We start from the raw sequence: 72089 nt of genomic DNA on the forward strand, positions 1-72089 counted from the left end.
TCGGAATGACCTCATGCCTAAATGTTTTGTGCTCAATATAAGTACAATGTGTGATATGTATGTGCACGTGTATGTGTGTGTGCGCGCACGCATGCGTGTGTTGCAATCAGCATCACTTTTCTAAACTCAGACTTTAGGACTGGTCTTGTCTGTGTGACAATGCAGGCATTTTAAGATCTCTGGATCTTGGTTTCCTCCTTTGTTAAACGGAAAGGGGGTTGGACTAGATAATTTCTGAGTGAATAATTTAGCTTTAAAATTCTGATTCTCAAGCAAACACAAAGAAAATCCAAACCAATGTATTCTAAGAGCAAGGAACTGGTCCTATAACATGAAGGTCCAAGACCTAGTCTATGCAATTTCGCTTACTCTTGCCTCATTATAAATATCGTTCTATGTTTATCAAGGAAATAAAGGCAGAAAAACAGAAGAAAGGGAAAAGGAGAAAAGGAAGAGAAGGAAGGATGGGGAAAGAGAGGAAAGAAAATCCCTAACAAATAAGTAATTGATATTCACTAGGTAGAGAATAGGAGCCCTGGTCATGCAGTGGTTAAGCGCTGGGCTGTTAACCAGAAGATCGGCGGTTCAAACCCACCAGCTGCTCCACAGGAGGAAGATGTGGCAGTCTGCTTCCGTAAAGATTTACAGCCTTGGAAACCCTATAGGGCAGTTCTATCCTGTCCTATAAGGTCACTATGAGTCAGAAATGACTCAATGGCAACTCAACAGGTTAGACAGAGAAAGCCTTCTTTTCCAAATACCAATGGAGATATGAATTTCCTGCTATTCTTGTATCTTGGATTGAATTGTGTCCCCTCAAAATATCCATCAAGTTGGCTGGGCCATGATTCCCAGTATTGTGTGATTGTCTACCACTTTGTCATCTGATATGATTTTCGTATGTGCAGTAAATCCTAGGTCTATGATGTTTATGAGATGGGATTAGCAGCAGTTATGTTAATGGGGCCGGGCTCAATCTACAGGATTGTCTTGTGTCTTAAACTATACTCTTTTGAGATATAAAAGAGAGAATCAAGCACAGAGACATGGGGACGTCATATCACCAAGAAAGCAGCACCAGGAGCAGAGCATATCATTTGGACCTGGGGTCCCTATGCCTCAGAACCCTGTAGGCCAGGGAAAGGAAGATTGATGACAAGGATCTTCCTTGACAGAGAAAGCCTTCCCCCGGACATGACACCCTGAATTTGAACTTCTAGCCTACTAGACTGTGAGAGAATAAATTTCTGTTTGTTAAAGTCATCCACTTGTGGTATTTCAGTTATAGCAGCACTAGGTAACCAAGACACCTGGTGTAACCTATGCATGTGAGGCTGGAATGTTTGGTGGCCCTGGACCATTTGTCAAACTTCCACTTTCTTTTTCCTTTTCATTTTCCTCTGATGCGAGTGGAGACAGTGCGTGTGATCACCTTCTGCAATGGGCTTTCACATGACATAACACTTTTTCATTGCCAACTCATGGCAGTAAGAGGCAGCTAGCCACCAAGTGGAACACTCTAACAATGTGTCTTGCCCTTAACTAGTACTCCCTGGAGAACAGATTTTGTGATCAGAAGGATCCTTAGGGAGACAACATTATCAGGATAAAATGCTATTGAATCAGTTCTCCGATAAAGAAAAAGGAAAGGAAACCTGGGTTTCTATGCAAAAGATGAGACTGATCAATGGACTTATTCAGGTCTAAAGAGCAACTTTGTGAAGCCCACACATTATCTGATTCCATGTCTCTGACCATAAGGAGGCTCTGCAACCTGAGAAGCAACATCTGTCTGCCTTTCTCTTCTTCCTGCAACCAGTTCGTGGCACTGGCAGAGAGCAGATGTTGAATAAGGCCTGGTGCCTGGTGCCTGCCCAGGAGAGGCCCAGCAAAGCAGTAAACACCACGCCTTTAGTATACAGAACTTCGTGTCCAAAAGGTCTGGCTTCTCTCTTTCCTTCCCCTCTCACACAATGGAAAGGGCATTTATCAGGCAGATTTTCTCCACAGCAGAAATAGTGTGGGATCTCAGCAACTGATGTGCACTTGACATTTGGTTTACAGCATGTTAAGCTCATGCTTTGGAGTGGCTGGAACCACTTGTCTTGTGTTCATGTACAGTATGAGGGGCCTCAGCTAGTTGGAATTAGGGTGATAATTTTGATGACCTTTTTCATCCACTCAGTGCAGAAGAAGGTGGAGGTAGAGAGGGGTGAGGCCTTGGGATCAGCTGGAGAAATGGAGCCGTGGGAGGTGGCTGCTGGCCATCAGGACACAGAGCTGATATTCTTTCTTGTCTCATTTTCTTGGGTTCTTCCTCCTTCTGGAAACGTTTACTCTCATATTCAAACCATAAATTCTCAACCTTCTTCATGGGAATTTAAATTTCTCTTCCTTTACTTTCTTTACCTTTGACTGTGTTTGAAAAGATATCCATGCAACACAAAGAATGAGCCCTAATGTAAACTGTGGACTTTAATATTAATATATCAATATTGGTTCATCAATTGATATAAAGGTACCACACTAATCCCGGGTGGTAATATTAGGAGAAACTGTATGCAAGGAGCTGGGGGTAAAGGAGGATATGAGAACTCTGTACTTTCTGAGTAATTCTTCTATAAAATTAACAGTGCTCTAAAAATAAAGTCCATTAAAAAATAAATAAATGAAAAAAGATGCTGTGTTTCTAAGCACAGGCAGGATAGTGATAGGGCCTTGACCCCTGGTGGTGAAGGCAGGTGAGAGGTAGATTGTCTGGTCTCTAGAGGTTGACCCCTGGGACCCCATCCATCAGGACAACCACCGTGACTGATTTAGGAAAGTTGTTAATGTTATTAGTTACTGTTGAGGAAACTGGTTCGAAGTGACCTTATGTATACTAGAACAAGATGTTTCCTGGTCCTGTGTCATCCTCACAATTGTTGGTTTGTTGGAGTCCCTTGTTGCAGCTATTGTGTAAACCCAGCTCATTGAGGGTTTCCCTAATTTTCACTGACCCTCTGCTTTACCAAACATGATGTCCTTTCTAGTATTTAGTCTTTCCTGATGATGTGTCCAAAGTAAGCAAGTTGAAGTCTGACCATCCTCCTTTCTAAAGAACATTCTTTGGGAAGGTAGAGGCCCCACATGCAATTTGATGCCCTTTGGGAATTCATGAGTAAATGAACTTCTGGGCAGGATCTCAGAGAGTCTATGATCTTAGAATGAATGTGCTTTTGGAGTACAATACAAAAGTAGAGAAACAACTATACTGGGTGTTGCCACTTATGCTGGGTGTACTCATTAATGCCAGTCACACACGGGTGTAAGGGATGAGAAAGGTTGAAAACTGCTGACCCAGGGGACAAAAGACAATCAACCAGACTGATACACTGTGTGTCTGACTCAACCTAGATACTCCCAGCATATATGAATGATGGAATGAACAAGAAACTCATTGATCATTACTTAACATGATACTCTTCCAAGGATAAGTGTCTTTTAATAGCATTTCTGGAACTAAAACCAGGGAGGCAGTGCAGCACAGCAATTACGAATGTGGACTCCAGAATCAAACATTGCTGAGTCTGAATCCTGGCTCTGCCGCCTACTAGTTCTGTTATTTTTGGCAATCCATGAATCCTCTCTAGTCTCAGTTTCCTTGCCTGTAAATGAGGGTTAGACTAGTGGCCACTTAACGGAGTTGTTGTAAGAATTAAAAGTGGTCACGTATATATGAAGAACTGTGCACAATTCCTGGCACAGTATGTGCTGGGTCAAAGTTATCTCTCATTCACGTTAATTCCTTAAACAACAAAACTTTCACGGTAGAATTCCACGTGTGTAGACAATCTAAGGTCCCTGGGAAGCATAAATGATTTGTGATCCCCCCCTAACCTAAGGAGCTCTGGTGGGGCAGTGGCTAAGAGCTCAGCTGCTAACGAAAAAGTCAGCAGTTCGAATCTACCAGCCACTCCTTAGAAACCCTTTGAGGCAATTCTATCTGTCCAATAGGGCCACTACGAGTCAGAATTGACTGAATGGCAAAGGGTTTTTTGTTTTTGTTTTTATACTAATCTAAAGGCTGGCAATTCAAACTCATGTATTGCATTGAGCAAATCCACCGCAAAGACCTCTTTAAAGTGTTTAAAAGCGAGGGTGTCACTTTGAGGACTAAGGTGCTCCTGACACAAGCCATGATATTTTCAATTGCCTCATATGCATGGGAAAGCTGGACAATGAATAAGAAAGACCAAAGAAGAATTGATGCCTTTGAATTATGGTCTTGGTGAAAAAGACTGAATATCACGGACTGCCAGGAGAACGAACAAATCTGTCTTGGAATAAGTACAGCCGGAGTGTTCCTTAGCAGTGAGGATGGTGAGACTTCATCTCACATACTTTAGGCGTGTTATCAGGAGCGACCAGTCCCTAGGGCAGGACATCATCCTTGGTAAAATAGAGGGACAGCAAAAAAGAGGAAGCTCCTCAAGGATATGGATTGACACAGTGGCTGCAACCATGGGCTCCAATGTAGCAATGATTGTGAGGATGATCGTTCTATTGTACATAGGGTTGCTATGAGTCAGAAACAAGTGAATGGCACCTAAGAACAACAGCAACAACATAGTCAATCTAAGGTCCGTGGGCAGCATAAATGATTTGCACTCCAAAAAAAAAAATTTTTTTTTTTTTTACTAACCTAACTCATCTCCTAAAGGTTGGCAGTTTGAATTTACCCAGTGTTACCACAGAAGAAAAGCCTGGCAATCTGCTCCCATCAAGATTACAGCCAAGAAAACCCTATGGAGCAGTTCTACTCTGTGTAACACATGGGATCATCTGTGGGGATGTCCTGCATGATTATTAACACTGTGTGTCAACTTGGCTGGGCCATGATTTTCAGTGTTTTGGCTGTTGTATGACGCTGTGGTCTCCTCGCTGTTGAAATATGATATGTGATCACCCCCATGATAGAATCTGCTGAGTGGTACCAGTGGGGGCAGGGCCTGTAGCAGCTCACCACCCCCTCAGCCTTCATCTCTCCACCCTCCATGGTCTACTTCCTTCCTGCTTGCCTTGCCAAGGCTTCTGGCTTGTTCTGGATTGAGCAGCTGCCTCTTGTCATCTGACCTCTGGTTCTTGGGACTTGAACTAGCAGTTATCAACCTTGGGATTCATCAGTCTTCACAGCCTCTGAGCAAGAGTTCTGCTCCCTGACCTGCTGATCTTGGTTCACCAGCCTCTGTAGCTACATGAATCAGGAGAAAGCTTTCAGTCTTCTCTGTCCATCTTGTGATTCATTGGCCTTTGCAGCCTGTGAACAGGGGCTCTGCTCTCCAACCTGTTGATCTTGGGTTCAGCTTCTGTGGCTGCATGAATTGGCACAGGCCTCTATCCTGATCCACGGGCTTGGGATGTTCCCGCCTCTACAATCTCATGAGCTGTTTCCTTGATATAAATCTCTCTGTGTATATATTTATACACTTTACTGGTTTTGCTTCTCTAGAGATCCTGGCCTAAGACATTTGGTACCGAAAGAGTGGGGTGCTGCTTTAACAGATACCTAAAATGTGAAAGTGGTTTTGAAATTGTGAATGGATAGAGGAGCAGCAGCAGCAAAGAACCTGCCGTGGCAGAGAACCACCAGCAGCAGAACCAGGAGACCAGCACCAGACAGCACTGGAACCAACCCACAGAGCAAGAGACCTGAGTGTCTGTGTGCAGGAGGCTTCCTGGCAGAGTAGGGTTCTTCTAAGCACTTATCAGTGGAGCTACAGAGCTTTGAAATACTTTCCCCAGTAGGGCAGATGCAGGCATGAGGCACAAGGGCTGAGAGGCCACAGGAAGCAGAAGCTGAAGGGACAACTAACACAAGAAGCCGAGCTGCCTCAGTCTCAAAAGGTATGGCCATGACCTCTGGTGTTTCAAAGTGTGGAACCCATGGCCTCTGGTGTTTCTAAGGGTGGAGTTGCCACTCAGATGGACTAGGAGAATGGTGCACCTAAGGCCAAGGGAGCAGAATTGCTGTCCCAGTGGGCCTGAAAAGCAGAGCTGAAGCCCAGGATCAAGGGGCCTCTACTCAGAGTCTGGAGAGTGTAGCCAATACCTAGAGTCTGAAGGGCAGGGCCATTGTGTAAATTGTCTCAAGAACAGAGGATTATTTTCAAAGCTCTGAGGGCTAATATAATATGCTTTGCTGACTTGCTTGGTGCCTGTTATGCCTTCTTTCCTCCAGTTTCTCCCATTTGTAATGGAAATGTCTAGCTTGTGCCTGTTCTGCCACTGTACCATTGGAAGCAGATAACTTGTACTCTAAATTTCACAGATGAAGAGGAATGTTTGGATTTTAGACTTGGAGTTAAGACTTTTGCTATGTTATGATGGGGTGAACATGTTTTGCATGTTGCAAGGGTGTGATTTTGGGGGGCCAAAGGGTGGAATGTCATGGATTTAATCATATCTCCCCAAAATATGTGTCAGTTTGGTTCGGCCATGACTCCCAGTATTGTGTGGTTGTCCTCCATTTTGTGATTGTAATTTGATGTTAAAGAGGATTAGGATGGGATTGTAACACCCTCACTAGGGTCACACCCCGATCCAGTGTAAAGAGAATTTACCATGGTGTGGCATACACCACCTTTTATCTCTCAAGACATAAAAAGGAAAGGGATGTTAGCAGAGAGGGGGACATTGTACCACCAAGAAAGCAGTGCCGGAACAGAGCGTGTCCTTTGGACGGAAGGTCCCTGTGCAGAGAAGCTCCTACTCCAGAGGAAGGATGATGAGAAGGCTGACAGAGAGATAAAACATTCCCCTGGAGCTAACACCCTGAATTTGGACTTTTAGCCTACTTTACTGTGAGGAGATAAATTTCTCTTTGTTAAATCTATCCACTTGTGGTATTTCTTCTACAGCAGCACTGGATAACCAAGACATCGTGTCTAGCTCTCATGGAGTAAGAATCAACTCAGTGGCAACGTGTTTAGTTTTTTGGTGTTATAGGGGATCTACTTCTCAAAATCAGCCTATGAAAACCCTACGGATCACAATACTATGATCAGCAACTGATTGTGTGGATGGCACAGGAACACGAAGTGTTTCATTCTGTTGTGCATGAGGTCGCCGTGAGTCGGAGAGCGACTCCAGAGGGGCTGACAACAAAAACAATATACTAAAGTTATTAGGGGGCTGGAGATTAGGAAGAATAGGGTCCCAGCTCATCAGCCCTGGCATGCAATTTCAGTAGCTGCCAGCACTAGAAGTGGAGCAGGGCTGAAGCCTGCTGCTTTGGAGTGTGAAGACTGGGCCCATAGCCTCCAGCTCACCTAGTCCTCCCACCCTGTGGCCTTGCAGCTCCTCTGCCCTCAGCAGGGAGATGATTTGCAGCTCAGGTTCCCTTGGCAGCTGCACTGGTGGGATGCTGGCTTTTCCCTCCCCATGGCTGCAGCCCAGGCTGCAGATGTTTTCTCTTGGCCTTTCTTCTTTTAGACACCTTTCCCTCTCTGACCCAAACTCCCAGCGAGGCTTTTGGTAAGCTATGCTTTTCCTCCAGTGTCTCTTTGACTCTGTTATCATCATTAAATCATCTGAAGCATTAGCTCAGTATGGAGCCACTAACACAGGGCAGAGACCCCAAGCTCACCCTTCTCTCCCACTTCCTCCCTGGGATCACGATTACAGTCAGGGAGTTGCAGAGAGGGGGACCCTACAGTGTTAAAACCAACTACAGTGACTTACTATCCCCTGTCCCCAGCCCAAAGAAGTCTGCATTTTCTTCCTTCCTGCCCACCTGCTCTCCTTGTTTTTCTGAGAGGAACCCAGCCCTGTAACTCACCCTCAACCTTGGTTGCACTTCATTCTGAATCTCTGCTCCTCTTTCCGGCTCTCTGAGTGCAACTCCAAACACTGGCCTGTCTATGTCTATAGGAGTAGAAATTCCCTTGTCAGGCTCCCTCAGTCACCTCATTGCCATGATCTGGGAGACATAGTATCTGAGTGTCTGAGTCTTGATAACTCAACTGTAGCCCCTAAAGGTGACTTCAAAAGCCACAGGCCCTTTAGGGGTTTGTCATGGATTGAAATAATGCCTTCCAAAAGTGTGTGTATCAACTTGGTTAGGCCATGATTCCCAGTATTCTTTGGTGGTCCTCCATTTTGTGGTTGTAATATTATGTTAAAAGGATTAGAGTGGGATTGTAACACCCTTACTAGGTCACATCCCTAATCCAATGTAAAGGGAGTTTCCCTGGGGTGTGGCCTGCACCACCTTTTATCTCCCAAGAGACAAAAGGAAAGGGAAATAAGCAGAGAGTTGGGGATCTCATACCACCAAGAAAGCAATACCAAGGCCAAAGTGGATCCTTTGGACCCAGGGTCCCTGCGCCTGAGAAGCTTCTCGATCATGGGAAGATTGAAGACAAGGACCTTTTTCCAGAGCTAACAGAGAAAGAAAGCCTTTCCCTGGAGCCGATGCCCTGAATTTGGACTTGTAACCTACTAGAACGTGAGAAAATAAATTCTTCTTTGTTAAAGCCATCCACTTATGGTATTTCTGTTATGGCAGCACTAGATGACTAAGACAGGGCTACAGTTGAATTATCAAGCCCAATGCCTATGAGCACCTTCAAAGTCCACTCACAGACCACAGGTTTTGATGGGCTCCAGTCAATCACCTAGCCCATCCACCTCCTTTGACAGAGGCAATGGCAAATGTCTAGAGGAGGGAAGAGCCTAAGTTGTCACTGTTAACTTGGAGACAAGTAGAGCGAGAACATGGGTCTTGTAAGTCCTACCCTCGAGCCCTGTACAGACTGTCTAGAACAGGCCATGGAGACGGTATTCACCTTGGCAATGGCCCAGCTACTGTCTATGAGGGTTATTGAGAAGTTGTCCAGTCAGAAACTAGAAGACAAGGCTCTATAGGTTGCTTGTGGAATTTGTATATACAGGGAAAGGAAAAGGAGAGGGAAGACGGGAATAATAGCCCCACATAGTTCCTCCATTACATCTGTTAGTTTTTATTCATTCGTTGATTCTTTCATATAGCTCTTTTTTTATTCCACTATGGGTCTATGGGGATGCCCTGCCTAGGTCCCACCAAACCATGCCACAGTTTCTACCTTGGAGATCTCCTGGCCCCTCTCCAGGCATGGGAGTTCTGGGTTCTGAGAATAGTGACAGCCTTCATTTACACACACACACACACACACACACACACACACACCCCAAATGAGGTTTCGGTTGCTTGGCCAAACTGAAGGTCATACCATGAAGAAGAGGACATTAGATCTGAAGGGTCTACTGAGGTGATAGGGTCTTCCTTCTTCCCACAGATCTTGGATTCAGAGGCTGCTCTCTCTTTCTCTGGCTTTTCAGTGACTGCTAACCCTCGGAGCTCACTGGCTGAAGTGGCTGTGGCTTTCAGGGATCCTGCTGGACTCTGTGGGTGGGCAACAGCCCTACATGCTTCCTCTCTCCTCAGACCCACTCCTCAAGGCCTGACTATGTGACCTCTCCTCCTCTTGGCCATGTCCCCTCACCCCCACAGCTGTGCAAACTCATCCTGCCAAGTCTCCCAGAGTCACACAGATCTCACCACCACAGTGTAGGTGGTGAGGACATGGAGATGCAGGCAGCAATGTGGGAAGGCTGCTCCCAGGAGCCAATACTCTGAGGTCCAAGCCAACCCCACCCTTGAGTGATATTCTCAACAATTCCATGAGGAGCACTGGAAAGGATATTTGGCCAAAGGACCACCGTTCTTCACAGTTCTGCCTCTCAGAAACACCTCAGGGGTTCTCTGAAGAGCCCCAAAGGTCAGTGCACAGGCTGAAGGGAAGCAGAAGCAAGGAGAAGAAGCCAAGGGCCCTGTGGACCCTGAGGATCTGGTGTTACTTGTAGTCAGTCCCTGTAGAGCCCATCTAAACAGAGAAAAAGAAGGGAAAAAGTGTTAGGAGGCTGTGGGTTTTTGCACAAAGAGCTTAGACTTGGGAGTTAGACAGCCTCTCACTGGCCTAGCATGGGGCATTGGTGGCTCAACGATAGAATTCTCACCTTCCGTGTGGGAGACCAGGTTCGATTCCTGGCCAATGCACTTCACGTGCAGCCACCACCCATCAGTCAGAGGAGGTTTGTGTGTTGCTATGATGCTGAACACAGTTCAGCAGAGTTTCCAGACTAAGACGGACTAAGAAGAAAGGCCTGGTGATCTACTTCCAAAAATCAGGACATGAAAACACTATGGATCACAATGGTGCAATCTTCAACCAATCATGGAGATGGCACAGGACTGAGCTGCATTTTGTTCTACTGAGCGTGAGATCACCATGAGTTGGGGACCTACTCAGCTAACAAGAACAACCTGCCTAGCTATGTGACCTTGGGCAAATCACTTCTCTGAGGCGAATCTCTAAAATGGAATAATAGTACTTCTCTTGCAGGGCTGATGTAAGGATTAGTGAAAATATACGTAAGGCAACAGGACTGTCCACTACCAGTCCGACAGTTTGTCGTACTGTGGTGGCTTGTGTGTTGCTGTGATACTGGAAGCTTTGCCACAGGTATGTCAAGTAACAGCAGGGTCAACCTTGGTGGACAGGTTTCATTGGAGCTTCTGAACTGAGACAGAGTGGGAAGAAGGACCTGGCAATATACTTCTGAAAAAACTGGCCAGTGAAAATCTTATGAACAGCAGTGGAATATTGTCTGATATAGTGCCAGATGATGGGCTCTCAAAAGATGACTGGGAAAGAGATACCTCCTCAAAGTAGAGTCAACCTTAATGATGTGGATGGAGTCAAGCTTTCAGGACCATCATTTGCTGATGTGGCATGACTCAAAATGAGAAGAAAGAGCTGCAAATGTCCATTAATAATCAGAACATGGAATGTATAAAATATGAATCTAGGAACATTGGAAGCCATCCAAAATGAAAAGGAACACATAAACATCAATATCCTAGGCATTAGTGAGCAGAAATGGACTGGCATTGGCCATTTTGAATCAGACTATCACATGGTCTACTATGCCAGGAATGACAAATTGAAGGGGAATGGCATCCCATTCATTGTCAAAAAGAACATCTCAAGATCTATCTTGAAGGACAATGTTATCAGTGATAGGATACTATCCATATGCCTACAAAGAATACCAGTTACTACAAATATTATTCAAATTTTCTCACCAACCACTGAGGCCAATGATGAAGAAATTGAAGATTTTAACCTATTTCTGCAGTTTAAAATTGACCAAACATGCAATCAAGATGCACTGACAATTACTGGTGATTGGAATGTGAAAGTTGGAAACAAAGAAGAAGGATCAGTAGTTGAAAAACATGCCCTTGGTTATAGAAATGACAATGGAGATTGCATGATAGAATTTGCAAAACCAACTACTTCTTCATTGCAAATATTTTTTTTCAACAACATACACACTGACTTCACCAGGTAGAATATGCAGGAATCAAATTGACTACATCTGTGGAAAGAGACAATGGAAAAGCTTGATATCATCAGCCAGAACAAGGCCAGGGGCCAACTGCAGAACAGACCATCAATTGCTCCTATGCAAGTTCAAGCTGAAGCTGAAGACAATTCGGGCAAGTCCACGACAGCAAAAATGTGATCTTGAGTATATTCTACCTGAATTTAGAGACCACCGCAGGGATAGATTTGACACATTGAACTCTAATGACCGAAGACAGATGAGTTATGGAATAACATCAAGGACATCATACATGAAGAAAGCAAGAGGTTATTAAAAGGACAGGATAGAAAGAAAAGACAGAGAATCTGGAGCAAAACCTGTCAGTACCTCTGCTCACAAGATGTGCAGAAATGAAAGAAGTCACTGAAGAGTTGTTTCCCAAGAGTTGGTAGCTTGAAATTAGTGACGGTGGGAGTGTTTACACCACAGAAATGGGCAAACACTACAAATCACAGCTTTTTTCCTCCTAGAGAAATTGTTGTTAAATATTTATGAGAACATTATTAGTTGTTCTCATAAATGAGAACAAAATGGTGTCAGAAGAGACTCTGAAACTTGCTCTTGAACATACAGTAGCTAAAGCAAAGGAAGAAATGATGAAGTAAAAGAGCTGAACAGAAGATTTCAAAAGGAGGCTCTAGAAGACAAAGCAAAGTATTATAATGAAATGTGCAAAAACCTGGAGTTAGAAAATCAAAAGGATACAACATGCTCAGCATTTCTCAAGTTGAAAGAACTGAAGAAAAAATTCAAGCCTCAAGTAACAATATTGAACGATTCTACAGGGAAAATACTGAACGATGCAAGAAGTATCAAAAGTAGATGGAAGGAATACACGGAGTCACTGTACCCAAAAGAATTAGTTGAGGTTCAACCATTTCAAGAGGTAGCATATAATCAAGAACCGATGGTAGTTAAGGAAGTAGCCCGAGCTGCACTGAAGGCATTGGCGAAAAACAAGGCTCCAGGAATTGATGGAATACCAAGTGAGATGTTTCAATGAATGGGTGCAGAGCTGGAGATGTTCACTCATCTATGCCAAGAAATTTGGAGGACAGATCCACCTGGCCAACCGAGTGGAAAAGATCGATACTTGTGCCTGCTCCAAAGAAAAGTGATCCAACAGAATGCAGAAATTATTGAACAATATCATTAATATCACATACAAGTAAAATCATGCTGAAGATCATTCAAAAGTGATTGCAGCAGTACATCCACAAGGGAACTACCGGATTCAGAAGAGAACATGGAACGGGGGTATCATTGCTGATGTCAGATGGATTTTGGCTGAAAGCAGAGAATACCAGAAAGAGGTTTACATGTGTTTTATTGACTGAAAAGGTGTTCAACTGTGTGTAGCATAACAAATTATGGACAACATGAGAAGAATAGAAATCTGAAAAGACTTAACTGTGCTCATGTGGAACCTGTACATAGGCCATTACAGGTACTAACACAGTCTGGGTCTCTGGATTTTTGGTTTAGCTTTACACCTTCCTCCAGAGACCTGAAGCCCTGCCTTCTTCCCACACGGGCAAGTGACTCAGAAGAGAGGATGCCAGGACATGAGTCACCACCCCTACTGTCTCCAAGCACCTAAGTCTCCTTGGGTGGACCCTCCAGCACCCAGTGATAAGATCCAGCCCTGCTCTGCTTATGTGATCAGAAGGTGGTATGGCCGGCAGCCATGGGAGAGTTCTTCTTTTTCCAAAGTATGTTTACTGTATAAACATAATCATAAAATTAAAGCCAAGTGTCGGGTTGGTGGGGTGGGAGCAAGAGTGGGGAAAGGCAGCGTTCCTGGCAGTTCCCAATTGCGCCAAGCCCAGCCCCAGCGGTCAGCATGGAGGAGGAGAGGCCCTGCATCCCATCAAGTTGTCAGGCTGCACAGACCCTACTTTCTCCAAACTTCTCTTGGCCGGAGCAGTTTACAGAGGGTCAGGGGAGAAGGCAGCAGCTGGGAGGAGGATGAGGGGGCAGGCAGGGAGTTATGTTTAACACCTCCCTCTCTCAGGCTCCACAGCCTTGCTGGTCTCAAAAATAATACAGCTTCCATGACTTGTCACTGGGTGCTTAAGATAGCCCACTGGGGCTGCACTGGTGTGATCCAGACTCAAAAGTAGAAGCACTGCCCATGGAGATAACTGCTATCAAGCAGCCTTAAGGATAAGTGGGTTCTCAGAGATCCTCTGGGTCTGTCGCCATGGGTAGAATAAAGTGGAAGACTAGTACTATGATTTTAGGCAACTCAAGCCCCTGAACCTCCAAAACACAAAGTAAAATGTAAAAACTACCATAAATCAGGAGACAGTAGGCATGACAACCTGAATTATCAAAACAGCTGTCTCAACTCTCCCTGTCACTTTGGTGAAGACATTCCATCTCTTACACCCTTCGCCCTGCTGGCTAATTCTTTCCTCCCCCATTCCTATTTCTATGACTTGTGGACCTTAAGAGCCCCACAAAATCCTTTCAAATTACCACCACTTCTGGCCACCCCACATTCAACCCCAGCACCTCTCCAGCTTGCCTAGAGAATATTAGCTCTTCAAGGAAGGTGGAAAGTTGGGGGAGGGGGCGAGAGGTCTGGAAAGGGTCTGCGAGGTTCAGCATCAAGTTCAGATGTACTGTACTCTGTCTGCTCCAAAGGAAAACTTATTACTCGCAGCTGCGTTGCAACAAGCACAGGGATGAAGCCATTGAGGGCCCCCGCATATTTTCTTTGGCCTTAACACAAGCTGTTGACATCATCTCAGGCTTTGCCATTCATCCACTGCTGTTTGGAGCTTGTAGCTGTGTGAGGCAGTGTTCCAAAGTCCGGAGAAGGTCTGATTGCAAATTGGGTGGTGGTGGTGGAGGTGGGGGTGGTCCCAATGACTTTTTAAAAACAAACAAACGCACCGAGCCATGCCTTCTCCCCACCAGAATGATGACTGAAGCTAACCCCTGCTCCCTCAGCCCAGCCCTCTCCTCCAGAGCAATCAGACCTACGCCAAGGCTAGCCCATAAAAAAAAAAAAAAAAGCTTTTGTTCTGTCCACTCTATTTTGGGGAATGATGATGAATGTTCACTACAGGTAAGAAAAGCAAGGGTTCCAGTAGCAAATTCTATCACATCATTCCAGACATTACTTGGGCCGCTCTGGGCCCATCTGCATTCTCCTGCAAATCCTGGGTAGCAGGAAAGCCCTGTTAATGGTTCCCTGGGGTCTCAGAAAAGAAAATGGCAAAAGTAGGAAATGTTAAGATTAGGAAACATGGCATGTGCATAGGTACTTGCTGTGCATGATTAAAAATTATATTTAGAAGACAGCTCCTCTATGTGGGGATGTTGTAAAGGAGATCGTCTTTTAGCTGAGCTTACCCAACTCCTCCAAATCTCCCAACTCTGGTAGGATACAGTAGAATTGGGAAAGAGATCAAGAATGGGGGAATGAGGCAGGATTAGAGAGAGCAGGTGGAGAGTGGCTCTGATCTACCAGAGTGTTGCTTCCCATGTTGAGAATGCGAGAGGTATGTTTCCCACCATGGGCAAAGCTCTGAATTTTTTCCCTCAAGCAAAGTGTGGCCCGGCAAAAAGTACATAGCCTCTAGAGGCTGGCAGACTGGATTTGAATCCTAGTAGAGGCTACTCTGTTTTATAGTAACTAGAGCCTTCTCCTCTGGAAGGGTTTAAGAATAAATAGGATCCCTTAATTTCTCGAGTATCTTTTTCCCCAAAGTGTTTGAGGAGAGAGCTAAACCCCAGAAATGCCTATAAACTTAAAGCTGGAGGCAACTGGTGATGTTCTCATAAATATTTAACAACAATTTCCCTAGAAGGAAAAAAGCTATGATTTGTAGTGCTTGCCCATTTCTGTGGTGTAAACACTTCCACCATCACCAATTTCAAGCTACCAACTTCTGGGAGACAACTATTCATTTACTTCTTGCATTTCTGCACATATTGTGAGCAGAGGTACTGACAGGTTTTGTCCTGGATTCTCTGTTCAAGGATATTTGTACAGCTACAAGCCTTGGAAGATAGTGATAAAATCTCTCTCTGGAGCAGAGGGCAGGATTGTTTGTTGTTCAGAGTAATGAAGATGATGTTTCTCTCTAGAACAAAGGTTGAGCAGATTTTTTGCAGCCCATTATAAAAGATTGGGATTTCCTAAGCTCAGGGTTCCTCAGCTTTATGCAATCCACTGCATACACAAGGTTTATCTAGGTTACGCCCCACAGCCCCTGTGGTAATTGAGGGGCTAAGGGAACCAGGGCAGCCGTGGAGCTCATGCTGCTTGCTGGGCTGTAAGTAATGAAGTCTTTTGTCTCTGACCCCATAGACTCATGTCTTCTGCTAGCATCCATAAAACGGTGGCAGGCTAATTTGTTAGTTTGCAAGTTGGATGAAATCTCAGACCCTTCAAAGTTCTTGACATTAATATGATGTCTCCAAATGTGGAAAGAAATGTGCAATAGCACACTGTCATATAGTATTTCTACTGTACTGATATAAAAGATGTAAGTAACCTCAAGAGTATGAATAATAGTAAAATGTAGTCAAATAATTAGGAACTTTTGACTTCTGAATGTTTATTACCTTTGTTTTTAAAATAATTTATTTGATTCTAAGTTTATGTAATGTAATTTTTAATAATGAATATGTTTAATAACCAGCTTGAAAAATTTCTAAAGATTTAGAAATTGACTCTCAATAAGTAAGTATGAGCTAGCTCCAGCATACCACTGCATACCACAGCATACCACTGCAGGAGACTCTCAATTCTCTATATGGGCTCCTTATCCTTCTTCAAGAAATGGAGAAAGAGGCCCAGGGAAGTGATGTGGCTGGCTTTCTAAGGTCACTCAGCTTCTTAGTAGCAGAGCTGGGACTAGTTCAGGGGTCTCCAGTTTTGCATTGTAACATCTTTCTCTTTTTTCCACCCAGTTTTCAAATTCATTAGCCTCTCAATTCTTTTTCTCTCTCATGATAGAAAACATAAGCTGAAGGAAGACCTTATGTCACTGACAAGGCTGCTGGGTCTTTATACTAATCAGGATATAAGTATAATTGAGATTCACTTGCATCTATGTTGTGCTCAACAATGAGCTAAGGACTCCACCTGGATCAGGTCATTTAGCCCTCACTAAATCCCTAACATACAGTACGTTGTTTCAGACTGCTAGTAATTTCTCATATTCAGTTCTCTTCTGCCTCTTAGGTACACAACTAAACTACATTTTCTGACAGCCAACCCCACCACCCCAACCCCATGAATTCTGGCCAATAGAATGTGCACAGAAATAATATGGATTGGATTATGTCGCCCAAAATGTTATGTTGAAGTCCTAACCCCTGTACCTGTAAATATGACCTGTTTGGAAATAGAGATTTTCTTCAGTTATTTTAATGAAGTCATGCCAGAGTAAGTGGGTCTTAAACCTAATCTTTCTCTCTTTCTCTTTCCCTTGCCCCCTCCAAGTGGAGTTAGAGACATAGGGCTCCAGGTCGGTATCCCTACAAGACAGGAGATGTGCACAGTAGAAGGAGCCCTGATCTCTGATTCATGTTCCAAAAAAGAGCCATCTGGGGCAGCTGCCAACCAAAAACCCTCACATTAGATTCTGCATGCATGAGAAATCACCTTTTTTTATGTTAACATATTGAGGGAGCCCTGGTGGCTCAGTAGTTAAGAGTTCAGCTATTAACCAAAAGGTTGGGGGTTCAAACCTATCAGCCACTCTGTGGGAGAAAGATGTGGCTACCTGCTTCTATAAACATTAACGGAACCAAAACCTTTGCTGTTGAATCGATTCTCACTCATAGAGACTCTATAAACCCAGAAACCCAGTGTCGTTGAGTCAATTCCAACTCATAGCGACCCTATAACCAACCCAGTGCTGTTGAGTTGATTCTGACTCATAGCGACCCTGTAAAGCGACCCTGTAGGACAGAGTAATTGCCCTATAAGTTTTCCAAGGCTGTAATCTTTCAGACTGCCACATCTTTCTCTCACAGAGGTGCTGGTGGGTTCCAACCACGAACCTTTTGGTTAGCAGCCGAGCTTTTAACCACTGAACCACCAGGGGCAATTCTACTCTGTCCTATAGGGTTACTATGAGTCAAAATTGACTTGACAACAATGTTTATATTAAGATACTGAGATTTAAGATTGTTGGTTGTGGTATCTAACATTACTTACTCTGACTAACGTAAACGGTTAATTTATTATCTCCATTTACTCATGAGGAAACTGAGGCTTGGAGGTAAATGGATTAGGTCTCATTACCAGTAAATGGCAGAGCCAGGATTCAAACCACAGCCTGTCTGACGCCAAAGCTTTTTACTAGGCTGTGCTGACTTTTCATGATGAAGGCCAGTGTGTGACAAGGGTTATGATGTCCACATATTTGCCCATAGTAGAAACAGGTCTCCGTACCAGAGAAAGCCAGTTATCTCTGGAAATCCAGCCCACCCCCAGAGAAGTCTGGAAGGACGTTTGACCATCTGCAGCTTCCAAGAAGATTGATTCATCATGCCCAAGCCACTGCTGTTCAGGGCAGGGCAGGGATCCTCTGAAGAACTCTTAATCTGATGAGGATTACGCATGCAGGACAGCTGGTGGACTAAATGAGGGCCCCCTACGGCCACTGAGAGACCCCCGCCACCATGGGATTGCAAACACTGCAACAATTCAGTAGGAACTCTGATCACCACAAAATTGCTGACCACCCGTCATCTATAGTCAGATGGGAGCTCCTTAGGGCTCACAGCCAGGGTGACAAGGACCCTCGAAAGCAGCTGTCTGGTTTTATTTCTCAGACTCCCATGTGATTGAAGTTATGCAGCATTCAAAGCATTTATCGAGCACCTGCTGTGTACATACAACTGCAAATATGACTACTTATGAGATCCTGTTTCAGAGACTAAGAAAAATTGGTCGCTCTGAATTCTGGATTGGTTTAAAAGAAACATCTAACAAAGGTCCTGAAATAAGATCACATTTGATTTGACCTTTAATGAATCATCTTTGGTGAAAAGGGAAAAAAAATACATAAATTTAGGGCTGTCTTGGAAAATACAGGACATGGAAGTGCTGGTAGAAGACACAAAGGAAAAAGGAGATGGGAGGCAGGGCCTTATCTATCTTGCCTATTTCTCTGCCCCGTGCCCAGTATAGAGCCAACACTCAGAAATTACCTATTGAACAGTCAGCTTAATAAACGAGAGTCTTCTCATCTGCCTTAGTAGTTTTTACATCTTGTCTAGGCCCTCAAGAAATCACTGAGGTTACCCTGCACACTAAGTCAGGATGCCATGGGGGCATTTCTGCCACGGTCTTTTCCAGTGTATTCGAGAAACACACCTGACTGCTCAGTAGTGGTCTAGGTGACCATTCACTTTCTGAGCCTGTGCCTGTAGCTTTCTGGAGACAGAGTACCCTCAACCTTCCTCACTTGCCCCCATCAACAGGCTTCCACCTGGTCACCACTGCCTGCTGCTACTCCCAGGTTCTGGGTGCTTCTGACGCTGACCGAAGAGCACAGCCTTAGGTGTGAGGGAATGAGCATAAAATGAGTAGCTGCAAGGCTGAGGGACTGTTTGCTGAGCTCTGGAAAATGCAAAATTCATCCACCCTTTCTTGCTCTGGATCGTCACCAGCTCCTCTCAAGCCTTGGCATTGCACAGTCCCAGGGTAGTAACAGTAACTAATAATAGAAAGCATTTCCACTAGCAACACATAACCTAATCATAGAGTCAGAGGGGTTAAAAATATATTCTGTATGAAAGAAACAGCTTGTTTCACGGTTCTACCTTTGGGAAACATGGTTTCTAGATGGCCAGCAGCCTCCCTGGGCTGGTCTTTGCATACGCGGTTGGGGAATTCCAGTCTGTGAGTAACTTATGGGGGCCCCTGCCCCTAACAAAACTTGTCTTCCTGCTCCCTCCCATCCTCCACACTGCTATCGTTTACTTTCCCAAAACATACACATGAGCTTGTTTCTCTCCTGCTCAAAAGCCTCAGATGGCTCCCCATTATTAGGTAATAAAGTCCAAACTCCTTTGGCATTAAATGCCCAAACTCTGTACAGTCTTTATGCTACTGTATTTCACTCCTATTGCCCCTTCTAGGACCCCAAGTTCTAATCAAAATTGTCCATTCATTTTTTCCTCAACACACTCTTTTCTGTTTGGTTTCCACTAAAGTAAAATTTATGTACAGTGAAATGCACAAATTGTGCATGTACAATTTGATGAGTTTTGATAAATGTATACAACCTCATAATCACCTGTTCAACATTTTTATATTTCAGAAAGTTCCCTCATGTCCCTTCCAGTCATTCCTCGGCACCATAGGCAACCACTGTCCTGGATTCTACCACCGTAGATCAGTTTGCCTGCCTTAAACTGGATAGAAAAGAATCATATAGTTTTTACTCTACTTCTTTCTCTCAACATAATGTTTTTGATATTCATTCATGTTACATGTATCGTAATTCATTCTTTTTTTATTGCTGAATAGTATACCATAGTATGACCATACCGCAATGTTTTTTATCCATTCACCTGTTAGTGGACACCTGCTATGAACACTCTAGCACATCTTTTTGTGAATATACCTTTTCATTTATCTTGGGTAAGTACTTAAGAGTAGAATTTTTTAACTTTGTTTAAAAAGCCTATGAAATTTTTCAGAGAGGTTATATGACATCCTGGTGGTGTAGTGGTTAAGTACTACGGCAGTTAACTGAGAGCTCAGCAGTTCAAACCTGCCAGGCGCTCCTTGGAAACTCCATGGGACCGTTCTACTCTGTCCTACAGGGTCACTATGAGTCGGAATTGACTCAAAGGCAGTGGGTTTATACAAACAATGTAAGAGATTGAACATATTTTTTACTTTTTTGCCTCTGAGTCTTTGTTGTTCCCTCTGCTTGGAAAGTCCTCTGGCTACTATCTGGATCTTCTCCCATTAGCCATCTCTATTATGGTGGTGGCACAGTGGTTAAGCGTTCAACTGCCTACCTAAAGGTCGGCGGTTAGAACCTACCAGCTGCTCTGAGGGAGAAAGATGTGGTAGTCAGCTTCCATCAAGATTTACAGCCTTGGAAAGAAACCCTAGGAGGTAGCTCTACTCTGTCCTATAAGGTCGCTATGAGTTGGAATTGACTCAACGAAAGCGAAATTTAGGTTTTTTTTTTTTTTTTTTTAAGATAACCAAAATGTATACCTCAGATCCAATAGACAGTAACTTCTCATTCACATAGTGTTCAAGGTAGTTCCATGTCAGCGAGGTGTTGGGTGTGGGTGGGATTGTTCCACAGAGTCATTTAGAAATCAGCCCACTGGTTGGCATTGCTGTCATCCTCAAAATAAGACTTAGAAGGCAACCGGAGCACTTACGTTTAGCCAATGGGTGGGAAATGAGAGGATGAAGAAATAACTTTTTCTTAACTGACTTGGCCTAGAAGTAACTATCACCCTTTTGGCTAACTTCACCTTTGAGAATTAGTCACGTGTCTCATTAGATGTAAGGAAGGCCGCGAAATGAAGTCTGGCTAGACAGCTTCTGACTAGCCACAGTCCGTTTAATTGGAGGGGAACACAAGGCTTCAGTGTATGGTTAGCCACCTCCACCTCACCAGAGGTTAAAGTCTTACCCTTCTTTCAAATCTAAGTGTGTCCATTGAAACCATCCCACAATCTGTGTGGAATTAATTCGTCCTTTTCTACTACAGCTCTCTCTACTACAGCACTGGATTCCTGGTGGTGCAGTGGTTAAGAGCTTGGCTGCCACCCGAAAAATCGGCAGCTCGAATCCACCAGTTGCTCCTTGGAAACCCTATGGGCAGTTCTACTCTGCCCTATAGGGTCACTATTAGCCGGTCTTGATTTGCCAGCAAGGGGTTTGGTTTGGTTTGGTTTTTTATTACAGTTACTTATGTGTTTTTTCCCCCACTAGATGGCGCCCTCTTGGAGGGCTCTGAGGGTCATCTTGGATTCCAGCATTTGGCACACAGTAAAGTCTCCTCAAGTGTTTGCTAAACTCACTGTGGTAGAGACATGCAGAGCTCATGAGCTCCTTCTCTTGGACACACCACTTGTCTCCATTCTCTCACTCCCTGGTATCTAGGTGAGGCCATGTGACCTGTTCTCACCAATGAAACATGAGCCCCAGCAACGTGGTCACCTCCAGGCTTGTGCAGTAAGGAGTGGGTATGCTTCCCAGCATTCTAGGTCTTTCTTCCCTCACCCACCCCCTGGCTGTAGGGGCTAAGTGAAGGACCCCAAAACCCGAGAAGCTGGCAGACCCCATACCCTGAATACTGCATGGAGCAGTACTTGGAAGGTGGGTAGTATTGGGAGGCTCTGCTGCCCCTCACTGCTGAGATTTGGGCATTGTTTGTGAAATCAGTTAGCCTAGCCTGACTAACTCACTCATCTAGTGTGAACCAAAGCAGCTAACCTCAGAGAGGGACTACCCTTGTCTTTCCATTTCCTTTCATCACTTGCCACAAGCAGCCGATTTTATACTACCAGACCCCATGGGATGCAGTGTCTAGATAAAGAGTTCTCAAGGTATAAATTTAACTGTGACTTTGTAGCTAAGCCTACTAATGATTTCTTTTTTTTTTTAATTGTGCATTAGATGAAAGTTTACAGAGCAAATTAGATTTCTATTCAATAGTTTGTACATAAAGCGTCTCATAGCCTTAGTTTCATTCGCTGCAATGTGTCAGCACTCTCCCTCCTTGATTCCCTTTGTCCTGATTTTCTACCCTTCTCTGCCTTCTCATCTTTGCCTTTGGGCAAGTATTGCCTTTTTGATCTCGTGTAATTGATTCTTCTAAAGAGCACGTATCCTCTTGGGTGTCATTGTTTACTTTATGGGCCTGTCTATGGTTTGGCTGAACTGGGCATAGCATCAGTTCCAGTCCAAAAGGGTGTCTTAGGACCATAGTCTTGAGGGTTCCTCCAATCTCTGTCAGACCAGTAAGTCTGGGTTTTTTTTGTGAGTTTGATTTTTTTGTTCTACATTTTTCTCCTGCTCTGTCTAGCACCCTCTGTAGTGATCCCAGTCAGAGTGTTCAGTAGTGGTAGCCAGGCACCCTCTAGTTCTTCTGGTCTTGGGGTCATGTAGGCTGTGGTTCACGTGGTCCATTAGTCCTTTGAACTAATTGCTCCCTTGAGTCTTTGGTTTTCTTCACTCTCCTTTGCTCCAGATGGGAAGAGACCAATTGTTGTATCTTAGATGTCTGATCACAAGCTTTTAAGACCCCAGGCTCTACCCACCAAAGTAGAATGCAGAACATTGTCTTTATGAACTATGCTGTGTTAATTGACGTAGATGTCCCCCGAGTCTATGGTCCTTTGTATTCGAGTCTAGGAACTTCATCCCTTGAGGTGTTTTGTTATGTCTAAAAGGTTTCCCTGACTGGGCCCATGGTTTGCTTTATTGTCTGTATTAATATATAAGGAGCACCTATAGTCATGTATATAGAAATATCTACCATCAAACCAATCTGTATCTTAAAATGTTATGTATTTCTTCTGTATGCCATTTGACTATAATCTCTTAAAAACCCAGTACTAGTTACTCCTCTGTGCCATAAGCCCATTGCTATTCTTTCATTTAGGAAATATCTGTTGAGTGCCTTCTATGCATCACCATCACCCATCTGTCATCTTGTACTCTGGTGACTCGTGTGCTGCTGTGATGCCGGAAGCTATACCACTGGTATTTCAAATACCAGCAGAGTTGCTCATGGTGTACTAGTTTCAGTGTAGACTAAGACAGACTAGAAGGAAAGGCCTGGCAATCTACTTCTGAAAATTCACCAGTGAAAACCTTATAGGTTACAACAGAACACTGTCCAGCTCACTGGCTTTGGCCACATCATCAAATCAATTGCTGGAGGAGGACATCATGTTGGTAGACGGTCAGAAATGACGAGTAAGACCCTTGGTGAGATGGATTGGCACAATAGTTGCAACGATGGACTCAAATATGCTGGCAGGCATAAGGATGAAGTAGGACCAGGAGAAATTTCATTCTGTTGTATACAAGGTTGCCATGAGTCAGAGCTGACTTGACAGTAGCTATCTATCAACTGTGCATCATTCACTATTCTAAGGCACTGGAGATGGAGCAATGAATTGAACAGACCAAGTTTGTCTCCCCAGGGAACTTACATTGTAGTGGTGGCTACAGATAACAAACAGATAAATGTGAAGTGTTGAAAGGACAGGAACAAGAGAAACCCCCCACTGAGTCACTCATGGAGCATCAGGCCCTTCTTCCCCAGAACCCACTGTGGGAGCATTTGTACCTTTATCTGGATCACCCACGGAACTGTGAGATCCAGGAGCCGGGGGCACCACCATGTCCCCAGCACCTAGCACAGTGCTGGCACATAACAAACCCAGTGCCATCGAGTCGATTCCGACTCATAGCGGCTCTATAGGACAGAGCGGAACTGCCCCATAGAGTTTCCAAGGAAGCACCTGGTGGATTCGAACTGCCGACCCTTTGGTTAGCAGCCGTAGCACTTAACCACTACGCCACCAGGGTTTCTGGCACATAACAAGCACCCCATAAATATACGGTGAATCAGAAGAACGCTTCAGGATTATAATATCTACTATGTGCTGAGAGCCAATTATTTTCCAGGCTTCATCCAAAGTGTTTGCATGCATTATCTCGCTTATCCCTTCCATCACCCCTGCAAAGTAGACATTATCATCCCTGTTTTATCCGCAAGGGAACTGGGGTTCAGAGAGGTTAAGTGACTGGTCCAAGGTCACATGGCAAGCAGTAAGTGGCCAAGCTGACATTAGAATTCACACATGTTTATCAGGCCACATTATGACCCATAAAGAATACTTTTTACCATTCATATATTCTTTCTCAGAGTCCCTGGGTGGTGCAAATGGCTAGTGCACTCAGCTGCCAACTGAAAGATTCGAGGTTTGAGTCCATCCAGAGGCAACTTGGAAGAAAAGCCTGGCAATCTACTTCCAAAAGATCACAGCCATTGAAAACTCTATGGAGTACAATTCTACCCTGACACACACAAGGTTGCCATGAATCAGAATTAACTCGATGGCAACTGGTGACTGGTAATATTCTTTCTCAGCAATGAGGAGTGACCACAACGGGCCACCACGCCTGTAAGCTAGACTGTTCATCCCCCTCCGCCACTTGCCTGACCAGCCTGGGCCGCCCTCCCCAACAGATGCAAGATGTGCTTGTGGTAATTACAGACTGTGTTGTCCTTTTCATTTACGTCTTCACCATCCAGCTTGACATTGAGTCATAAAAGTTTATGTACTGTGTTCTCTCCGCTCCTTACTAATATTCTCTGGCATTCTCCCTGGCCATCCAGAATCAATACCATCGCTCCTCCCAATAAAGAAGGGAGCTGTGAACAAGGCCCAAATGTGCACGATGACTATTTGTAGCAATTAGACGTCACACTGAAAAATGGCTGTGCTGAAGGCGAGTAGGCAGGATCCAAGGACAGCTCATCGCTAATGGCCCTCACCAGGGACCCTGGAAACAGTACTGCTTACAAAATATTCTCTCTCCTCCTACCCCTTCTCTTTCTCACACTGTCTCTTTCTTTGTCGTAGGAGATAAAGAGAGAGAGGTGCATTCAAATTAGGGACGCCGACAATCGATTTTTACTTGCAGTTGGTGGATTGTAATCAATGTTAATTAACCAGATTCTTTTTCAGCAAAGGTTGGGACAGGAGAATAACTGCACAATATTTTGACCAAGACAACAGATATTAATGGGCTTTGGTCAGTCAGAGGGTGGGAGGGAGAAAGGAAGATGGGGACAAGAGGCCCGGTGGAAGAGAAATATACACAGATTATCAGGAAGAGGAGAGAGAAAAAATTTTAAGATGGTCTTATTACTGGACCCAGAGTCTTTGGGTAGCACAAATGGTTAATTGCTGGGCTACTAACCAAAAGGTTGCAGTTTGAACCCATGCAGAGGCACCTCAAAAGAAAGGCCTGGCAATCTGCTTCCAAAAGGTCACGGCCATGAAAACCCTGTATAGCAATTCTACTCTGAAATCATGGAGTTGCCGTAAGTTGGAATCAACTTGACGGCAATTGGTAACTGGTATCTCTGGATCCTGGTAGATTTTTTTGGAGGCTGGAGCAGGAAGGCTCAGCTGTTTGCACATCCTTCACCAAAGAAAAGGCTTTCAGTCCCTAGGAAAGTGGGCTTCCTTAGGGGAGGCTTCTTTCATTGTCATCCAGGACAGTGGCATCTACCAGCAGGGTAAGAGGTGACTCAGGTCAAGCACCCTCCCGCGATACCAATGATCTGGAAGTCACTGTGGCACAATGGAAAGACGAGGTATTTGTCAACAGAAGATTTGGGTTTGAGCTTTAGGTGGTGCTTCATGGCTGTGGAACTGTGGGCAAGTTACATATCTCAGAGCTTCAATTCACTCACCTACCATGGATGCAATTCCAACAACAGACCTCTTGAGAGTTAACATAGAAACAAATACGAGATTATGTGGAGGCACATTGTAACATGCTACAGTGATGGTAGCAGCTACCATTATTATAAATAACAAAGACAAAGCTCTAGAGCCTCTGGTCTCGACCTCCCGGCATATGAGACAGGACCTGAGGTTTCCTTCTGATATTCAGTGATGTAGGAGGTTGTCTGAGCAGTTACCCATGCCAATTTTTATTTGGAGAAAATATTACCAGTTGCTGTTGAGTCTGCTCCAACTTGTGGCAACACCATGTGTATCAGAGTAGAACTGTGCTCTGCAGGGTTTTCAATGGCTGTGGTCTTTCGGAAGTAGATCTGCAGGCGTTTTTTCTGAGGCATCCTGGAATAGACTTAGACTTACAACCTTGCACCACCCAGGGACTCCAGAAAAAATATTACTCATCTCTAAATGTAAGTGTAGTATTGAAGAGAGGACTCTCAAATGTGTCGCTATTACTTTTTAGTATTCCAGGAGAGGGAAAATAGTTATAAGAGTTGGAAACATAAGAGAGCTGCCAGAAAATAAAACCAAAAGTTATACCTGTTGTGAAACAGTGCAGACATCACAAATTTTTGGTCAAGATAGAAAGTAAAAACAGAGACATCTGTGGACACCATCTCCTGGAGAGACCTACAAAGGCCAGGTTCTACAGCTTCCCCCAACACCATTTTGGTCAAGCAGCACCTCTGCCTCCACGTAAGGTTCCGGAAGCCTTCAGCCAAGACAAGGACACAACCATTTATCCTGTTCTTAAAGTGCGCTGGATGTCAGGAAGCATGCTGGGGACCACCTGTAGCAGGTGATATTGCCATGCAAGGAGAAGATTCCCAATTACCCCAGATGGCCCTCTGCCTCCGGAATGTGGGCCACCCAGCTGTGGTGCTATATACCAACTCCCCTTTCCCAGTCACCTTTAGGGGTTTTCCACTCAGGAAGGAGAAAGAAATTAGGGAAGGAAAGAAGAAAGAAGAAGGAAGCATGAAAGTGAGAAGCAGAGGAGAAGCAGGGATGGATTACCCAAAAAGCAAGGTACCCACGGGCTTCCTTGTGCTTATTTACTAATCTGTAGTGCCCAATTTCACCTATCATCACATCTTTAAAATCCACGTGAAACTGTGTGTTACAGGTTAGTAAGTAAACTCAATTAAGCCCGTGTGTTCCTTGTTTACTGTAAACACCCATGAGTACCTTGCTGACTGGTGAATCCGACCCTGGGAGACAGAGACTCAAAATTTCCATAGCTCATACTAAGCGTCTGTGATGAGGCAGGCTCTCCATCAGGAGTGGGGACTGAGAGGCAAGTGCTGTCTCTATGCTCAAGTTGCTCACAGAATACTGGGGGCAAGATGGGAGTAGGGCTGACTAAACCAAACCTGTTGCCATCAAGTCAGTTCCAACTCATGGCAACCCCATGTGTGTCGGAGTAGAACTGCCCTATAGGGTTTTCTTGGCTGTAATCTTTACGGAAACAGATTGCCAGGCCTTTCTACTGAGGTGCCACTGCGTGGGTTCAAACTGCCAACCTTTAGGTTAGTAGTCGAGTACAAACCATTTCACCACCCAGTGGCCTGGAGGGAAACAACAAATAATCACCATGCAGTGCATGGGGAGCAAAGAGGAGGATGCCTTCCCCACCCGGGACAACAGGGGCCTGGGGAAAAGGGGAAGACATTATCGGTGAAGAGAAGGATACAAGAGCAGGGAGGGGAAGGAGCAGAGGAAACTGAGCAGGAGGGAAAATCAGGAGCCAACAGGGAAACAAATGATTACCTCACCCCAGGATTTATATACTAAGCTCATATGCAAATCTGGTTTCATTGATCTCTGACTTCAGTGAATAAAACTGCCTTTTCTGGAGTCATTGATTGTGGAGTTCTGAGAAGGCCAGGACCAGGCTTAGGGAGAGAGCGCACAGTGGGTGGGCCTTCCACTCAATTACTAACCCACTGCCATCCAGTCAATTCTTACTCATAGTGACTCTATAGGGCAGAGTAGAACTGACTCCTGGGAAACCCTAGGAGCAGCTGATGGATTTAAACAGCCGGCATTTTGGTTAGCAGCCAAGCTCTTAACCACCCGTGCCAGCAGGGTGAAGAGCAATTACTGACAGTGACCAAAGGCGCATCCTTCAGGGGCAGAGGGGGAGTTAATCTCAAGCAGAATCCCTTTAGAAAACACTATAGTTTGAGAAATGAGGCCATGTTCACCACTCCAGGTCAAACCCTAAGATTTGTGAGGTCCCGGCCAAGGGGGCAAATGGAGGCCCAGGGATGATGTATCTAAATATTTTAAAGTTCTAAATTAGGCTATCGAACCAATAAAATCCATGCTGCCATCCTTCTTTGCAAAGAAACCTTCATTATAAAAAAAATTAAAGATATTTGTAAAGGTATATTTTTCTTTATGACAGAAAATTAGCAAAATGTAAAAGTTGAATTTAATTATTATTGTACATGTCCAGGTACTCTGTTGATGGGCAGGTGAAGTTTGGATAAATAATAAAATAAAGAGAAAATTGTTTTTTCTTGACTTGATTTCAGCAAAATTGTTAATTATATTGTTATAATCGAGATTTTCCCCCCATGCATCTGCAACCATGAAGTTGTAAAGATTTCATTTTACTTGGATTCACAATCAATGCCCATGGAAGCAGCAGTTAAGAAATCAAATGTCACATAGCATTGGGCAAATCTGCTGCAAAAGATCTCTTGAAAGTGTTAAAAAGCAAAGGTGTCGCTTTAAGGACTAAGGTGCACCTTACCCAAGCCATGGTGTTTTCAATCGCCTTATATGCATTGGAAAGCTGGACAATGAATAAGAAAGACTGAAGAAGAATTGATGCCTTCAAATTATGGTGTTGGCATTTGAATTATGGTGTTGGAGAAGAATGGTGAATATACCATGGATTGCCAAAGGAACGAACAAATCTGTCTTGGAAAAATTATAACCAGATGCTCCTTGGAAGGGAGACTGACAAGACTACGTCTCACATACTTTGGACATGGTATCAGGAGGGACCAGTCCCTGGAGAAGGGTATCATGCTTGATAGAGTAGAGGATCAACGAAAAAGAGGAAGACCCTCAATGTGGTGAATTGACACAGTGGCTGCAACAACAGGCTCAAAGCATAGCAAAGATAGTGAGGATGGCACAGGACCCGACAGTGTTTCATTCTGTTGTACATAGGATCGCCCCTATGAGTCGGAACCGACTCGATGGCACCCAACAACAACAACAATCAAGATTTTCACGTATTTTGCCTTCTATTGGTAGCATAATGGTTAAGTGCTTGGATGCTCATTGAAAGGTTGGCAGTTGGAGCCCACTTTGTGGATCCGTGGGAGAAAGACCTGGCAATCTGCTTTCATAAAGATTACAGCCAAGATAACCTATGGGGCAGTTCTACCCTGAGTGTAAGAGTCGAAATTGACTTGACAGCACCCAACAACAACAGTAACAACAATTGACAGTAGAGAGCTAGAGTAGAGGTCAGTGAGCTCTCCTGTGGCCTATTCTTATGTGGCCTTTGAGCTAAGAATGGTTTTTACTTTTTATTATGGGTTAAAAAAAAAAAAGATGAATATGCAATAGAGAGAATATGATCTGCAAAGACTAAAACATTTACTATCTGGCCTGTCTTAGTCATCTAGTGCTGCTATAACACGAAATTACCACAAACGGATGGCTTTAACATAGAGAAGTTTATTCTCTCACAGTCCAGTAGGCTAGAAGTCTCAATTCAGGGCGCCAGCTCCAAGAGAAGGCTTTCCCTCTCTGTTGGCTCTGGAGGAAGGTCATCATCATCAGTCTTCTCCTAGTCTGGGAGCATTTCAGCTCAGGAACCTCAGGTCCAAAGGACACGCTCTGCTTCCGGCACTGCTTTCTTGGCGGAATGAGGTCCCCATGTCTCTCTGCTTGCTTTTCTCTTTTATATCTCAAAAGAGATTGGCTTAAGACACTATCTACTCTTGTAGAGTTCATCAATATAACTGCCACTAATCCATTTTATTACATCATAGTGATAGGATTTACAACACATAGGGAAATCACTTCAGAAGACAAAATGGTAGACATTCGTGAATACTGTGAATCATGACCTAGCCAAGTTGACAGATATTTTGGGAGGACACAATTCAATCCATGACACAGCTCTTTACAGAAAAAGTTTACTGACCCCGATCTAAAAACAAACAAACAAAATCCATTGTCATAGAGTTGATTCCAACTCATAGTAGCCCTATAGGACAGAGTAAAATTGTCCCATAGGGTTATCTTGGCTGTAATCTTTATGGAAGCAGATTGCCAGGTCTTTCTACCATGGAGCCTGGTGGATTTCAACTGTCAACCTTTTGGTTAGCAGCTGTAGCTCTTAACCACTACACAGCCAGGATTTCCACCCCTGATCTAGAGGACTAAAAACAAAACATAATTGTATTTAAAGTGCACAAAATTTGAATATATTTTTATCAAAGATACGAAGTGAATATTAAAATCATTTCATTTTCAAATTTTTATTTTTCTTCTAAAATATTCAAATTATCCATTAAAATATAATTATTGGTGAATATCAATATTTTAAACCGAAATTATTTAATAAAGCTGAACTTTTACTTCACTTGTTTGAAAATTTTATTCAGTTTTATCTAATATTTTTTAAAAATAAATCTTTTTGGAATTCCAGTGTTCAGTGTCCACCTAGCTCCCAGTAGAAACAATTGGTATCGTGCTCCGTGCCTGTAAGCACGTAGATAGAATTGTTTAATATCACAAAATACTCCTTGGTGCATGTGTGCTGCAGTTGTGGAAACTGTACTAATTTGTGAGTTCTTCTGAACCACAAATTAGAACATAAAGAGAAGAAATAAAATGGACACTTGGCCTACGAGGAAATAACACGTTATTGTGCAAGAATGTATTGCCTTCATGATATCTGAGAAGGATCTGAAAAGTAAATTAATTTGTCTTTTTCCCAACTTAAGCGTCTCTGCCCCTCAACATTCCCCCTGCACTCCAAAGCAGTGTCCATCTCTGATGTCAGTGAAGGCACAGCCCTTCACAGCATTGGGGTGCCGTTGCCTTCTTTTAGAGGACACAGGGCAGGAGAAGTGGAGAAGTTGCCCCTGGAGCCTGAATGGTGTTCACCACAGAGAGGATGTTTAGGGTTGGGCAGTGCTGAGTGTGAGGTCTGAAACACCAGAGGCACCTATGTGTGCTTTAATTATTTTTTGTGTTTGTCATGTAAGGGACCCTCTCTAGCATGAAGCCCCAGAGCAAGGGCTCTTCATGCCTACAGGGAGATGAATCCCCAGAAGCTAGCGGCATTCAGCATAGCAACTATGCTGGGCCTTGAGAATGAGCAAATCGGAACAGTGGGGGAAATGGGGTATACATGTGTCCCTGTGTGGTTCCTGTGAGCAAAGGTGAAGGAAGAGATGACAATGCAGGAGGCCCCTTCAGGGCAGGGCCAAGACAGCAGCAAAGATTCCTGGAGCTTGGTTCAGACTGAAGAAGACTGGGGACGTCAAGCTACGCAGGGAGATATAGCCTTAACACAACAAAGGTTTTTGAGAGGGAAACATGATGATGAAAATTCTGTCATATTCCTGTCAAAAGTTTTTCAATGGGAAGCCTACATCAGTTTTCAGATAATTCTCTCTTGACTCCTAAAAAAGGAAACACCCCAATTACACCTGATATTATTAATCTTGGGTGTAGATAGCCTCTATCTCCCTACCTCCTAAGGCTGATTGATGCAGAAATGTAAAGGTGACAACCACCCAGGTTGGCCCAGGTACTCCCGGTCTTAGAACTGAAAGTTCTGTGGCTTTGGACAAGCCTCAGCCCTGGGCAAACTGGCTCAGTCAGGTGTGACCACCTAGGCCCAACTTTGGGCTCCTCTGAAGGGCTACTCTAGCTCCAGTGAGGCTGTCGTGGGCCCACTTCATGGACTGAGTCTCTCTCTGCCCTACCCTGTTCCTCCCCATCCCTTCCTCAGGAGCTGACTCCAAAGATCCTCCCTAATAAATGCCCTGACCTCTGTCTCAGAGTCTTCATCCTAGAGAACTCAACTTCAATTGCAATTAAGTAATAATTATGAAGGTAAAGGAGGAGCCCTGGTGGCTTAGTGGTTAAAATGCTCAGCTGCTAACCAAAAGGTCAGCTGTTCAACCCCACCAGCTGCTCCGTAGGAGAAAGATGTGGCAGTCTGCTTCCATAAAGATTGCAGCCTTGGAAACCCTATGGGGCAACTCCACTCTGTCCTATAGGGTAGCTATGAGCCAGAATCAACTCGATGGCAGTGGGCTTTTTTTTTTATGAAGGGAAAGAGGAAGAAGAAGGAAAAGGGGAGGAAGAGAAAGGAGAAAGAAGAAAGTCACAGAAACAAAGCAGCAGCAACAACTCCTGCTCCTCGTTTAAGCCTGGGGTTGCGGTTCCTTTCCTGGGAATAGAAAAGTCAAGCAGTCAGCCTGGTTCAAGAGAGGAGAGAGGTTCAATTTGGAAACCGTTCCAGTAAGCAGGTGAAAAACACCTGGGGCAGCAGAGTATCCATCCTGGAGATGGGGACCTGGGAGTCCTCCTGCAGCTGAGTTACAGCTGTGAAGCACACAAGTGCTGTGAGGGAGACAATATGGAAAGAGGGAAGCAGAGAGCTCAGAGCTAAAGCTTAAGGAGTCCTCCCATTCAAGGGTGGGCGAGAAAGAGGAACCAAAAGATGCAGAGAAGGGGCAAGCGGAAAGTAAGAAAAGGAGATCCTGAAGGGAAATAGGAGAGGAGAGAAACTCACACACATCAGAGCAGATAAGCTGAACAAGGACCAGGTAGATTCAGTGCTAATCCTCCCTCACAGGTCATCAAACAAAAACCAAACTCATTGCCATTGAGTTGATTCTGACTCATAGTGGCCCTATAGGACAGAGTAGAACTGCTCCATAGGGTTTCCAAGGCTGTAATCTTTTTGGAAGCAGATCGCCACATCTTTCTCCCACAGAGCACCTCATGGGTTTGAACCACTGACCTTTTGGTTAGCAGGTAAGCACTTAACCACTGCACCACCAGGGCTCCCTCCCACAGGGTCATTCAAACCAAAACCAAACCCGTTGCTATCAAGTGAATTCTGACTCATAGAGACCCTACAGGACAGAGTAGAACTGCCCCAAAGAGTTTCCAAGGTGCACCTGGCAGTTTCGAACTGCTGACCCTTTGGTTAACAGCTGTAGCACTTAGCCACTATGCCACCAGGGTTCCCACAGGGTCATCGGTACTTCTTTATTAGGCATTGCACTAGAACATGTGAGTACAACATAGAGCAGAGATGAACCTGTCCTCATGACGCTTGCAGTCTTGCAGAGGAGACAGATGAATTGTGGCAGATGGGGATCCTCAAACTCTCTGTGGTTGTTGCTTTCTTTGCTATCCATCACATCCTGTCAAGTTTCTACAAAATGTTCTAAATGCTTACATTGCTGCACTAATCTCCTTACACACTGGCACAGAACTGCCTACCACATATTGAGTAGCTTGAGTGGCAGAGACTGTGGATTGCCTATCCAATGGCCACTCTCTCCTACATTACCAAGAGCATCCAATTTTTTTTTTTCCAGAGTGTCAAAGTTGTTTTGAGCACCCTGTATTTTACCAAGCATGATGTCCTTCTTCAGGGACAGGTCCCTCCTGATAACATGCCCAAAGTATAAGAGACAAAGTCTCACCATTCTTGCTTCTAATGAGCATTCTGGCTGTACTTCTTCCAAGACAGATTTGTTGTTTCTTCTAGCAGTCCATGGTATATTTGGTATTCTTCGCCAGCACCATAATTCAAAGGCATCAATTCTTCTTCAGTCATCCTTATTCACTGTCCAGCTTTCACATACATATAGAGCATCTAAAAGACCACAATTACCAGCTAAGGATAGGTGATTAGGTGTCTTTTGGTTGAGGTTATAGGAAGATTTCCTAAAGGGTGTGGACTCATCTGGGAAACACTTCCTTTGTCCCTGCCCCTTCCATGGGTGTGATGACTCGTACTTTACCAACCATCTGCAACCATGAGGCAACACTAAGCATAATGAAGTCCCTGATGGTCATAAAGCTACCACAGCAACTCTGGATAGCCTATCTCCAAACTTCATGTTACATGCAAGAAAATTAAGCCTTTATTTTGCTTAAGCCACTGGAATTTGGGGAATATCAAGTATTTTTCCAACCACTACGTAAGTAAACAGGCTTTTATCACACGGGTTGGTATTATCACAAAGTGAAAGTAGATTGCTATGGGATCCAAAAAATTGCCTTTAACCCAGTTTGGAGAGATGAGTCAGAAAACTATCTGGAGAAGAAATGACTAAAGGAAACCCAAAAAGAATAATAAGTTAGCTAGGGAAAGAGATTTACTAGGGAAAAGAGTTTTTCAAGCCAAAAACAAACAAAAACCCAGTTTATGCAAATACCAGGAGGTAAGAAGGTGTGGCCCATGAGAAGAACTCAGATAGTTTAGTCTGGTTGGAACAAGAGTGTGAAGAAGAAGTTGTAAGAGAGAGATAACAGTGGTCTGCCTAAGAGCGGGGGCTGCCCATGGGTGGAGGGTGATTTCCCGCATGAAGGAAGTCAGGCACTTGACCTTCCGCCTTTCTCCCTCCAAACTTGAGTAGATTTCCAGCTAGAAATCACCTAGAAGACATTGGTTTTGGTCTTATCTCTGAGGAATCATGTTTGGTTTAGCAGTCATTCACTTCTTTGGTTTTCCATATCCAAATCTGCAAATCAGACCTCATGTTGTCCCGTGGACCTCACAAAGAGGTTGTGACCATAGGCTATGAAATTCCATAAATAAGGAATGTAAAAGCATTACATTCAACTATCTCATTTTACTGATAAGGAAACGAAGACCAAAGAAGTTGTCTCAGCTAGATGGAGAAAGGGCTGAGCCTAGAGTTTAGCCCTCCCGACTCTCAGGCTGTAATTCTTTCCCCACGAATAGCTGCATGTTATGCACTTGAAATGGATGGTTATTGTTCGGGGTGGCTGCCAAATGGAACACAGCAGAGCGAGATGATAGAGTTTCTTATTTCAAGAAACCTAGTACTTGAAGGTGCTTTGAATAACACATACTTTTGAAACTAACTAAATATTTGGAGTGTATCTTCCCATCCTTCCTTTCCTCTCTAAAAGCAAAAACAAGTCCATGTCATTTGGGGGGGGTGGTGGAGGGCTAGGGGTGAGGGGTGGGAATTGAATTAGATCAAAGGGAAAATCTAACTCAGTAACCGCAGATGTGAAAGTGCCCCAAAGTATTTAGACCAGATTCACATCTTTGGTGGTAACTCTTAAGTTTCCACTGAATCACTAAGAAAAAACAGCCAACTCCCTTAGGTGACTTCACAGTTGCTGTCTAAAAAGGTCATCGTAATCCATCCTCTTTATCCCATAAACTACCAACTCTGAAAAGTCCTGCTGGGAGAACCATTATTTGAGGGACTAAAGAGAAATTTCATAGCCAAATGAAATGATATTATAGTAGTAACGGTTACTTAATGTAAGTTTGCACATTATTTTACTCAAATTCGTAATGAATCCAGGGTGTGAGAATTGTACCCATTTTATAGGTGAGGAAATTGTGCCTCTACACCCCACTGACTTCTTTCACATCCAGTGAGTCACCACACCCTGTTAAACCATCCTTCATGACGTCTCTATCATGTGTCTTAGCTTTCCCAGTCTTTCCTGGGAAGCCTGGTACCTTCACTCTCTGACAGTTCCCATCCACCCAACAGCTTTCATTCCCAGAAGAATGCTGAATATTTCTTCTTTGGTATCATAACATCACTACAAACTCAAAATGTCTAAACCTGAACATATGTTCCCTTGCCAACTACCCTTTGATCTTAAATCCCTTATTTTTGAGTCAGTTGCCCAAGATGGAGCCACACAACCTACACTGCAGCCAAAGAGGTCCGCTTACAGACCTCTGAATATACCTTGTACTTTTTCATCCTTGCTTATGCCATGCCCCCCTCTAGCATCTATTAAAATTCACTGAAATCTTCCCTGATCTCACCAAGCAAATGTTGGTTCGACAACTGCACAAAAATAAGTGAGCAAGGCTGTTCACTACAACACTGTTTCCAGTGGGGTAAAAAACTTCAGAGAACTAAGTTGTCCATCAGTAGGAGACATGTTTCCTGCACACAATGGAATATTATGCAGCCAGTGAGAAACAAAATGATGATAAGATATGTCTATATGTACTGATACGGGTTAGAGAACAGTATTATAATATGACTCTATTGCATTAAGAATGTATATTTCTATATGTATAAACCACCATTCATCTGTCGGTTTGTCATACTATGGTGGCTTGTGTGTTGCTGATCTTGGAAGCTATGCCACTGGTATTTCAAATACCAGCAGGGTCACCTATGGTGGACAGGTTTCAGCAGAGCCTCCAGACTAAGACAGACTAGGAAAATTAGGCAATGAAAACCCTATAGATCACAACAGAATATTGTGTGATATAACCCTGGAAGATGAAATCCCTTGGTGGGAAGACACTTAAAATACACAGTGGCTGCAACAGTGGCCTTGAGCAAACCGACGATCCTGAAGATGATGCTGAACCAGGCAACATTTCATTCTGTTGTAAATGGGGTCACCATGAGTCAGAGCTGACTCATTGGCAACTAAAAATGACAATATATGCATAAAGATCTGAAAGGCTACAACGAAATTCTTGATAATGTCTATCTCTGAAACTAAAGATGGGGAAGTGGAAATTTTACTCTCTTTACTTAATACATTTCTATTTTATATTAATTTTTATGACAAGGAATTATTTTTATAATAAGAAAATTTTTCATTTTGAAAACAATAAAGTCTTATTTCTTCTTTTGAATTTCTTATACCCCAGAGTATACCTGGAAGGTCTGAATACATCTTACACATCTTTGTACCCTTGAGGCCACGGAGCACCCTGCCTTCCATGTGGAAAGTTATCTGAAATTGGAATATTTTAATTGGTTATGAAGCACTGACATAAGAGATTAAATTTAAAAGTCCTGCTTTCTGGCATTCCTTCATATGAACACACACACAATTCACTACTGCCCATTCACACACACAGGTAAAAACTGAAAAAAGGCAAAGAATGTATAGCCATTTTTCAAAAGAAAAACCTGTTCCTCAGATTTGGAGAAAGAACCCAGGCCACTTCAGATAAATAAAATAAGGAGGAGGAAATGAGGACAGATTTGTTGACTCTTACCCAATCCCTCTTTTCTCTTGGTATTAAGGCTTTAAAGTGTTGCCTCTAAGAGGTACTGTATTATAACCAGGGTCAAAATCCATCACCGAGATAGGAGAAACTTCTGTTTAAAGTGGCAGTGAAAGAATGGAAATGCATAGTCCCCTATATTTACCTCTCCCTGGTCAGTTGTTTGTTGGGAGTTTGCGTAAATAATTTAAACTGCTGAGTTGTATTCTTGAAAATCATTCATGTGTAAGGTGTGAAACATGGCTGCTGGAGCATCTTGTCAGAGGACCTTCTTAAGGACAGAATCTAGGGTGCCAAGTGCCCTTTCAGCAAATAGTAGCTGGGAGCGCATGATTCTTTGGAGACCCAGAAAGACATACCTAAGGTGTTGAGCTTTTGGAAGTTGAGATGTTTGGTAGGTTGTTACCAAAGTGGGCTCCAGAACTGCCCATATATAACATCAAAGTGGTCTCGATGGTTGGACAAGAACATCGGTGCATGGTATCACTTACAATAACAGTGCCCCCCAGCACATACACACACGAAAAAATACAAAAAAAAAAAAACTGGTTTCGCCAATGCCACACCAGTCCTTAAGAGGTTTAAGGTCATCAGAAGAGCCTTGTGCGATTGTGATTTGTAGAGTAACAGTGCCTTATATTCTCACCCAGTAATCACAGAATTTTTATTCATGTTGAGTCTGTTCCTGACAGGCATATAGAATAAAGAAGAAGGTGAGAACACCATCATCAAGGAACTGAGACAAACATGCAAGCATGGCCAGCACAAGAAGAAAGCACATATTTGTGAATTTGGGTATGGATTCAGTGCTGTGCAAGGTTTTGGTAAGGTAGCTCATCAGGCAGTTATTTAGATGCCTCTTACATGAGCCCTACAAATGCAGAGAGCCATGTGGAATATCACAGAAATATAAGAAGATTCAGAAGCTGTTCTCCAGGACCTTAGCATCTTGTTGAGGAATACAAGACTTACAATGAGAAACAACCTGAGAACAAAATACAGTATAAAATACTAAGTTGTGTGGCACGGAGATAAGTGATAAATTGCAGATTAATGGAAAAAGACATCAAAATGGTTGTTTTTGTTGTTGTTGTTAGGTACCGTCCAGTCGGTTCCAACTCATAGCGACCCTATGCACAACAGAACGGTCCTGCGCCATCCTTACAATCGTTGTTATGCTTGAGTTCATTGTTGCAGCCACTGTGTCAATCCACCTCTTTGACGGTCTTCATCTTTTCCACTGATCCTGTACTCTGCCAAGCATGATGTCCTTCTCCAGGGACTCATCCCTCCTGACAACATGTCCAAAGTATGTAAGATGTAGTCTCACCATCCTTGCCTCTCAGGAGCATTCTGGTTGCACTTCTTCCAAGACAGATTTGTTCGCTCTTCTGGCAGTCCATGGTATATTCAATATTCTTCGCCAACACCACAGTTCAAAGGCATCAATTCTTCTTTGGTCTTCCTTATTCATTGTCCAGCTTTCACATGCGTATGATGTGATTGAAAATACCATGGCTTGGGTCAGGTGCACCTTAGTCTTCAGGGTGAAATCTTTGCTCTTCAACACTTTGAAGAGGTCCTTTGCAGCAGATTTGCCCAATGCAATGTGTCTTTTGATTTCTTGACTGCTGCTTCCATGGCTGTTGATTGTGGATCCAAGTAAAATGAAGGCCTTGACAACTTCAGTCTTTTCTCTGTTTATCATGATGTTGCTCATTGGTCCAGTTGTGAGGGTTTTTGTTTTCTTTATGTTGAGGTGTAATCCATACTGAAGGCTGTGGTCTTTGATCTTAATTAGTAAGTGCTTCAAGTCCTCTTCACTTTCAGCAAGCAAGGTTGTATCATCTGCATAAGACAGGTTGTTAATGAGCCTTCCTCCAATCCTGATGCCCCGTTCTTCTTCATATAGTCCAGCTTCTCGTATTATCTGTTCAGCATACAGATTGAATAGGTATGGTGAAAGAATACAACCCTGACGCATGCCTTTCCTGACTTTAAACCAATCAGTATCCCCTTGTTCTGTCCGAACAACCGCCTCTTGATCCATGTAAAGGTTCCTCATGAGCACAATTAAGTGTTCTGGAATTCTCATTCTTCGCAGTGTTATCCATAGTTTGTTATGATCCACACAGTTGAATGCCTTTGCATAGTCAATAAAACACAGGTAAACATCCTTCTGGTATTCTCTGCTTTCAGCCAAGATCCATCTGACATCAGCAATGATATCCCTGGTTCCATGTCCTCTTCTGAAACCGACCTGAATTTCTGTCAATGTACTGCTGCAGTCGTTTTTGAATGATCTTCAGCAAAATTTTGCTTGCGTGTGATATTAATGACGTTGTTCTATAATTTCCACTTTCGGTTGGATCGCCTTTCTTGGGAATAGGCATAAATATGAATCTCTTCCAGTCTGTTGGCCAGGAAGCTGTCTTCCATATTTCCTGGCATAGAAGAGTGAGCACCTCCAGCGCTGCATCTGTTTGTTGAAATATCTCAATTGATATTCCATCAATTCCTGAAGCCTTGTTTTTCGCCAATGCCTTCAGAGCAGCTTGGACTTCTTCCTTCAGTACCATCAGTTCCTGATCATATGCCACCTCTTGAAATGGTTGAATATCGAATAATTCTTTTTGGTATAATGACTCTGTGTATTCCTTCTATCTTCTTTTGATACTTTCTGAGTCGTTTAATATTTTCCCCATGGAATCCTTCACTATTGCAACTCAAGGCTTGAATTTTTTCTCCAGTTCTTTCAGCTTGAGAAATGCTGAGCGTGTTCTTCCCTTTTGGTTTTCCATCTGCAGCTCTTTGCACATGTCATTATAATACTTTACTTTGTCTTCTCGAGAAGCCCTTTGAAATCTTCTGTTCAGTTCTTTTACTTCATCAATTCTTCCATTTGCTTTAGCTGCTCAATGCTCAAGAGCAAGTTTCAGAGTCTCCTCTGACATCCATCTTGGTCTTTTCTTTCTTTCCTGTCTTTTCAATGACCTCTTGCTTTCTTCATGGATGATGTCCTTGATGTCATTTCACGACTCGTCTGGTCTTCGGTCACTAGTGTTCAATGCATCAAATCTGTTATTCAGATGGTCTCTAAATTCAAGTGGGATGTACTCAAGGTCATATTTTGGCTCTCGTGGACTTGCTCTGATTTTCTTCAGTTTCAGCTTGAACTTGCATATGAGCAATTGATGGTCTGTTCCACAGTCGGCCCCTGGCCTTGTTCTGACTGATGATATTGAGCTTTTCCATAGCCTCTTTCCACAGATGTAGTCAATTTGATTTCGGTGTGTTCCATCCGGCGAGGTCCATGTGTATAGTCGTTTATGTTGGTGAAAGAAGGTATTTGCAATGAAGAAGTCGTTGGTGTTGCAAAATTCTATCATTCAATCTCCGGCATTGTTTCCACCACCAAGGCCATATTTTCCAACTACTGATCCTTCTTCTTTATTTCCAACTTTCGCATTCCAATCGCCAGTAATTATCAATGCATCTTGATTGCATGTTCAATCAATTTCAGACTGCAGCAGCTGATTAAAATCTTCTATATCTTCATCTTTGGCCCTAGTGGTTGGTGCGTAAATTTGAATAATAGTTGTATTAACTGGTCTTCCCTGTAGGCGTATGGATATTATCCTATCACTGACGGCATTGTACTTCAGGATAGACCTTGAAACATTCTTTTTGATGATGAATGCAACACAATTCCTCTTCCAGTTGTCATTCCCAGCATAGTAGACTATATGATTGTCTGATTCAAAATGGCCAATACCAGTCCATTTCAGCTCACTAATGCCTAGGATATTGATGTTTATGCGTTCCATTTCATTTTTGATGATTTCCAATTTTCGTAGATTCATACTTTGTACATTCCAGGTTCAGATTATTAATGGATGTTTGCAGCTGTTTCTTCTCATTTTGAGTCGTGCCACATCAGCAAATGAAGGTCCCGAAAGCTCTACTCCATCCACATCATTAAGGTCAACTCTACTTTGAGGAGGCAGCTCTTCCCCAGTCATCTTTTGACTGCCTTCCAACCTGGGGGGCTCATCTTCCAGCACTATATCAGACAGTGTTTCACTACTATTCATAAGGTTTTCACTGGCTAATGCTTTTCAGAAGTAGACTGCCTGGTCCTTCTTCCCGGTCTGTCTTAGTTTGGAAGCTCAGCTGAAACCTGTCCTCCATGGGTGACCCTGCTGGTATCTGAATAGTGGTGGCATAGTTTCCAGCATCACAGCAACACACAAGCCCCCACAGTATGACGAACTGACAGACACGTGGGGGATCAAAGTGGTAGAAGACTTCAATTCCATTCAGTTCAATTCTAGCAACATTTATGGAACTCCTTACTACGTAGCAAGCATTGGGAGCCCTGATGGTACAGTGGTTAAGAGCTCGGCTGCTAACCAAAAGGTTGGTGGTTCAAATCCACCAGCCACTCCTTGGAAACTGTATAGGACAGTTCTACTCTATCCAATAGGGTTGCTATGAGTTGGAATCAACTCGACGGTAACAGATTTGGTTTAGTTTTACTATGTAGCAAGCATTAACATTCAGACAAGTTTGGACACAATAGATTTTCTCCCCTCAAAAAGCCTATAGTTTTTAACAGGACAGATAAGACGTGTAAATAAATACAATTAATACCAGATGCTGTCAATTAGACTCAGGTGCTGGTCCTATGCATTCAGTCCACTGAAAGACAGTAATTGAGCTCTGAATCAGTTAGGAAGATTTGGGCAGCAAAAGAAAAAGGAGGAGGAGGAGGAAAAGAAAAGGAGACGGGGAAAAAAAGGAAAGGAGGGGAAGGGAGGAGAGGGGAGGAGACCTTTACTCAGAGTGTCTTAAATGGTAGGAAATTTGCTGTTCTCATAACTTCAAGTCCAGAGGTAGAGTGATCTCAGATGGAGGTTCCTCCCATCTCTCTGCCCTGCTGCCCTCACAACACCAGCTTCATTCTAAAGCTAGTTCCACTTGGACAGCAAGATGGCTGCAGCAGTTCCAGGGATCACTTCCAGATACAACATCTACAGAAAATAAGGACCAGTCACTTTTAGAGATTTCTCTCCCAAAATCCTCTGGCAGACTTTTCACATCTTATTGGCCAAAGCCAATAGTAGCAGGGAAACCACTACAGTCACCTACCTTGTACTGGGCCCTATACTAGGTGCTGGGGATAAAAATATGAGTTAGACAAAGTCCCTTCCCTCAAAAACTCATGGGTTTAGAAGGCAAATAGATAACACCCAATTATAGCACCATGTACTATTGGAGCACTCCGTTTGGGCAGGATGGGAAGGATGAAGAAGGAGATAACTCTTGGACCTGTAGAACTGGTTGGCGAAAGAGGTAAGCAGGGAGTTATAGGCAGAGAAAGAAGTAAGTTAGGGACAGAGGCAGCTCCCACAGGTCTTGATTTTATCATCTTCTAGGCAGTGCCAGGAGTGATGTATTACCAGCACCTGGTGTACTGGCTGCAATAAATAAATACCAGTTTGATATCTGAACAAATGAATGAATTAATGAGCAATTGGTATAAAGCATGGAATGTAACAAATAGGAGGAAGTTTAGTATGGCTGGTGGAATAGACAGGGGCCTATCTTGCTGTGCTAAGGAGTTTGAATTTTATTGTGAAGTCCATGAGAAGACCCTTTGCCATTAAGTCAATTTTGACTCATAGCAACCCAACAGGACAGAGTAGAACTTCCCCATAGAGTTTTCAAGGAACAGTTGGTAGCTGCCAACATTTTTTTCTTTGGTTAGGATGTTTTAAGTACAGGGGAGCATGATCAGATTTGTGCTTTTTTCAAAAATTCTTGCTGTAGAACAGTGAAAGAAAGACCAGATGCAGTGACACAGACTAGAAGAGTCTTTCACAATAATGAAGGCAAAAGAGGACTAGAGACTAATAATTGTCACCCAGTGGTGAGCCTACCACATAGAAAAACTTTGAGAATCAAACACTTGGATCTTTCTTCTTGATCCATCCATTTTACAGAAAAACCTTAGAATCATCTCTCAGAGACATCTGACAGAGAATTTTAGCCCGAGGCCAATGGAACTACAATTTGGAAGAAGCAATACTTCTTATCTGGCCATTAAATTGCTTAGATGGACTTGCAATGATATTTTTACACTCATTACTTAGGATGACACAGTAGCATCCTATTCCTTGTCTTCTACACAGGAGACCTTGTTCAATTCCTGGCCAATGCACCACCCACCTGTCAGTGGAAGTCCATGTGTTGCTATGATGCTGAACAGGTTTCAGCAGAGCTTCCTGACTAAGGCAGACTGGGAAGAAAGGCCTGGTGATCTGCTTTAAGAAATAAGTCAATGAAAACCTTATGAATCACAATGGCTTGATCTGCAACCAACCACGGGGATTAGTCCTGTTGTGCCCAGGGCCGTCATGAGTGGGGTGATTTGATGGTAGCTTACAAAAAATTTTATTATTTTTTTTACAACAATATGAGTTGGAATCCACTGAGAGCAATGGGTTTTGTTTGTTTGTTTGTTTGTTTAACAACAACAAAGTAACGAACCCCTTACTAGTTAAAATAGACCAAAAAAACTATCAATTGACTAGCTGCTAGGGCAAGATATTAGATATACTAGGACTTTTAAAATTGTTGTGGTCTCTTTTGTGGCTACAGAGATTGGACATGGGGCTAGCCTAGAGTGTGTCTGCCTCAATAAAGGACTCCACCAAAGCCAGCATTCTTCTGCCTGTTTCCTGTTAACCCAGCTCAATCACAGAGACCAATTGCTCTGGGCTTTCATTTCCTCATCTACTGTGAAAAAAAAAAAAAAAAAAGTGGGAGGGGATCAAAATCTGACTCTGCCTGGGGGAGTTGTCGAGGGTGAAGAACATCCTGTCTGCTAGGTGCTTTGAGCTCTTCAAAAGAGCAAAGGAGGAGGTGTATTATTCATGCAAGACATTGCTTCCAGTGTGCTCGCTGGGGAGGCCGTCAGCAGGGAATGGAGAAGATGGAGCACGGTCCCCCCACACCTTCTCCCCATGCTCTCTCCCCAAGTCTGGCTTCCAGGAGGCTCCAGGGGAGAATAAATCACCTGTAGCGCAGCCCTGGGAGAGAGAAGCAGGGCCGCAGGTGTGTGGTAGGCAGTCCTGGGAGACAGCCCGGCCCAGGGCCAGCAGGGATCTGGTACCGGCTCAGAGCTGCCTGCTCCCTCCGCCCTGCAGACCCGGCAGCCGCCGCCCTCTCCATCTTCACGCAAGCCCATCTCCAACCCCCGGTCAAAACTGGAGCCTCATGAATAATGGATCACTAGGACTTGAATTCAATTCAGCCAATGCACATTTGTCGGGGTAATAATCAAGGTTTTCATCCACCCTGCGTGCTGGCCCGTTTTCCCTTTTTGCTACAGTCACCACCTGAACAGGATTAGAGAAAGCAAAATATTGCAATTCACTGGAGATCGCATTTCCCTTTCCTCAACCTCTGCCTCCACTTGCTGCTGAAAAACAGAGAACCAGAAATGTGCTGCAGTGGAGGAGGCGGCTGACCGAGGAGGCCCGTGAGGCAGTGACAGGCCTCCACCAGGCCCAGTTCCACCTGCTCAGGCCTCAGGCATCTCTGGCTGGGCGTCTAGGCACTCCTCTGCTACATAATCCTTCACGCTTAGATCAACTATCGACATGGCCGAACGAGGCTTTTCATAGTCCAAAAGGCCTGTGCAGGGCCAGAGGTGTCCATGTAAGACAGAGAACAGTGGAGTGTAAGACAGAGAACAGAGGGGCCCCCAAATCTGCAAACAAAGTAACAAGAAATGGGCCAGGGTGCAGAAACAAAGCCATTGCCCAGAATAACGGGGCAGGGTATCTAAAAATAGCCCTCAAACTTCTTTAAAGTTGCCTTTCAGAAGCAACTGGAGAAAACCAGCCCCAGGGACGTTGGCAGAACATACACCTGTGACTGCTGTGTGACCTTCCACCAGGGGCAGTGAGGGTCTACAGCCCCAGCCAGGGAATCGAACCTGGGAAGCAAGAGACTGCGCAGGCATGACACCCAGTAATAAGTCCTGCTATGAATCCCAGAGGCCTCCGGGACAGGGGCCACCTTGGAAAGCTTCTGTGCTTGCACCTTAGTTAACATATCCCCACCTGTGTGTATGAATAAACATGAATCTTTTCCCTGCCTAAGAACTTTTAAAAACCCAGGCCCATCTTTTGTTCTGTGAGAGGAGGGTAAGCGTTGCTCTAGGCCCTCCTCGTCTCCGCTTGCAAGCCCCTTCAGTAAAGTTTTTCTCGTGTGGGAAACTCTACGTGCCTTACCTGCTCATCCTAGACCAGTGAGAGGCAAGAACCTTATCCCGGTAACACATGTTTTTACCCTGAGGTAAAGACCTCTGGCTGGAATATGCCCTTAGAGAGAACTTAGGCTGTGTCTTGTGTTTTTACAGGGGTGAGCAAAAGGTTCAAGAGTACTCAACTATTCTGATAAGGGGACAGTGGGTTCCCAGGGCCAGGATGAGCAGCTCCCCCTCTCCCCCACCCTTTCCATCACTCTCTCTCTCCATCTCTCTCTATCGCTGTCTCTCTCACACACACACCCTATTCCCTGCCTTCCTGATTAGAGAGCGGAATTTGATGTTCTGTTTTTGTGGCCGCCCCATAACCACTTGGGGCATTTACCAGTTTGTTTCTTCTCCAGGACAATTGTTGGATCTGCTTGGTTAGGGAGCCTTGATGGGACATTCGATATCACGCATCTGTTGCTGTAAAAATACCAGTGCCCCAGCAAGAGAAGGTCATGTACTTCTTACTGGCATATGTCCCCCTGTGTGGTGTTTTCTTTGTCTTGGAGAATCGTTTAGGTTTAATGGGTGTTGCATACGAAGAATGACAGGAATTCGGTGATCATTAAAAAAAGAGAGAGAGAAGAGAAATCAAACAAAACAGGCATCCTCTGTGCTTGTACAGGACTCTGGGAAACCACTTGGAGAAATGCTCATCCCTCCCTCAGGAATAGCCTTTTGTGGTACCAGAGGATTTCTGGGTGCCCCACGGGAGGCATCTGGTATCACAAACCCCTTCACTAATGCGAAGGTTCTCCTTTTCTTTCCATGGACCACATGAGTGATTTCACCCCATCTCTCCCATAGGCCCCCTTCTGCCCCTAACCAATCCCGTTCCTCAGTCCTTTGAACTCTGGGAAGTGGTTTTTATGTAGTCATTTCCTGGGTAACCCCAAAAGATACAGGAATCTCATTCCGGGGTGTTTTCCCCTAATAAATCCTGGCTGATTCTCACACCTCAAGGTCCCTGGATGACGCAAACAGTTTATACTCGATTACCCACCTAAAGGTTGGTGGTTTGAACCCACCCGGTAGCACTGTGGAAGAAAGACCTGGAGATTTGTTCCTATAAAGATTACAGACAAGAAAATCCTGTGGAACAGTTCTGCTTCTGTAACACATGGGGTTGCCATGTGTTGGAATTGACTAGGCAACAATGGGTTGGTTTTTTGGCTTTTTTTTTTTCTTTTCTTGATGTTCTCACACCTCAGTAAGTCAAATTAAATTTAAAAAACAAATAAAAAACAAAAATCAGACAAATTCTTATCTAAATAGAAGAGTAGGGTGTTCCTAATGGCCACTGATATCTTCTCCCTGAGGTAGCTTGGGTATATTTCATCGATGCCAGCTTCTGGGCATAGCCAACTGTGATGGGAGAATTCCACCCATAACTTTGAGAGAAAACCAATGACTGATCCTTAAATGCCCTGGGTATTGCACCTCTAGCTTTAATTTGCTCAAGCAATCCATACTTCAACCAGAAGTTTTTTTTTTTTTAATCATTTCTGCTGACTTTTTGAGACAATTCTTGAGGCATACCCCTCAGCAAGATCTGAGCTCTCTAAGGGAAAGGGTCTGGTCTTGTTCACCTCTACATTTCTAGTGATTTGGCATACAGTAAACATAATAGTAGTAGCAAACATTTAGAGCCACCACCCATTTGTCAGTTTGTCATAATGTGGTGGCTTGCATGTTGCTCTCGTGTCGAAAGCTATGCCACTGGTATGTCAAGTACCGGCAGGGTCACCCACAGTGGACACGTTTTAGCAGAGCTTCCGGGCTAGCAGGAAAATAGGCCTGACGATCTACTTCTAAAAATTGTTGTTGTTCATCAAGTTGGTTCCAACTCACAGTGGCTGTATGCAAAACAGAAAGAAACGTTTCTCACTCCTGTGCCATCTTCACAATAGTAGGTATGTTTGAGCCCAGTGTTGCAGGCACTGTGTCAATTCATCTTGTCGAGGATCTTCCTCTTTTTCTCTGACCCTCTACTATATCAAGTATGATGTCCTTCTCCAGGGATTGGGCCTGCCAGATAACATATCCAAAGTAAGCAAGATGAACTCGTGCCATTCTCACTTCTAAGGAGCACTATGGCTGGACTCCTTCCAAGATAGATTTGTTCGTTCTTCTGGCAGTCCCTGGTATATTCAATATTCTTCACCAGCACCATAATTCAAGTGCATCAATTCTTCTTTGGTCTTCCTTTTTCAATGCCCAGCTTTAGGATGCATACGAGGCAATTAAAAATACCATGGGTTGGCTCAGGTGCACCTTAGTTATCAAAGTGACATCTTTGCTTTATAAGGTTTTAAAGAGGTCTTGTGCAGCAGCAGGTTTGCCCAATGCAATGCATCATTTGATTTCTTGACTGCTGCTTCCATGGGTGTTGATTGTGGATCCAAGTTAAATGAAATTTTTGACAACTTCAGTATTTTGTCTGATTGCCATGATGTTGGAAACCCTGGTGGCATAGTGGTTAAGAGCTGTGGCTGCTAACCAAAAGCCCAGCAGTGTGAATCCACCAGCTGCTCCTTAGAAACTCTGTGGAGCAGTTCTACTCTATCCTATAGGGTTACTATGAGTTGGAATCCACTCAACAGCAATGGTTTGTTTTTTGTTTTTTAAATCATGATGTTGCTTACTGGTCCAGTTGTAAAGATTTTTTTTCTTTATGTTGAGGTGTAATCCATACTGAAAGCTATAGTCTTTGATCTTCATCAGTAAGTGCTTTAGTCTTCACTTTTGGCAAGCAAGGTTGTGTCATCTGTACATCACAGGTTGTTAATAAGTCTTCCTCCAATTCTGATGCCACATTCTTCTTCATATAGTCCAGCTTCTCAGATTATTTGCTCAGCACACAGATTGAATAATACGGTATGGTGAAAGTATACAACCCTGCTGCACACCTTTTACAGTTTTAAACCACACAGTATCCCCTTGTTCTTTTTGTACAGCTGCCTCTTGGTCTATGTACAGGTTCCTCATGAGCACAATTAAATGTTCTGGAATTCCCTTTTTTTTTTTTAATTTTTATTGTACTTTAAGTGAAAGTTTACGAATCAAGTCAGTCTCTCATACAAAAATTTATATATATACACCTTGCTATTTTTTTTATATAATCCCAGTTGCTCTCCCCCTAATGAGACAGCACGCTCCTTCCCCCCACTCTATTTTCGTGTCCATTCAGCCAGCTTCTGACCCCTTTGCCCTCACATCTTCCCTCCAAACAGGAGCTGCCCACATAGTCTCATGTGTCTACTTGATCCAAGGAGCTCATTCTTCCCCAGTATCATTTTCTACCCCATACTCCAGTCCAATCCCTGTCTTAAGAGTTGGCTTTGGAAATGATTCCGGTCTTGGGCTAACAGAAGGTCTGGGGACCATGACTTCCGGGGTCCTTCTAGTCTCAGTCAGACTATTAAGTCTGATCTTTTTATGAGAATTTGTGGTCTGCATCCCACTGCTCTCCTGCTCCCTCAGGGGTTCTCTGTTTTGTTCCCCGTCAGGGCAGTCATCAGTTGTAGCCAGGCACCATCTAGTTCTTCTGGTCTCAGGCTGATGTAGTCTCTGGTTTATGTGGCCCTTTCTGTCTCTCGGGCTCATAATTACCTTGTGTCTTTGGTGTCCTTCATTCTCCTTTGCTCCAGGTGGGTTGAGACCAGTTGATGCACCTTCGATGGCCGCTTGCTAGCATTTAAGACCCCAGATGCCACTCTCCAAAGTGGGATCTAGAATGTTTTCTTAATAGATTTTATTATGCCAATTGACTTAGTTGTCTCCTGAAACCATGGTCCACAAACCCCTGCCCCTAATACACCAGCCTTCAAAATGTTCAGTTTATTTAGGAAACTTCTTTGCTTTTGGTTTAGTCCAGTTGTGCTGTCCTCTCCTATATTGTGTGTTGTCTTTCCATTCACCTAAAATAGTTCTTATCTACTGTCTAATTAGTGAAAACCCCTCTCCCTCCCTCCCTCCCTCCCTCTCACCCCACTCTTGTAACCATCAAATAATATTTTCTTCTCTGTTTAAACTATTTTTTGATTTGTTTCAATAGTGGTCTCATACAATATTTGTCCTTTTCCAAATGACTAATTTCACTCAGTGTAATGCCTTCCAGATTCCTCCCTGTTATGAAAAGATTCACGGATTCATCATTGTTCTTTATCAATGTGTAGTATTCCATTGTGTGAATATACCATAATTATTTATCCATTCATCCATTGATGGGCACCTTGGTTGCTTCCATCTTTTTGCTATTGTAAACAGTGCTGCAATAAACATGGGTGTGCATATATCTGTTCGTGTAAAGGCTCTTACTTCTCTAGGATATATTCCGAGGAGTGGGATTGCTGGATCGTAAGGTACTTCTATTTCTAGCTTTTTAAGGAAGCACCAAATCGATTTCCAAAGTGGTTGTACCATTTTACATTCCCAGCAGCAGTGTATAAGTGTTCCAATCTCTCCACAGCCACTCCAACATTTATTATTTTGTGTTTTTGGATTAATGCCAGCCTTGTTGGAGTGAGATGGAATCTCATTTTAGTTTTGATTTGCATTTCTCTAATGGCTAATGATCGTGAGCATTTCCTCATGTATCTGTTAGCTACCTGAATGTCTTCTTTTTTTTTTTTTATTAAGCTTCAAGTGAACGTTTACAAATCCAATCAGTCTGTCACATATAAGTTTACATACATCTCACTCCCTACTCCCACTTGCTCTCCCCCTCTTGAGTCAGCCCTTTCAGTCTCTCCTTTCGTGACAATTTTGCCGGTTTCTCTCTCTCTATCCTCCAATCCCCCCTCCAGACAAGAGTTGCCAACACAATCTCAAGTGTCCACCTGATATAATTAGCTCACTCTTCATCAGCGTCTCTCTCCCACCCGCTGACCAGTCCCTTTCATGTCTGATGAGTTGTCTTCGGGGATGGTTCCTGTCCTGTGCCAACAGAAGGTCTGGGGAGCATGGCCGCTGGGATTCCTCTAGTCTCAGTCAGACCATTAAGTTTGGTCTTTTTATGAGAATTTGGGGTCTGTATCCCACTGATCTCCTGCTCCCTCAGGGGTCCTCTGCTGTGGTCCCTGTCAGGGCAGTCATCGATTGTGGCCGGGCACCAACTAGTTCTTCTGGTCTCAGGATGATGTAGGTCTCTGGTTCATGTGGCCCTTTCTGTCTCTTGGGCTCTTAGTTGTCGTGTGGCCTTGGTGTTCTTCATTTTCCTTTGCTCCAGGTGGGTTGAGACCAATTGATGCATCTTAGATGGCCGCTTGTTAGCATTTAAGACCCCAGACGCCACATTTCAAAGTGAGATGCAGAATGATTTCATAATAGAATTATTTGCCAATTGACTTAGAAGTCCCCGCAAACCATGTTCCCCAGACCCCCGCCCTTGCTCCACTGACCTTTGAAGCATTCATTTCATCCCGGAAACTTCTTTGCTTTTGGTCCAGTCCAATTGAGCTGACCTTCCATGCATTGAGTGTTGTCTTTCCCTTCACCTAAAGCATTTCTTATCTACTGAATAATCAATAAAAAACCCTCTCCCACCCTCCCTCCCTCCCCCCCTCGTAACCACAAAAGTATGTGTTCTTCTCAGGTTTACTATTTCTAAAGATCTTATAATAGTGGTCTTATACAATATTTGTCCTTTTGCCTCTGACTCATTTCGCTCAGCATAATGCCTTCCAGGTTCCTCCATGTTATGAAATGTTTCACAGATTCGTCACTGTTCTTTATCGATGCGTAGTATTCCATTGTGTGAATATACCACAATTTATTTACCCATTCATCCGTTGATGGACACCTTGGTTGCTTCCAACTTTTTGCTATTGTAAACAGAGCTGCAATAAACATGGGTGTGCACATATCTGTTTGTATGAAGGCTCTTGTATCTCTAGGGTATATTCCCAGGAGTGGGATTTCTGGGTTGTATGGTAGTTCTATTTCTAACTGTTTAAGATAACGCCAGATAGATTTCCAAAGTGGTTGTACCATTCTACATTCCCACCAGCAGTGTATAAGAGTTCCAATCTCTCCGCAGCCTCTCCAACATTTATCATTTTGTGTTTTTTGGATTAATGCCAGCCTTGCTGGTGTGAGATGGAATCTCATCGTAGTTTTAATTTGCATTTCTCTAATGGCTAATGATCGTGAGCATTTTCTCATGTATCTGTTGGCTGCCTGAATATCTTCTTTAGTGAAATGTGTGTTCATATCCTTTGCCCACTTTTTGATTGGGTTGTTTGTCTTTTTGTGGTTGAGTTTTGACAGAATCATGTAGATTTTAGAGATCAGGCGCTGGTTGGAGGTGTCATAGCTGAAAATTCTTTCCCAGTCTGTAGGTGGTCTTTTTACTCTTTTGGTGAAGTCTTTAGATGAGCATAGGTGTTTGATTTTTAGGAGCTCCCAGTTATCGGGTTTCTCTTCATCATTTTTGGTAATGTTTTGTATTCTGCTTATGCCTTGTATTAGGGCTCCTAGGGTTGTCCCAATTTTTTCTTCCATGATCTTTATCGTTTTAGTCTTTATGTTTAGGTCTTTGATCCACTTGGACTTAGTTTTTGTGCATGGTGTAAGGTATGGGTCCTGTTTCATTTTTTTTCAAATGGATATCCAGTTATGCCAGCACCATTTGTTAAAAAGGCTTTCTTTTCCCCAATTAATTGACACTGGTCCTTTGTCAAATATCAGCTGCTCATACGTGGATGGATCTATGTCTGGGTTCTCAATTCTGTTCCATTGGTCTATGTGCCTGTTGTTGTACCAGTACCAGGCTGTTTTGACTACTGTGGCTGTATAATAGGTTCTGAAATCAGGTAAAGTGAGGCCTCCCACTTTCTTCTTCTTTTTCAGTAGTGCTTTGCTTAACCGGGGCTTCTTTCCCTTCCATATGAAATTGGTGATTTGTTTCTCTATCCCCTTAAAATATGACATTGGAATTTGGATCGGAAGTGCGTTAAATGTATAGATGGCTTTTGGTAGAATAGACATCTTTACTATGTTAAGTCTTCCTATCCATGAGCAAGGTATGTTTTTCCACTTAAGTATGTCCTTTTGAATTTCTTGTAGTAGAGCTTTGTGGTTTTCTTTTTATAGGTCTTTTACATCCTTGGTAAGATTTATTCCTAAGTATCTTATCTTCTTGGGGGCTACTGTGAATGGTATTGATTTGATTATTTCCTCTTCGATGTTCTTTTTGTTGATGTAGAGGAATCCAAGTGATTTTTGTATGTTTATTTTATAACCTGAGACTCTGCCAAACTCTTCTATTAGTTTCAGTAGTTTTCTGGAGGATTCCTTAGGGTTTTCTGTGTATATAATCATGTCATCTGCAAATAGTGATAACTTTACTTCTTCCTTGCCAATCCGGATACCTTTTATTTCTTTGTCTAGCCTAATTGCCCTGGCTAGGACTTCCAGCACGATGTTGAATAAGAGCGGTGATAAAGGGCATCCTTGTCTGGTTCCCGTTCTCAAGGGAAGTGCTTTCAGGTTCTCTCCATTTAGAGTGATATTGGCTGTTGGCTTTGCATAGATGCCCTTTATTATGTTGAGGAATTTTCCTTCAATTCCTATTTTGGTGAGAGTTTTTATCATAAATGGGTGTTGCACTTTGTCAAATCCCTTTTCTGCATCAATTGATAAGATCATGTGGTTTTTGTCTTTTGTTTTATTTATGTGATGGATTACATTAATGGTTTTTCTGATATTAAACCAGCCTTGCATACCTGGTATAAATCCCACTTGATCAGGGTGAATTATTTTTTTGATGTGTTGTTGGATTCTATTGGCTAGAATTTTGTTGAGGATTTTTGCATCTATGTTCATGAGGGATATAGGTCTATAATTTTCTTTTTTTGTAATGTCTTTACCTGGTTTTGGTATCAGGGAGATGGTGGCTTCATAGAATGAGTTGGGTAGTATTCTGTCATTTTCTATGCTTTGGAATACCTTCAGAAGTAGTGGTGTTAACTCTTCTCTGAAAGTTTGGTAGAACTCTGCAGCGAAGCCGTCCGGGCCAGGGCTTTTTTTTGTTGGGAGTTTTTTGATTACCGTTTCAATCTCTTTTTTTGTTATGGGTCTATTTAGTTGTTCTACTTCTGAATGTGTTAGTTTAGGTAGTTAGTGTTTTTCCAGGAATTTATCCATTTCTTCTAGGTTTTCAAATTTGTTAGAGTACAATTTTTCATAATAATCTGAAATGATTCTTTTAATTTCATTTGGTTCTGTTGTGATGTGGTCCTTCTCATTTCTTATTCGGGTTATTTGTTTCCTTTCCTGTATTTCTTTAGTCAGTCTAGCCAATGATTTATCAATTTTGTTAATTTTTTCAAAGAACCAGCTTTTGGCTTTGTTAATTCTTTCAATTGTTTTTCTGTTCTCTAATTCATTTAGTTCAGCCCTAATTTTTATTATTTGTTTTCTTCTGGTGCCTGATGGATTCTTTTGTTGCTCACTTTCTATTTGTTCAAGTTGTAGGGACAGTTCTCTGATTTTGGCTCTTTCTTCTTTTTGTATGTGTGCATTTATCGATATAAATTGGCCTCTGAGCACTGCTTTTGCTGTGTCCCAGAGGTTTTGATAGGAAGTATTTTCATTCTCGTTGCTTTCTAAGAATTTCCTTATTCCCTCCTTGATGTCTTCTGTAACCCAGTCTTTTTTCAGCAGGGTATTGTTCAGTTTCCAAGTATTTGATTTCTTTTCCCTAATTTTTCTGTTATTGATCTCTAGTTTTATTGCCTTGTGGTCTGAGAAGATGCTTTGTAATATTTCGATGTTTTGGACTCTGCAAAGGTTTGTTTTATGACCTAATATGTGGTCTATTCTAGAGAATGTTCCATGTGCGCTAGAAAAAAAAGTATATTTTGCAGCAGTTGGGTGGAGAATTCTGTATAAGTCAATGAGGTCAAGTTGGTTGATTGTTGTAATTAGATCTTCCGTGTCTCTGTTGAGCTTCTTACTGGATGTCCTGTCCTTCTCTGAAAGTGGTGTGTTGAAGTCTCCTACTATAATTGTGGAGGTGTCTATCTCACTTTTCAATTCTGTTAAAATTTGATTTATGTATCTTGCAGCCCTGTCATTGGGTGCATAAATATTTAATATGGTTATGTCTTCCTGATCAATTGTCCCTTTTATTGTTATATAGTGTCCTTCTTTATCCTTTGTGGTGGATTTAAGTCTAAAGTCTATTTTGTCAGAAATTAATATTGCTACTCCTCTTCTTTTTTGCTTATTGTTTGCTTGATATATTTTTTTCCATCCTTTGAGTTTTAGTTTGTTTGTGTCTCTAAGTCTAAGGTGTGTCTCTTGTAGGCAGCATATAGATGGATCGTGTTTCTTTATCCAGTCCGTGACTCTCTGTCTCTTTATTGGTGCATTTAGTCCATTTACATTCAGCGTAATTATAGATAAATAAGTGTTTAGTGCTGTCATTTTGATGCCTTTTTATGTGTGTTGTTGACAATTTCATTTTTCCACATACTTTTTTGTGCTGAGGCGTTTTTCTTAGTAAATTGTGAGATCCTCATTTTCATAGTGTTTGACTTTATGTTAGTTGAGTCGTTACGTTTTTCTTGGCTTTTATCTTGAGTTATAGAGTTGTTATACCTTTTTGTGGTTACCTTATTATTTACCCCTATTTTTCTAAGTAAAAACCTAACTTGTATTGTTCTATATCGCCTTGTATCACTCTCCATATGGCAGTTCAATGCCTCCTGTATTTAGTCCCTCTTTTTGATTATTGTGATCTTTTACCTATTGACTTCCATGATTCCCTGTTATGTGTATTTTTTTTTAATTAATCTTAATTTGTTTGTTTTTGTGATTTCCCTATTTGAGTTGATATCAGGACGTTCTGTTTTGTGACCTTGTGTTGTGCTGGTATCTGATATTATTGGTTTTCTGACCAAACAATATCCTTTAGTATTTCTTGTAGCTTTGGTTTGGTTTTTGCAAATTCTCTAAACTTGTGTTTATCTGTAAATATCTTAATTTCGCCTTCATATTTCAGAGAGAGTTTTGCTGGATATATGATCCTTGGCTGGCCGTTTTTCTCCTTCAGTGTTCTGTATATGTCGTCCCATTCCCTTCTTGCCTGCATGGTTTCTGCTGAGTAGTCTGAACTTATTCTTATTGATTCTCCCTTGAAGGAAACCTTTCTTTTCTCCCTGGCTGCTTTTAAAATTTTCTCTTTATCTTTGGTTTTGGCGAGTTTGATGATAATATGTTTTGGTGTTTTTCTTTTTGGATCAGTCTAAATGGGGTTCGATGAGCATCTTGGATAGATATCCTTTCGTCTTTCATGATGTCAGGGAAGTTTTCTGTCAGGAGTTCTTCAATTATTTTCTCTGTGTTTTCTGTCCCCCCTCCCTGTTCTGGGACTCCAATCACCCGCAGGTTATCCTTCTTGATAGAGTCCCACATGATTCTTAGGGTTTCTTCATTTTTTTTAATTCTTTTATCTGATTTCTTTTCTGCTATGTTGGTGTTGATTCCCTGGTCCCCCAGATGTCCCAGTCTGCATTCTAATTGCTCGATTCTGCTCCTCTGACTTCCTATTGCGTTGTCTAATTCTGTAATTTTATTGTTAATCTTTTGGATTTCTACGTGCTGTCTCTCTATGGATTCTTGCAACTTATTAATTTTTCCACTATGTTCTTGAATAATCTTTTTGAGTTCTTCAACAGTTTTATCAGTGTGTTCCTTGGCTTTTTCTGCAGTTTGCCTTATTTCATTTGTGATGTCTCAAAGCATTCTGTAAATTAGTTTTTTATATTCTGTATCTGATAATTCCAGGATTGTATCTTCATTTGGGAAAGATTTTGATTCTTTTGTTTGGGGGGTTGGAGAAGCTGTCATGGTCTGCTTCTTTAAGTGGTTTGATATGGATTGTTGTCTCCGAGCCATCACTGGGAAACTAGTTTTTCCAGAAAATCCGCTAAAAAAAAAAAATGCAGTCAGATCCCTATCAGAGTTCTCCCTCTGGCTCAGGCTATTCGGATGTTAATGAAGCCGCCTGGGGAGGGTGGGGGAGGGAACAGAGAGATAGGAGAGTAGCACCTCAGAATATAGCCAGAGTTGCTTGTCTTGCTTGGAATGACTATTATATCTGAGATTCCCGCGGGGCGCGTCGCCTTTGTGTGCTGGCTGTGTGGAGATTGCCCCCGGGGGGTCTGGCCCACTGGAGTCAAGGTCAGATCCTCCGCTTCCAGCCCCACGCCCAGCGTCAAGGCTCCCCTACTGGGACGGTGCACTCTCGACTCCAAAATCAGTCGCTGCCTCCCGGGGACTTCTAGTCCCTCCAGCCGCGTTGCTGTGCTGCCTCCGCGAACCCGTTGGGCCGCCTCCCGGGGTTAGTTCAGGTGGGTGGAGCAGCTCCCCGTGCTTGTGCCGTGACCGAGTGTTCCGGCTGGGATGCTGTTCTCCCCGCTCCAATACCAGTCGCTGCCTCCCGGGGACTTCTCCTACCGGCTGCGTCCCACGCCGCCCGCGTGACCCAACTGGGCCCCCTCCCGGGGTTAGTTCAGGGGGGTGGAGCAGCTCTCCGTGTTTATGCCGTACCTGCGTCCAGTCCAAATCCCAGTGGGATGGTTCCCTGGCTGGGACGCTGCTCTCCCCGTTCCAAGACCAGTCACTGCCTCCCGGGGACTTCTCCTACCGGCTGCGTCCCACGCCGCCCGCGCGACCCAACTGGGCCCCCTCCTGGGGTTAGTTCAGGGGGGTGGAGCAGCTCTCTGTGCTTGTGCCGTACCTGACTGGTACGCTGGCTCCAGGCTCTGAAAACAATCGCTGCTTCCCCGTATTAGTTCGTTCTCCGTCTCTAAATCTGTGTTTGTTGTTCAGGGTTCGTAGATTGTTATGTATGTGATCGATTCACTTGTTTTTCCGTGTCTTTGTTGTAAGAGGGATCCGAGGTAGCATCTGCCTAGTCCGCCATCTTGGCTCCGCCTCCCTGAATGTCTTCTTTAGTGAAGTACTTGTTCATATCCTTAGTCCACTTTTTAATTGGGTTATTTGTCTTTTTGTAGTTGAGCTTTTGTAGTACCACGTAGATTTAGAGATCAGACGCTGATCGGAAATGCCAGAGCTAAAAACTTTTTCCCAGTTGGTACGTAGTCTTTTTACTCCTTTGGTGAAGTCTTTGGATGAGCATACATGTTTGATTCTTAGGAGCTCCCAGTTTTCTAGTTTCTCTACTGCATTGTTAGCAATGGTTTGTATACTGTTTATACCATGTATCAGGGCTCCTAGCATTGTCCCTATTTTTTTCTTCCATGATCTTTATCGTTTTAGATTTTATATTTAGGTCTTTGATCCATTTTGAGTTCATTTCTGTGCATGGTGTGAGGTATGGGTCTTGTTTCAGTTTTTTGCAGATGGATATCCAGTTATGCCAGCACCGTTTGTTAAAGAGACTGTCTTTTCCCCCATTTAACTGACTTTGGGCCTTTGTCAAAGATCAGCGGCTCATATGTGGATGAATTTATGTTTGGATTCTCAGTTCTGTTTCATTGGTCTGTGTATCTGTTGTTGTACCAGTACCAGGCTGTTTTGAGTACTGTGGTGGTACAATAGGTTCTAAAATTAGGCAGAATGACGCCTCCCACTTTGTTCTTCTTTTTCTATAATGCTTTACCTGCCCAGGGCCTCTTTCCCTTCCATATGAAGTTGGTGATTTGTTTCTCCATCTCATTAAAAAAAATGTTGTTGGAATTTGGATCGGAATTGCATTGTATCTGTAGATGGCTTTTGGCAGAATAGACATTTTTACAATGTTAAGTCTTCCTATCCGTGAGCAAGGTATGTTTTTCCACTTATGTAGGTCTCTTCTACTTTCTTGCAGCTGTGTCTTGTAGTTTTCTATGTATAGGTCTTTTACATCTCTGGTAAGATTTATTCCTAAGTATTTTATCTTCTTGGGGGCTACTGTAAATGGTATTGATTTGGTGATTTCTTCTTTGATGTTCTTATTGTTGGTATAGAGGAATCCAACTGATTTTTGTATATTTATCTTGTATCCTGATACTTTGCAGAACTCTTCCATTAGTTTCGGTAGTTTTCTGGAGGATTCCTTAGAGTTTTCTGTGTATAATATCATGTCATCTGCAAACAGAAATATTTTTACTTCTTCCTTACCACATCTGGATGCCCTTTATTTCTTTATCTAGTCTAATTGCTCTGGCTAGGACCTCCAGCACAATGTTGAATAAGCATGGTGGTAAAGGGCATCCTTGTGGTTCCTGATCTCAAAGGGAATGCTTTCAGGCTCGCTCCATTTAGGATGATGTTGGCTCTTGGCTTTGTATAAATGCCCTTTATTATGTTAAGGAATTTTCCTTCTATTCTTATTTTTCTGAGTTCTTACCATGAATCAGTGTTGAACTTTGTCAAATGCCTTTTCTGCATCAATTGATAAAGTCATGTGATTCTTGTCTTTTGTTTTATTTGTATGAGGGATTACATTAATTGTTTTTCTAATGTTGAACCATCCCTGCATGCCTGGTATGAATCCCACTTGGTCATGGTGAATTATTTTTTTGATAAGTTGTTTAATCCCATTGGCTAGAATTTTGTTGAGGATTTTTGCATCTACGTTCATGAGAGATATAGGTCTGTAATTTTCTTTTTTTGTGGTGTCTTTACCTGGTTTTGGTATCAGGGATATGCTGGCTTCATAGAATGAGTTTGGGAGTATTCTGTCCTTTTCTATGCTCTGAAATGCCTTTAGTAGTAGCGGTGTTATCTCTTCTCTAAGAGTTTGGTAGAACTTTGCTGTGAAGCCATCCAGGCCAGGGCTTTTTTTGTTGTTGTTGGGAGTTTTTCGGTAACCTTTTCAATCTCTTCTTTTCTTACGTGATTATTTAGTTGTTCTACCTCTGTTTGTGTTAGCTTAGGTAGGTAATGTGTTTCTAGTAATTCATCCATTTCTTCTAGGTTTTCAAATTTGTAGGGGTACAATTTTTCATACTAATCTAATATGATTCTTTTAATTTCAGTTGGTTCTGTTGTAATATTGCCCATCTCATTTCTTATTTGGGTTATTTGCTTCCTCTCCTGTTTTTCTTTAGTCAGTTTGGCCAATGGCGTATCAATTTTGTTAATTTTTTTCAAAGAACCAGGTTTTAGTCTTGTTAACTCAATTGTTTTTCTGTTCTCTATCTCATTTAATTCTGCTCAAATTTTTATTATTTGCTTTCTTCTGGTGCCTGAGGGTTTCTTTTGTTGCTCTCTTTTTTTTCTATTTCTTCAAGTTTTAGGGATAATTCTTTGCTTTTGGCCTTTTCTGGTTTTTGTATGTGTGCAGTTATTGCTATAATTTGACCTCTGAGCACTCCTTTTGTTGTATCCCAAAGGTTCTGATAGGAAGTGTTTTCATTCTCATTGGATTCTATGAATTTCTTTATTCCATCCTTAATGTCTTCTATAATCCAGTCTTTTTTGAGCATGGTATTGTTCAGTTTCCAAGTGTTTGATTACTTTTCCCTGCTTTTCCTGTTACTGATGTCTTCTTTTATGGCTTTATGATCAGAGAAGATGCTTTATAATGTTTCAGTGTTTTTGGATTCTGCTAAGGCTTGCTTTATGACCTGATATGCTGTCTATTCTAGAGAATGTTCCATGGTTACAAGGAAAGAAAGTACACTTGGCTGCTTTTGGGTGGAGTGTTCTGAATATGTCTATGAGGTCAACTTGGTTGATTGTGGCATTTAGATCTTCTGTGTCTTTATTGAGCTTCTTCCTGGGTGTTCTGTCCTTCACCAAAAATGGTGTGTTGAAGTCTCCTACTGCAATTGTGGACCTGTCTATCTCACTTTTCAATGCTGTTAGAGTTTGTTTTATGTATCTTGCAGCCCTGTCATTGGATGCATAAATATTTAATATGGTTATATCCTCCTGGTATATTGTCACTTTAATCATTATATGGCGTCCTCTATTATCCTTTGTAGTGGATTTAACTTTAAAGTCTATTTTGTCAGAAATTAATATTGCTACTCCTGCTCTTTTTTGATTGTGGTTTGCTCGATATGTTTTTTTTCTATCCTTTGAGTTTTAGTTTGTTTGTGTCTCCAAGTCTAAGATGTGTCTCTGGTAGGCAGCATATAGACAGATTGTGTTTTCGTATCCATTCTGCCGCTCTCTGCCTCTTTATTGGTGCATTTAGTCCATTTACATTCAATGTATTTATGGATAGGTATGAGTTTAGTGGTGTCATTTTGATATTTTTGTGTGTGTGTTGTTGACAGTTTCTTTTTCCCACTCAATTTTTTGTGCTGTGTAGTTTATATACTGTCTTTTCTTCTTATTCGTTGCTGTTCATTTTGTTTCCGCTGACTCTCTTTTTTTTTTCTTTTATTTTGATGAGTAGGATTTAGTCTTCTTTGTGGTTTCCTTAATATTTACTGCTATCTTTCTAAGTTTAAACCTGACTTTTATTTCTTTATATCACCTTGTCTTCCTCTCCATATGGAAGACCTATGACTACATTTCTTAGTCCCTCTTTACTGTTTTAATGTTGTCTTCTTTTACATAATAACATCGCTGTTTCCCTGTTTTGAGCATTTTTTTTATCTTGATTTATTTTTGTGATTTCCATGTCTGGGTTGACTTCTGGTTGCTCTGCCCAGTGTTCTAGTCTTGGGTTTATACCTGATATTATTGATTTTCTAACCAAAGAACTCCCTTTAGTATTTCTTGTAGTTTTGGTTTGGTTTTTATGAATTCCCTAAATTTCTGCTTATCTGGAAATGTCCTAATTTCACCTTCATATTTGAGAGATGGTTTTGCTGGATATGCGATTCTTGGCTGGCAATATTTTTCCATCAATGCTTTATATAAGTCATCCCATTGCCTTCTTGCTGGCATAGTTTCTGCCAAGTAGTCTGAGCTTATTCTTATAGTTGCTCTTAAAATTCTCTCTTTATCTTTGGTTTTGGCAAGTTTGATTATAATATGTCTTGGTGACTTTAACATCTACCTTACGTGGAGTTCGATGAGGATATTGGATAGATATCTTCTCATCTTTCACAATATCAGAGAAGTTTTCTGCCAACAAATCTTCAACAATTCTCTCTGTATTTTCTGTTATCCCTCCGTGTTCTGGTACCCCAGTCACTCCTAAGTTATTTCTCTTGATAGAGTCCCACTTGATTCTTAGGATTTCTTCTTTTTTTTTTATTCTTTTACCTGATTTTTCTTCAAATATGTTAGTGCCAAGTGCTTTATCTTCAATCTCACCAATTCTACCTTCCACTTGCTCAATTCTGCTCCTCTGACTTTCTATCAAGTTGTCTAATTCTGCAATTTTATTGTTAATCTTCTGAATTTCTGATTGTTGTCTGTCTATGGATTCTTGCAGCTTATTAAATTTTTCATTATATTCTTGAATAAACTTTTTAATTCCTTCAACTGTTTTATCTGTGTGTTCCTTGGCTTGTTCTTCATATTGTCTGATCTCCTTCCTGATGTCTTGAAGATTTCTGTATATTAATCTTTTGTATTTTGCATCTGGTCATTCCGGGAAGGTACATTCATCCAGAAGATCCCTTGATTTTTGGTTTTGCAAGCTTGTTGAAGCAATCATGATCTGCTTCTTTATGTGATTTGATATTGACTGTTGTCTCCAAGCCATCTATAAGTTATTGCATTAGTTTATTTTAGATTTGCTTACTCTATCCTAGATTCTTGCTTTGTTTTCTTTTGATATGCCCAAATACATTGCTTGAGTGAGCTATCTTGATTATTTTCATCTTTGAATTCTGACATCCTGTCACCAGATGGCTAGAGATATTATCAGGTATATCAGCCTAGAAGTCCATTCACTTTTCTTATACAGATTCAGCTCAGGTGTCCAGGTAGCCGATCATCAAATGTGTGGTACAGGCTCTGTCTTACAGTCTTCGAGGGGCAGGGGTGATTAGGGTAGGGACCGGTATCTGGTTGCAGCAGGGGGCCATGCTCTGAAGAAGGCAGGGGGCTGACAACCATCCCCCAAGTGCCTGTGAGGAAAGCGCATCCGTGTTCCCTAAAGCACACAGGTGCATGGGTTCTGCACATGGACCCTGGGCACCCAATGCTTTTGGTTGTAAGGACTGGGAGGTACCAGTTATCCTTGGACCTCTGTCGCAGTTGGCTGGGTAACCTGAGTGGAGCCACCAGTCCTTAGGCCCCTGATGTGGGTAGGTGAAGATGCTGTTTAATAGGCAAAGTGGTGTCAAACATCAAACCCACCTCTCCACCGCACAGCTAAAACAGTTGCAGTTGCCAACAAGGGCCTATCCTCCTGAAATAGGCCCACACAAGTCCATGCGGGGGGGAGGGGAGGAGAAGTATTCAAATTCCAAGGATCTTTTATGCCTGGACAGGGGCCACTTCTGTCCTGAGCTCACCAGGTTAGTAGAGCTGGCAAATTAGCTTTTCCCCCAGTTGTGAATTTATTCCTTCTCCAAGGTGGGGAGAATGGCTCAGAGTGCTCAGTGGGACCTATCTCAGGCCCAGGGATATCAGCAGCCACTGAAACCAGCTTGAGGGTGGGGGGAGCAGTAAAATATACACAAGTACATAGCTTTTGCCGATCGCTGTTCTTCTCTGGTTCCAGAGGTGTGAGCAGGCTGCGTGGCTGGCTGTTTCTCCCTGAGGAAACTGCAGCTGCAAGCTACCACCAGCCCACCACAGCCACTCCTGGGAATGGTACCTGAGGGATCCCAGTGATTCAGGTCCGGTACCTCCTCTCCGCTTCTGAACTGTCTCTCCCTCCCACTGCCGCTCAGTCCATTTTCTAATTTTGCCTTTGATGTTCAGGACTCCTATCTTGCCATAAATATAATCATTTCACTTGTTTTTTCAGGTCTTTGTTGTAAGAGGGATCACCAGAAGCATCTGGCTACTCTGCCGTCTTGTCCCCACCTCTGGAATTCCCATTTTTTGCAATGTTATCCATAGTTTGTTATGATCCACACAGTTGAATGTCTTTGCATAGCCAATAAAACACAGTTTTTTTTTAAACATCTTCCTGGTATTCTCTGCTTTCAGTCAAGGTCCACCTGACATGAGCAATGACATTCCTCATTCCACATCCTCTTCTGAATCTGGTTTGAATTTCTGGCAGTTCCCTGTTGATGTACAGCTACGACTGTTTTTGAATTATCTTCAGCAAAATTTTGCTTGTATGTGATATTAATGATAGTATTTGATAATTTCTGCATTCTGTTGGATCACCTTTCTTTGGAATGGGCACAAATAAGGGCCTCTTGCAGTTGGTTAGCTAGGTAGCTATCTTCCAAATTTTTGGCATAGAACTAGTGAGTGCTTCCAGCATTACATCCATTTGTTGAAGCATCTGAATTGGTATTCTAGCAATTTCTGAAGCCTTGTTTTTTGTGAATGTCTTCAGTGCAGCTCAGACTTCTTCCTTCAGTACCTTCAGTTCTTGATTATACACTATGTCCTGAAATGGTTGAACACTGACCAATTCTTCTTGGTGCAGTGGCTCTGTGTATTCCTTCCATCTTCTCTGTGCTCTGCTCTGAAAAGTATTGCCACCTTGGTCTCCTTAATCTCCGATCTCTATCTCCTTAACTCAGCGAGACTACCTTGCTCTATTTTGGTTCCTTGTTCCTTGTGCTATATCATCATACAGAAATTGCCCACAGGCAAAAAGTTGGGGTTGTCATAAAGACCACCTTACTTATTTCTTTTTCCCTTAGTGATTAGTCTTGCACTGGCATTTTTCAGTTGTTGCTTCATATATTTACATGTATTCATATATTAAATATTGTTTAATATTTTGTCCAGTTTTCTAGTTGTTTATGGTAAGAAAGTAAGTCCAGAAGCAGAAGTAGCCATTATATTATTCCTCAAGAAAAGCTCTGCTCTAGCTATTGACCCCTAGAGATTCAGAACACCAGTGCATTGGATATCAGATGACTGTGCTACCAGACTGCCCAGCAATGAACTGGGTAATATCTAATCCACAAAACCATATGCACAAGCATTCCAATATCAAATGAAAGTGCATATATGAGGGTAAGATCAAGCAGGATTTGGACATATCATTGCTCCTTCTTTATCCACATCTGTGTTCTTTGGGAATTTCCTATGACTAAAAGTTGACAGAAGAGACAAAACAAAAGGATGTCTAGTTGACACATGGCTCTGAGCAATATGCTTTCACCAGCTTGAAATCAGTAGCCATGATGTTATAGCTTCAATTAGGGGCGGTCCTGAAGGACAATGAAGAATCCTCCCAGAAGGCAGAAGTTTGAACAGTATATGCTGTGCTCTACTTTGACTGGAAGGATCGTCAATGGACTTAGGTGCAGAACTACACTGTTTATGAGAAGTGGCTTCAGGTTTGGCTAGAAGATTGAGGACTTGGAAGAAACAAACTATAGAATTGGTGGTGACAAGGGAGTCAGAAAAGATGAGTGGGTATGGTCTTCTCGTGAATGGTGCCAGAGTGTGAGGATGATTTTGTCCCATGTGATTGCTTCAGAGGAAGTCCTTAATCATCAGGGTGTTTTCAACAGCAGACACCATTCTGAGCCCCAAATATACAATCATACCCAAAGAGGTAGGATTGTGACAGCTTCATTACACTGGACCCTGTTTATCACAGAGAAGGAAGTGATTTCTCCTCAGCAAATGGAGACATTCTGAATGTATATTTGCCTTTCAAGTTAGGGACAGAGAATAACTGCTTGAACTTCCTGCATTTGTAGAATGCTTTATTTACTTCAGGTAAATCCACCCAAACCCTGGCCCTAGACCTACACAGTTCAGAGACATTCACTGTCTGAGGGATCATTATCTCCCTAAAATGATTGTTTGTATCTCTCTCAAAACGGAAGAACATTCTGAGAGGTTTTAATCAGCCAGGTTCTTGGTGTCTTCTTTTGCTGTATCCTATAAATCTAAACATTTGAAATTTCAAAGAAAACTGAATTTACCACAGGGAGGATTCTTTAGAGCCATGTGCATTTTAAGTGAGTTATGGAATATTATATATGAATAGGCTAGCATTGTTATACATTATTTTATTCATTGTTATAAATTATTTTTACAATGAACCTATTGGGACCCATTTTGCCCTAAACATGAGTGGGGCTATAAGGGAGTCAGATACAGGATGGCTATCTTTCAATGGAAAGAGGGTTTGGAAAAAGCCTAAGGCATAGGACACTACTATTATTAAAAACAAACCAAACCCAGTGTCATCGAGTGGATTCCAACTGATAGTGGCCCTATATTACCCATCCCAACCCATTGCCATCGAGTTGCCCTATATTAGGAAGGTAAAAAGCCTAGTTGTGGGGGAAGAAAAGGGAGTCTGGGTATGCCATAATGGTAGTGGGCATATGGGGCCATGGAAGGGAGTATCCAAAAGGAGGCATGAAAGGAAGATAAATGCCCCACAATACTGGGCCCCCTCTATTAAGGAACAGTGTAATCTGATAGAAACTTCACAGATACCTGAGTTAGGAAAGAAGGTCCCTGCCCCAACTCTGCCGGATCTTCAAGGAGAACTTACAGAGCCACTGCTGCATTCAATTAGATACTATTTTTCTCATCATCAAAATGGGGAAATGAGAAATGGATGAGGACACCTATCCTGTTTCTTAGTCTCAAGGGTTTAATATGATACCTAGTTGGGCCCTTTGATCATCTCAAAGGTACATGAAATATTTAAATTCATGCAGAATATTTCTTTTGAAGAAGTGGAAACAAAACATATTCTTATCCCATTAACCTTCAAACTTTCTAATGAGGGAATTAAAGGGAAAAAAAAAAAGAAGAAGAAGCATCTACCTCCCAGATTAGAAGGTAAACCTGGATTTTCATTTTAGCTCTGCCAGTAACTTGCACTGTGATCTTAACCAAGTCACTTCTTTTACGAAAACAAAACAAACAACAATGAAACCCACTGCCATTAAGTCAATTCCAACTCATAGCAATGCCATAGGTTTCCCAAGGCTGTAAATCTCTACAGAAGCAGACTGCCACATCTTTCTCCCAGGGTGCTACCGGTAGTTTCAAACCACCGATCTTTTGGTTACCAGTTGATCGCTTTAATCTCTGCGCCACCAGGGCTCCTTACTTCTATTACCAGGGACTTTATTTTTGCCGGCAAAACTACAGGATGAGATGCTAATATTTGGAGACTCCAAGTACAGGATATATAGCGTGCATTCTCCTCAGAGATAATATCACACTCAAAGGAATGAACATCGGTTCTTGGAGGCAAAAACTTACTCTTTTAATGCACAAAGCGCAGATATACGTAGAGTACATAAACAGATACAGAGTAAACCCGTTGCCGTCGAGTCGATTCCGACTTACAGCAACCCTATAGGACAGAGTAGAACTGCCCCATAGAGTTTCCAAGAAGCACTAGGTGGATTCAAACTGCCGACTTTTTGGTTAGCAGCCATGCACTACGCCACAAGGGTTTCCAGTATAGAGTATATCTACAGTATTAAAATTTCATGGTGAGGGGGGCAATTAGGAAAAAAATGCCTAGAAAAGCTCCTGGAGAGGGAGCACTAATGAATAAAAGGTTGGGAACACTGGCATACAGCAATTCTTTATACTCCTTTTGCAACTTTTCTTTATTTCAAAATAAAAGTTTAAAAATTGCAATGTGGCAGTGCTAGAAGGATTGCAGGCAATGCTACCCTAATTCTGCTGGGGTAGGGGAGGGTGTGCGGGGTCAAGATCTACAGACATCCTCACCAGGAAGGTGACATTTGCCCCAAGTCTTGAAGGAGAGTCGTGAGTGTGCTGGGCAGATAAGGACACGGCCTAATCCCAGTGAGCCCCAGAGGAAGATTAAATTCTGTATCATTTAGTTTTATTGGTTAGCATATTTTACCATATTCTAATGAGATTCAAATTGATAAGCCATATCTTTTCTAAAGGATGGTTCTCAAATAATAATCCTTTGTTAGGCAGAAGATCTGACTTCGAAACTTTCTAAGGAAATGGGAGCTCAAGGGAAAACTGCCTTCTTTTCTCTAGGATTCACTGTTTACCCAAACATCTTGTCCTGAAGAGAATGATGCTTCTTTTTTTGTTTTTTGTTTTTCTACAGTGTCCTCCCTTGCCTTGGTCATGTTTTGCTGACTTCCCCTGTATTGTGTATGGCCTTTCCCTTCACCAATATTAACACATGTCTTCTATTTGGTAATAGAAGGGAATGTTTCTTGACTCGTGGTTTACAGGCTTGGGGAATCCTTTGGGATTTTGGAGAGGGGAGGTTCCATCCTGTGAAAGTGGCCTTTAACTCTGACGTCTGGCTGGATCAGGAGGCCTGAGAGAGGCAGGAGGTGGCAGTAACATTGGGAGCATTCCTGCAGGCTGGAAATCCGATCCTGAGCTCTGGAAAGGCAGAGTCAGGAAGCATGCTGTGAGAAGGGGCGCAGAAAGGGGCAAACACTGGAAACATTGGACCTTTCTCCTCAGGACAGCTGCCTTTTGTTTGGGCAAATAATTTGAGGAAAGAACAAAAAGGCAGTTGTTTGCTTAATGCCAAGCCACAAAAACATAAGGCCTTTCTGGACGCCTGGGAGAAAACTCCTTGCCCCATGCGTTCCTGATGACTGGTCCTCTGGCGCTGCAGACCAAGGTGACAGAGAAATCACCCACGGTCCCCAGAGTCTCTTTCACTGGGTAGAGACCACCTTGCTCATTCTCAACTCAGTAGAGCAGGGGTACAGAGAGGCCAGAGAGCTCACTGTTAGACTGAGGCGAGCCAAAGGGTGGCTGGGGTGGGGTGAGGTGGCCTGAAAGCAAGTTGTCAATGCTCTCGATCCCCTGTCTGCCAGTTGCCTGTTTATTTGGCCAGAGCATCTGCAGAAAGAGCACAAAACCTTGTGTTCAAAAGCTTTGGAGTTTGTAACATATACAGACTCAGACACACATGCACACATGCCCAGAAATAAACAAACTGCTTGTGATACATACATTTGGTGCCAACATAAACAAGGCCTTGGCCAAAAACCGTGTTGGTTAGCGACTGACCAATGAAGCATTTAAAGAAAGAGGCCAACAGAAAAACCCAAACACTGGTGTTTTTCCTAAACTTGAAGTCATCAGTCGGTATTGCTTTTCCTTCACAGAATGATTTTCTAATGTCTTCACTCAGGAAAGATCCTGTCTGCAAAGAGGCCCGTGACAGGTTTGTTATTAGGTGAGTTCATTACCATAAACCCATCCAAGGCGAGTTCCAATAACAATTAGGAGACCATCGAGCCATGAAACCCAATGGCCGCTTTGAATTTGTGACCAGTGAGGGTGCAAGGGAGGAGGGAGGTGCTGGGCTTTTAGAACTGCCTGGTCTCCAATGTCTGTGGAAGTACCGAGGTCTCAGAGGGGGAAGGTGCAGCTTGTGGAACTAGCCAGCTGATACCTGGAAGAGAGATTGGGGGAAAGGTGTGCACTGTCTCCCCCAGCCTTCCGAGATCAACCCTTCAACAATGTAAAGTGAACACTGTCATCCTAGATGCCCAGACACCTCTAGAGATGACCCTTTCCCCACACGTCTCCTGCCTTCAAGCGTTAAACGCCTCCCCCAACCCCTAATAAGCCTGCTCCCAGGAAAGGATGGCGGTCCATTATTTACTCCTTAGTCAGACTATGGAGTCCCTGGGTAGTGCCAATGATTAAGCGCTCAACTGCTAACCAAAAGTTTGAAGGTTTGAGTCTACCCAGAAGTGTCTTGGAAGAAAGTTCTGGATTTCTACTTCTGAAAACTCAGCCACTGAAAACCCTACAGAGCACAGTTCTACTGTCACACATGGGTCACCACAAGTCAGAACTAACTCTATCGCAACTAAAAAAATGTTAAGTGCCGTCGAATCAGTGCTGTAGAGTCCGTTCGGACTCATAGCAACCCTGTGTACAGCAGAACCAAACACTGCCCGGTACCGCACCATCCTCATAATCCTCGTTATGCTTGAGCCCATTGCTCCAGCCTCTGTGTCAATCCATCTCCTTGAGGGTCTTCCTCTTTCTCACTGGCCCTCTACTTTACCAAGCATGAGTCCTTCTCCAGGGACTGATCCCTCCTGATAACATGTCTAAAGTATGTGAGACAGAGTCTCACCATCTTTGCTTCTAAGGAGCATTCTGGTTGTACTTCTTCCGAGACAGATTTGTTCCTTCTTTTGGCAGTCTATGGTATTTTCAATATTTTTCACCAATACCCACAATTCAAAGGTGTCAATTCTTCAGTCTTCCTTATTCATTGTCCAGCTTTCACATGCATATGAGGCAGTGGAAAACACCATGGCTTGGGTCAGGCACACCTTAGTCCTCAAGGTGACATCTTTGCTTTTCAACACTTTAAAGACATCTTTTCAGCAGATTTGCCCAATGCAGTGTGTCTTTTGATTTCTTGACTGCTGCTTCCCTGGGTGTTGATTATGGATCCAAGTAAAATGAAATCCTTGACAACTTCAATCTTTTCTCCATTTATCATGATGTTGCTTATTGGTCCAGTTGTGAGGATTTTTGTTTTCTTTATGTTGAGGTGTAACCCATACTGAAGACTAAAAAAAAAGTCTCAATATATTTAAATCACTGTTACATCTCACAGGATGTGTTGCTTTTAAACTCTGTGGCCTAATGGCCTAGATTTCTGCTGGAATGACTAGAGTCCTTGGCTGGCAAATGGGAGAAGATCTGGTAAGGAAGAGGAGGGGTGGACTTTCCTCGACAGCTGTGCCTGCTATCCACATGTTCTTCTCTCCCAGACAAAGATCTCAGTCTGACTGTCCCTTCCTAAGTGGGTCAAATCCCCAGATGAGATAGTCTCTTAGTACCACCTACCTCTCCTTAACACTTACTAAAGTTGCAATTTTCATATTTTGCTATGTGATTATTTATGTTGGACTCTCCATCGGGCAGGACCCATGTCTGCATTTGATCATCATTCTCTCAAGTGCCTAGTCCAGTGCCTGGTACATAGCACATGCTCTGCAAAGGTTTGTTGAACAAATAAATCAGTGAAGAATAAATAAAGGTTGAGTGGATGAAGAGCTGGATGGATGGAGGATGGGTAGATGAAGGATGGGCGTATGGATGGGTGGATGATTGATGGATGATGGAATTGCAACACAGAGAACAGTCCACTCCATCCAGTCCTGTCCATCTTCCTAAACTCCTGCCTCCTCAAGAACTCTGTTGCTTCAGTGCAGCTCAAAGAAGCCCAGTCAATAGGTGATGGTGTTACTGGATGCTCATGATAAATGGCAGCAGTAGCAGCTGAGAAAGGCCAAGAGGGCAACCAAAGAGAAAGATAGGGAAGATAAAAGGCAGAGAGGGGAAAATAGAGAGGTTGAGAGGTGTGCAAAAAAACAGACCATGGGCTGGAGGAGAAAGGTGGAAGCTTTGGGGCCTGAAGCCAAAACAGGGAAAAGGGACGTGGAGACTAGGGGTGAGGAGAGGGGGGTAGCTCAGAGGGGGAATCTTGGGAAAAGAGTCCTTTCATCAGGAAAACAAAAATGATAGGGGCTTCTCTAATAGGACTTAAGGGAGGTGAAAGTTCAAAGTAGAAGGTTTGTAAGAGGAAGAGGGAAATTTTTAACCAGAAACAAAATTTAAGTAGCAGAGAAAGAGGGAAACAGGAAGAGAAAAAATTGGCCCCTGAAAGCTACAGAAGGGGTACCCGGAGTGAGAGCGCCAAGCCACAACTGCTGGGAGAGGAAGGAAATCTTAGGAGACCCACCCAGCCAGGATCGTGACGTCTCAGGCTTTTTCCACCTTGTGAGCTGTAAATTAATCTATTCAGTTCAAGGAACCTGGTTTTTACTGAGTAGTTTCCGCGAAACGACCTCCAGTTTTGAAAATATCCCCAAACTTCTCCGACCTTCCCCCTTTCCCAAGTCCCTGCGTCAATGCCCCGTCAATCGTGGGGAGTTAGACCCCCTGTCCCCTGGCAGTCCCCTTGACTAATCCTGATAGGGCTTGGTGCAGAGACTTCCAATCTGTGTGTGCTCGGAGTCAGTTCCCAGCATGCCCCTCGCAGGGCTTGGTGCAGAGACCCCAAATCTGTGTACACTGGGAGTCAGATCCCAGCATGCCCCTAGTAGGGCTTGGTGCAGAGACCTCAAATCTGTGTGTGCTTGGAGTCAGTTCCCAGCATGCTCCTCCCAGGGCTTGGTGCAGAGACCTCAAATCTGTGTGTGCTGGGGGTCACTTCCCAGCATGCCCGTCGGCGGAACACACCTCCCAGCAGCAGCCCCGGAGCCACCCGCCTCAGAAAGGATTTCCAGCCACGTCCTCCGCCTGGCCTCAGATATCAAGGAAATCTCCCCATTTTTCTTCTTAATCTTGAAATGAGGCCTCTTGCAAATGGAAACAAGAGGCTCTTTATGGAAAGCATCGCCCATCATTTGCTTTCACATTGCATCTTTTATGCCAGTATCCCTCAAAGCGTTTCCACAGACAAGTGCCATTGTCTTCACACTTACAGATGGCACCGAGAGGAAAATACAGAAAGTTAAGTGGTTCAACCGAGGTCGCTTG

Source organism: Loxodonta africana, chromosome 9, assembly GCF_030014295.1.
Source record: "Loxodonta africana isolate mLoxAfr1 chromosome 9, mLoxAfr1.hap2, whole genome shotgun sequence".
Lineage (NCBI taxonomy): Eukaryota > Metazoa > Chordata > Mammalia > Proboscidea > Elephantidae > Loxodonta > Loxodonta africana.